Source organism: Cinclus cinclus, chromosome 5 (genome assembly GCF_963662255.1).
Source record: "Cinclus cinclus chromosome 5, bCinCin1.1, whole genome shotgun sequence".
NCBI classification, from domain to species: domain Eukaryota; kingdom Metazoa; phylum Chordata; class Aves; order Passeriformes; family Cinclidae; genus Cinclus; species Cinclus cinclus.
Genome location: NC_085050.1, coordinates 60,013,590 through 60,081,880, shown reverse-complemented (window position 1 = coordinate 60,081,880; position 68,291 = coordinate 60,013,590). Strand labels below are relative to the sequence as shown.

The window sequence follows — 68,291 nt, the reverse complement described above, 5'->3', positions numbered from 1 at the left end:
GCTGCTGGCCTTGAGGCTTCAGTTACATTATCACGTAGATTGCATGGAAATTAAGAAGTGTGTGAGAGAAACTTCCTTCAGTACTCGCTTCATGAGGCTCTAAGCATTTCTGTGCCTTCCTCCCCAGCTCCGCCCCCCCCCAAAATATTTGGGATTCTACTAACTAGAAGTACACCCTGAGATTGATACTATTTGGGATGTTTGTCCAGCTGCTTGTTATGAGAATCATTTTTAAGTAAGTCCTTCAGCTAAAAAGTATGTTATTGATCTTTTACTTAAATGTAGAGTTAAGTGCATATTCTGGTAGCAGAAACAAATTATTTTGACTTTTTTTTTTTTGCCTTTGCTTTCCAGCACAGGAATTAATTTTACCAATAGTATTTCAGACATCCAGCACAGTCTTTTAAATTGAACAGATTGTTTTTTATAAAAAAAAGCTTCTCTCCTTTTCCACACTTACAAAAGAAAGGCTAATCCGCAGGCAGCCCAGCTGATTTAAACTCAGCTTAATGGATCAATTTCAATACCAGGGTACAACAAACCTCCTTTACAGATAGTTTATTTATAAAGGAAGTGAGTGTGCGTGTGTGTGCTTATTCTATATACACATATTAAAAATTAGTACTGGATTTTCTCCTTAAAAATCCACCAAAACCTTTTAGTAGATAAAATACAGCTTTAAAACTGAAGACACACAGGATGAAAATTCCAGTTATCTAGCCATTTTCATTATGCGAGAAACCAAAAAAAATTAAAGCAATAAAGGAAACAGGCGAACTAGTGGAAGGAAAAATATAATCACAGGCTTCAGAGTTACAATGGAGGGAGAAGTAGATTAAGGGACATTTCTAGATATGCACAGCTTACAAAAAGCAAGTAAAGTCTGCACCACTCCTGATGTCAGTAATAGCTCTGCTAGTGCAGAGATTGTAGCTCAGGGCAGAAGTCCTGGGGAGCAGGACTGGCTTTGCAGTGTTTCATGTGGCACATGATCAGAGGTGAAGCACAGACAGCAGCAATTACCTCTCCAGCACAGAGACTAAACTACCAAGTACAATTTTTAAAAATAACCCAGGGAGACTAGGACAGCTAGATGAGAAGATATCAAGAAGATATCAATCTTAATTCATTCAGCACGTTTTCGGGGAGGGAGGGGGGGGGGGGGGAAATACAAAAAATACCCAAACACATCACCTAAACCCAAACAAAACCAAACCAGACCCAAAGAGCCCCCCAAAACATAGGGAACTCCACAAACCTTTGGCCTCCAAACCTTTGAACGCTTTCGAAGCAGCTTCATAGCACTGACGTACTCAGCCTGGATTCTCCGGGCAGGCACAACTAAATCACCATCAGCCTTAGTGACAGCAACCAGATCTGCCATCTCAATGATGCCCCGTTTGATGCCCTAAATGCAACAGGGACAGAAATCAGGAGTACCCAGAGGGGCCGTGACACACTGATGCATCACAAAAAGCAGGTCAAAATGGTAGTTTGGTAGTTTCTAGTTTTCTCCCCAAAAATATATATAGCTAGTCATCATGTCAAAGTTAAGCCATGATGTATCAAAAGTTTACATCCTAATATTTTTAAAATCAAAAAGGGAGCTTAACTGTGCTGTAAGTGGATGACACTGAAAATACTTAATAATAACCATATAATGGACAAAACACCATTAATATGGACCTTCTGCACAGATAGTGCATGCTGAATTTAAGTTTCTCTTTCTAGTCCCAGGTAGTAACCAATAAGAGAAACTGAAAAATACCTGTAATTCATCTCCACCCGCAGGTGGTAGCAGTAATATAAACATATCAACCATATCAGCCACAGCAAATTCTGACTGGCCCACACCTAAAAAAATTAAATTCAGAATTTACGAAAAAATTTCAGTCACATTAATGACAGTAATTATGACAGATCCCAGCACTGCCCCACAAACAAATTCCACCACCAAAACAAAGACAACAGGAAACACATCAGTTTAGTAAAAGACATACAGGACTAGAAGATAAGACAGAATGAGCACTCATGCTCAACCAGTGACCATGCAGGAAAACATGGGCAAAATCAAGGCAGAAAAGTATGCAATTACTAGCACACCCCATTTTCATACCATCACAGGACAGTCAAAGCAAACCCTAAGCACATACCTACTGTTTCCACAAGAACAACATTGTAGCCTCCTCCTTCACAGAGCAGAATGGCTTCATTTGTGGTCCTTGTGACACCTCCCAGTGTCCCACTGGTTGGAGATGGCCTGATGTATGCATTCATGTCTTTTGACAACTCAGTCATCCGTGTTTTATCACCCAGTAGGGAACCTAATGTTAAATTATTTCAAGAGTGCAACACAGCCAAACTCCCCCTTCTCCCCTCACCCCACCAATAAATGAGTGAGGAAAGACAGATCTCTTGTACAAAGTCAGTCAAATAAGAATATCCTAGTCATAGCTGCTCAAGACTTAGCTGAGGACTAAGCTACTACCTGGTTCTTCTACTTCTCAGAAGCTGGAAAGGCCTGACAGGCAGACCTTACTGCTACCAAACACGAAGAATTTGTGCTAGGTCAGAATGAATTCTACAACTCCTGAATGGCTTTTGGAAGCCTACACACTTCAGGCCACACAGCTGACTCTTGTCTGTTCCTGTCCAAAGAGACAAATCTCTGCATTATGATTCTGACATGCCTTGATGCTGGATGTTTTGTTTTAAGAGAGCTGACACGTGTCCCTGCCTTCCTTCTACTCAAACAAACTGCAAATCAGATTTGGTGAGATCTACGCACTCCAAAAGGTGAGAGATGCTCAGTTCTTTCACCTGGTGCAGTCTTGCTGTCACATTTTGCTATTCTACTGATGCATCCTGAAGGCATGCATTCAAGAACACTGTCTTAGCTCCACGTCATTGCAATGCTCTAGTTATTTTCTTTATTAATAGCCACACACCTCTAACAGCACAAAAGCTGGAAAAATTAATGGTGCTACCTGGCAGCTGCCCCTTATTAAAAGATCAAAACCAAGATTGTATTATTTGTATCAGAGATACCACAAATCAGGCATAGTCAGCTTGTGATTTCCCTACAATTTTTTTGAGTTACAGATCACAGCCTGTCATCAGTAATCCTGCACAACTTCAAAATAATTCAGATTTAGAAAATTGTAAGGCAACATTTGAACACTGGAAAAGAGGAAATCTGAAACTGATACCTATTTTCCAGTTTTGCATCACATAGTAAAAAAATATGAAAACTTGAGTTATTTCATATTCTACTGTTATAGGTACCAAATTTTCTTCCATTTGGCCCAATGAGATACTTCTGTAGTTGGCAAGGTACTAGAAACATGACTCAAACTTTAATTCACACTCACCACCACTTGTACTAGAGGAAGGGTCTACAGCCAACACAGCCACTTTGTGTTTTCTTTCTGTAAGCATTTTCCCAAAGCATTCTATGAAGGTCGATTTCCCAGCACCAGGAGGACCAGACAACCCTAAATAATCACATTGGGAAGAAAAAAAACATTTTTTTTAGTCAAGTAAATAGTACACCTCATGAATACCATCAACATCTAAGTTGATAATAACTCATACTTTAACACAGATAACAACAAAACCAAATAAAAGCTATGCCAAAACAAAATAGGAGCTTGGCAACACACCAGCACTTCACCACCCCTCATCCTATTGACACCAACATAACATTGGGTTTATCCACATCCTGTTTCCTCCCCTCCAAATAAAATTACTTATACTGCATGACTTATCCTTCAGAATTTTAAAAATGTTATCTATTAGAATTGGATTTGTCAGATTTACTATAAAAGAAACATTCCAAAAGGAAAAGCAAGCTCTTAACTTGAAGAGCTCTTCTTAAAAAAAAAAAAGTCATTTATTTGTATGTCAAAGCTCACAAACTAAGTTTAGCACCAAACTTTTTTCTCACTCCTTTGCCCCAGTTCTTGTTCTTACTACCTTTGTACAGACAGGAGAGATGACAGCTGGGCATGACATATGTTAGCAGTCCATCTCTTTGTAAGGGAAAAATATTTTACAGCTTCCAAGAGAAGCAGGTTCAAGACTCCCTCAGCTGAAAAGCAGGCTGCTGAACAGAAGGCCATAAAACAGGAGCATGCATGTTTTTTCCTTCTGTAGACTAAAAAAGGAATTCAGGACATGTGCAAGAAAACACCTTCTTTGGGAAAAGCCCAGGTCTGCTTAACTACATCTTTCCCTAAGTGTAGATAACATCTGCATCATTCTGCAAACTAACCAATGTTTAACCTTATAATAGCTACAAAACCCACCCTGAATAACACACTCCCAAGGAGCAACAATAATTTCTAAAGCGTTTTCGACAGCATTTTTCATCTCAAGCCATAATTCCACTGGACAACAGAAGCAATCTAGATTGGTTATAAACCACAAAAAAACCCCAAACAAACAATCCAAGACTACAGACCACAAACAACAGGGATAATAAAAGGTGAGGAACAGTAATTACATGTAAGCAGCTACTAGACAAGATGTAAAAGGACTAACCCACTCTAAAGGCAAGTGGCTTTCCTTGATTTAACTTTTCTTGTTCCCTGTGGTAGGATAATACCTTCTGAAGGAGCACCTGGGCTACTTTCTTCTTCCTACTCTGAGTTGATTCTATAAGTGTAATAGCTTCAGCTAAACAGGCTCTGTGGCCCTGGATTAACCCATGGTAAAGTCTGTCTACAAGTCTCTGCTCCCAGTCAGAAAGTCTCTCTACTTGCTGCTCAGGGGCAGCCTGCTGGCACAGCTCTCTCCTCAAACCATTTGATGAACAAATCCATTTTGTATGACAGCGGCGCGCTGGCACAAGAGATTCAACGCCCAGGAAATCTGCTCGGGAAGCAAAGCGAAAGTTCAAGAAGTAAATTCTTCTGGAGAAATAACAATAAGGAAATCTCAGCAGCAGAGAGGGGATCTTCATCTTGTTTGGAATGATAAAATAAGTGTTGTTAGCTCACTTCTGTTTGCAGACACTCTAAAGAGAAGGAAAAACATTTTTACTTTCTTCAATGCACCTGTGAGGACTCAAATCAAATTTATGTATACCCGTGATCATCAGCTTTTATTTTATCTGTACCTGCTGCCTTGAATTAAAAAACTATCCCTTTCTCCCATTAAACAGACACTATAAAAACAAGCTATGGAAGGAGAAGCACAGCATCTCTTTATTATTACACTTCATACATGAAAATATCAAAAAAGTATTTTCAAAGAAGCCTCCGAGAGCACACACAGCACACCACAAATCCAGGAACAATCAATCCTTACGCTTATGGAAACGGCGGTATATTCTACTTTGACGGGCTATTTAGGGGGGTGCTGTTTTTAACAATTACTCGGGATGAGGGCACATATGCACTTATTTCCATCAGGAAGAAGAAAAATAAAGGGGAGTGGGGGAGAGTTCAAAGACGAGAACATTTAGAAATGAAGAGGAGGAGCCGCAGCCTCCCCGAGGCGCCCGTGGGGCTCAGCCCCGCTCCCGCTCCGCCGCCTCAGCCCGGGGATGAGGGCACGGGAAAAGCCACCCGCCATTCCCGGCACTGCCCGCCATTCCCGGCACTGCCCGCCATTCCCGGCACCTACCGGAGCCGCCCCGCTCCGCCCCGGGAAGTGACGGCCTCAGGGTGAGCCGGAACGCGCTGCCCCGCCGGGAACGGGCCGGCAGCAGCTCCCAGAGCCAGGGGCCAGGGCCTCAAGGGTCAGGTGTGGCCATTCCATGGCCACGCAAACTTCCATGGCCGTGGAGTCACAGTGTCCCTTGTCCTGGTCTTACCCTGGAGGGTGTTTAAAATCATTATTTCTCTCCTGGTTTAGAAATACCCATTCCGAGTCGTACAGGGCCATTTACTGGTCCTCCCGCTTTGTTTCATACACCAGGAAGGGAGAAGAAAGGCTTAAATCCCCTAATGTGCTAATTAAATTATGTTTATTTTCAGCCGTATTAATCCTCCTCTTTGACAGTTTCCTGTCACAGAATGTTGGTTTATTGTGAGGGGGGCGGGGGGGTGTTTGGAATTTTTTGTTTGTTTGTTTTGTTGGGTTTTTTTCTTGTTGTTTTTAGTAGCTGTTACTATTCCTCCAGCCATCTCACCACCCTTTTTCTGCCCATCTTGTTAAAGTTCACAGACTTATTTCTGATGAATGTATGAACAGAATCCCCTGGCTGAGCTGCTACCAGTGCAAAGACTTTTTCACAGTGTCCCCACATGGGCAGTGAAAATGACAGACTATGAAATAGCAAAAGTTTTGTTCTGAACTGCTGAGTGCACGATTTAATCTCACTGCTATTATTCCAGTCCAGAAAATGACAATACACAGAGAATTGAACATTTCAGGGCTAAGAAAGTATGCAATTTTGTGTCCCTATCAGCATGGGATGAAGCCACAGCTGAGAGACAAGAAGTTCCATTTTAAAATAGCCTTGTGAGGACTTTCTGTTTAACCAGGTCTTTATTCACCAGAGTTGGCATGGATCAGTCTAACCTCTTCATTAACAAACTTCCTAAGGCTCTGTTTCAAGCGCTGCATTTACACCTAAGTAGCACATCCCCACTATTATTTCAATAACAGCAGAAACAAAAAAAAAAACAAAAACAAAAAAAAAAAAAAAACAAAAAAAACCAAAAAAAAACAAAAACAAAAAAAATCCTACTGCTTAATTGATCTTTCAGTTTATGCCCCTTTATATTCTCCCAAATTGAATACTTTTGTCAATGACCTTGATGAACAGGCCTGCAAAATGGTACCTTTCATCAGTGCTGAAGAGGTGAGGGGATTGTTCAGTTCTCTATGATAACCTTGTGGACTGGAATAATAGGAGTGAGATTGAAGTGTGCACTCAGAGGTTCAGAACAAAACTGCTGCTCTTTTATACAGCCCATCAGCTGTACTGCCACTCTGATATGGCCACAAACAGGCATGAGTGTGCTTAAAGTCATCTTCCTGCAAGAACTGTTTTCAAGACTTTGCACACTGGTGAGGTCTGGAACTCCCAAATTGCTCAAGTCATCCTCTTTTTTGTTCCACTTTCCCAACTCTGTTATTCAACAAGTTTGCTTTTCACCAGTCAGAGACTAAAGTCTCCAAATGCCAGATGTGAGAGGAAGACTTCCTATTGCCTTGTCAATTATATACACACTTTCTTTCAATAATTCTTCATATTTCAGAGATTATATAGGTCTCCTAGAACTATGTGCTCTTCTACCACCTCTGATTTTCTTTTACCCTAACATCATCCAAAACAGGCAAAATACTCAATTAGAGGCTGGATCCTATCCAGAGTCTTCCTAATCTACATCCTGCCATACTATGCAGTGTTCTTGTGTTTCTCCTAAGGTCTTTTAATGTATGCAACTGAAGAGGGGGGTTTTTGGCTGTTATTACACACAGCCCAATAAATTTTGGTCAGACTCGCTGTATTTGTGCTTTCTGGTCTCCAACATACATATTTCTCTTGGCTTCTGTATTCTTTATCCATTCATCATTAATTTGCTTAACATTTTTTTGCTGAGCAATTCAAGAAGGTAATTCAATAGCTTTCCACATCAGGTTCTGTTTCTCCTTTTTCTTAAAAGTTGTCTTTCAAATTTGGGGTGGGGGTGTGTGTTTGTGGATTTGTTTTTTGTGGTTTTTTTTAATTTCAAATTTAACTCATATTCTGTGTTCTCGTTGCTTCTTTTCCCCAAGGGTGTCAGAAGAATAAAAATGCACACCCCACAGTTACTCCATCACAGTCTGCAAACTTGTCCAAGATTTAAGAAAATTATCTATTTTAACCTCCTTGCTGCAAATTTATCCCAGTGTTTAAAGAAAATTGTGCTGCTGGCAACTCATGAAATAGCAGTCTTCCTTCTGAGCCAGTACTAAATCAAACATCTTGTAAAGTGTTTTAAATATTGTGCCACGAGCTAAAGGTACAGGGAGGCACAGATACTCAGGCAAAATGTGCAACCGAAACCAGATTATTACAAAAGAATAGAAAAAGACCCTTCTGTAACTTCTCTCATCGGGAATAGTATAAACATTAGAATCTGCCAAATTCAGCCATGCAAATTTACATTCCGTCTTACTGGCTCCCCCCCACAGTTTTAGTTGGATTCATTCATTATTTCTTTCACTGGCAACACTGATTTCCTTGCTCTGTTCACCTCCTCTTTAAGAAACCCCAAAGTAATCTTTGTGCACATAATTAATACAATTATATTTAATGTAGTCACAGACATTTCTTTACAGCAATGTGCTGTAAAGGCCAGTACAAAACCCTAATCCCTGCCATTGTAGAAACTGAAACTACAGTGGTGACTGAATGACCATTTGCCCTTAATTTCAGAAGGTACCCTTCAATTATTTTCAGTTTTCACAGAAGCAGAGAAGTTTGATCCAACCTCCTCTTTACAGCAAAACACAAAGCAATGTAACTGCTGATTACAGCCTTCCTTTCAAGAAGAAAGGCTAAGCCTTTCAAGGATAGTCTTAGCACTCTAGACAAAGTACACCTCCTGCCTTATCTTAAAAAATAATTGGACACCTGAAATAAGATTGCTAGAAAGCATATTCACAGCTGAAAGTATGCCTGTTGAAATTCAACTTAAGCCCAGGCCTCAGATCTGCAATCATGACTCAGGCAAGGAATACCAGAAAAAAGTCCATCTTCCCAAAAGCTCTGCAACTGCTACACCAACAGGTGTCAGGTTTGCTGACTGTAAGCATCCTAAGGTGGTTCTACAAAGGCCAGGACAGAGCAGGAGGACAGCTGCCTGGCTAGGTGTGGAGAAAACAGCCTTGGACAACTCTGTGGCTGAGTAGATTCTCTGTACCTGTGCTGGTGATGGGCCATAAGGTTGTCAGGGCTGCTGGAGCTCAAAAGCCTGGAAAAAGAAATTTGCCCTTTGAGTTTTTGTTGAAACCTACAAGACAGCATCTGGAAACATGATCTTAAATAACTATGGTATTTGTGCAACATTTTTATAAATAAGGGAGCTGAAGTTTCTTCACAAAACCTTAGAGCAGTGACTTCAACATTTCCTTGTTGATATGAACTGAGCAGTGATTTCACATTAATGAGAAATGACATCAGCCATTACAGGAAAATTTTCTACTGCTTGTGCACAAGTTTTTTAACTGTTAATGATGAACTGCCTGATGTGAAATTATTTTTAAGGGGATGAATAAAACCATCTTTTCTTATAAAAGCAACTATCTTTTCTGTAAAAAAAGGGAAAGAAGGATAATTATTGTATAGGCAAAACCCCCAAATATCATTCATATACTGCTACTGGTTGTAAAAGCCAGTTAAATAATGTTCTCCAAGACTGATTCATTATTAAAATTATAAACCTGGAAGAGCAAGTCACTTGCCAGTAAAATATTATTTCTTTTTCTTTAAATTAAAAAAGTATTTAAAAGCTTGGCTTAAAGAGTATGTTTTTCTCCATGGCCACCAATGACTCATGATATCAAAATATTTCTTGTGTAGTTCATTACTGCACAGCTGAAAAGGAAATCATTAATTGCCTCCTCCTGTTTTTTTTTTTTTTCAATACAGCAATGAAACCATAGCAAGCATATTAGTAAACATAAAAAATATAATACAATCTGACGCCTGACTTTGCTGCGACACCCTCATTCCCAACTACTTTTTGCTTAAGGGAAGGCCTGATTGGCTGCAGTTTTTAAGTTTAGTAGTTGCCAGAAACTCAGTCCTGAGCAGAAGACTGAGCCTTTCAAGTGACTAAATATAATCCTCCTCCCCTCCAGCCCAGAGTGCTAAAGGTTTGTTAAGTCAGTTTGAAATGAGCACAATCTTACACACCAAAAAGTGAATACTGTAGTTCACAAGGTGAAGCATCCATTTGGGCAAGAAATCAATGATGAACGCATAACTCAGCTTGCATTGAAGATAATTTGAACACTGAGAGTGAAAGCATAAGCCTCTCATGCATTCAGGTGTTTTTCCCTGCATCTCCAACAGCTCAGAGCTCTTTGTCCCACTGCCTCACTAGCACATGAAAACCGCAATTGGTAGAAGTGACGTAGTGGGGAGAATTATCCATAGGAACATAACATCGCAGCAAAACATGTCAGGACATTCTCTGTTCCAAGATGACACAGGCAGGATGAAGAGGAAGACCAAGGCCATGGGAAATCTGATAGTCAGGAATCAAATTGAGATGCAGGAAAACCTAAGTGTTTCCAGTTGGGACCAAACCTGTGGAGTGAACAGGGAAAGCTGTTTCTGGCAAGCCTCATACATGATGTACTGTTTATCATGCTGGAAGTCCCTGCAGTGTAGGTATTTGCTTGCTTACTCTGCAACATGCCCACAAAAAACAAGACATTGGTCTTACAATCCAAAACTGTGTGCAAGCTAATTGTCTCCATTTTTCCGGGCAGCTGTAGCAGAAGGGTGTGACAAGGACAAAAAGGGAAGATTCTGCTAAGATTCAATGTTGTATGATCAACCCATCCAGAAATACAGCATTCTAAAAGCCCTGACTATGCCACTGCTTTACACCACAAAGTGAACAAACACCTTCATGTAAGTACACCCTACATTTATAGAGTAAATGCCTAATAATTCTGTGGTACAATATTTTGTATCAAGATGAAAAAAGAATCCTTGAATAAGACAAAAAGGGAAGCAAAACCTCCAGTGTCTGAAGAACAAACCCCACTGCAATTGTAAATGATGCAGTTGCAGGGAGAAAACTAGCATAGAGCATATGGAAGGAAGTAAAATATTTGTTTCAAGGACCAGCTATTAGAGGTCCAGAAGGGAAATGTGGAATCTTTTTGTTCAGAAGTTGGTATTTTTATCCAATTACTTTCCCAACTAGGTCCATGTTTAGAAAAGAATTCTACATTTTGAGCAGCAACCCCATCTCAATATATAATTATATTATGTTGCAAGAATCAAAAATGCTGCACCTGCACTTCCCCCCCACTGGAAGCTAGCTATTAATTTGTTATCTGAAAAATTTTGTTTAGTGCAGAGGAATAAAATTAAAAAAATATTCCCACAACTCTAGGCATGAGGCATCCCTTACTTCTTTTGGCCAGAAGGGGAAGCTAGCGCTCTGTGGTTGAGTCAATCAGCCGGGAAGGGTTCTGAACACAAGGGAATTCAGTTCACCACCGTGAATCTGCCCTGTTTGGCCACGGCAGAGTTTAACTATCTGAGGAACTTAAATACACTGAACATTTATCGAAACTGCGTTCAGGAGGCTCAAAGTGTAAAGTGTAAAATACAAAAGCATCTCCACAAGCGTGGGTTCCAGCTCGGTTTGGAGAATTACTCACAGAACACCAGCAGCAAGTGGCTGTAAACCCTGTTAGGAGCCCTTTATAGCAAGTTTCTGACTTCCCAGCAGGATTTTGCTGTTGCCCTATCTCTGGTCACTGCAGTAAGTCAAGGATCTCTGTGTAACATAAGGTTTGCATAGAAATGTCATCTTATTTCCTCACCTAAACCAGAAACAAAATACAGAGCATACATTTTAATCAGAATTCTACTGCTGTGTTAAGACACCTGCTCAGAGTATCGGTGTAGGAAACAAACAGAAAAACTTTATAGGAAACATATGAATAGTTGCCATGTTGCACTAATATTAAAGGATTTTGTTTTATTGTTTAGAAAGAAGGTAAGAAATCTGCAGTACTCACAGCTCAGATGGCTTGTGGTTATCAGCATCCTTCATCCTTTTTAGAGCAGATTCAACTGCATTTATTTGATATCTTGCAGTTTTAGTATGGAAGGGTATAGAGTGAGGGATGTTTTGTTTTTTCATTTTTTTTTTCTGATCAGCTATTCCATTTCAATTTCTTCAGCATTAAAAATCCAGCTGTTTATTTGACTTACGCTAATCTATCAGACATGTTAAATGGCCCTTCCCACAGTGCTGTGGAAAAAAAGCAGCAGCAGTCAGATGCCAGAAACTGTATCTAGGTCTGTCCAAAATTTCCAGTTTTGCATCTATCTGCATGTCTCTAGTCTGGCCTAGACTCAGGCTTTCTGCCATTTCTGGAAGGACACTTCCAGGAATACTTCACTTCTAGGAATTCTCTCTCTTGCTCAGCCAGAGGCAGACTATTGAAATTGTCAGTGAATGAAACATTAAAAAATGAACATAAGAACTCTTGAATACAACTCTGTGTTACATACACACATACCATTGTGTGTGTGTGTAACACAAATGTTTGCCATTTATTCCAAGAGAACATGGCCCTGGTGCTACTTTCTTCTCATGAAGCAAGACTGATACTAGAACAGATGCTTAGCATGTCAATGAGTGCAGTCACCAGTAGTGGAAGTCTGACAGAAGGCCTTTCAAGCACATTAGTTTTAAAAAATAATCTAAAAGGATGGAATAACAAAAAATTGATAGTGTTGTGTTAAAAATATTCTAGGAGGCCTCCTGTGATGCAGTCTCTCCTCATCACCATCCCTTTCTGCTGCTGACATCTTGTATGTACGTATTCTAAAGAAGACAGAATGAGTGGAGACTCAAAAGGTTAAACCAGCAGTTATTTGCAGAATGAGATGTTTATTGAAGGGAAGGGATATTAAATTTGTCTTCTCATAAAACACTAAGCTATAAAGAATTTTTTGCTAACACCAAATAAAAAAAAATGCAAGAAAATTAGAGCTTAAGTCAGAGCTCTCAACTCTTACTCCATGTTTCAGAATCACATGTCAATGACATTTCACCTTCTCAGTGCTCCTGTTCCAGTGAAGGAAAAGTATGCCATCATTCAAATCCATACTTCCTTTAGCTGGTGTTCTGGAAAAACAACATTTCATATGTTAAAGCCTCATGATCTACCCATCTATTTGGGGAAAGCATAAAAATTCTGATACCATCTCCTTAGAGTGAATCCATTCTTGTAACTAAGCCTATGAAAAGAATAAAGGTGGCATCAACAATCTGTTTTAATGACAGTGTTTATATCATTTCCAATTACACATGTAACACTCTCCAAAGTCATTAGTGCCTGCCATTATAGCTGTCACTGCTTCCTCGGTCTTGCTGCTCTCAGAGCAAAGACTCTGTAGGCTCCTGTTGGGAATACTGATAAGCTTCAGGAAAACCTCTTTTCCAGATGGTCTTGTACAAGGCATTCATACTCCAGCTTTCCCAATGATGGTTAAATGCTCATACAGAACACATTCCTGAGCAGAAAGTGAGGTTTGTTATTAGGATAGCTGTGCAAATCAATACATTTTTTTAGCTGCAATTCATCTTTAACTACACAGGCATATGGAACAAGGAGAAGAGGGGGGAAAATAGCTTTACCTGCTTTTTATTAAATCACGTTGTCTCAGTAGGTATGAAAATATATTCAGGTAACAAAGGCATCCTCAACAGCTCTGACAGAATTCAGCTCTTCGAAGTTCAGATCAAGCCCTAAACACTCACAACACACAGCAGGAAAGCATTCAAGAAAGCATCAAGAAGACCTTTGCTATTCCCAATATGCGATTTTTCTAACCTGTCATTGACAGTCTCCAATGACCAACTCTCCAAAAACCTATCCAGGTTATTTATTAGTGTTTACTATCTTAACTGACACTAATTCCTTCCCCCTGCCCCCAGTATTAGACTCAATTTTATTCTCTGCAGTTTAAGCCTGCTATTTCTTGTCCTATTCCCTACAAAGCAGAGAAAAGGAGTTGAACTCTTCTTCCTCAGAGCAGCTATCCACACATGCTTCAAAACCTCCAGGTCTGACCTTTTAATTTTAAAGCACGTTTTATTTACTGTGATGTTTTAGAACAAAACTTATTGAGCAGGCAGTCTCCTCACTTGATTCTGACACCATGCATACAAACACTCCTGCATTAGTTACTGATAACTGCAGCATCTCAGAGTCTCAGACAGGTGGGCGGCAAGTAATTCAGCAAAGGTTACTTCTAAAAACCCTTTGGTCAGCTTTTCTGGAAGAAGACTACAAATACAGACCTAATGCTAGTTATCTAACCACATACTTTCTTAATTAATGCATTCTAAATAACAAAGACCACATTTTAAAGTCTGACCTGTAAAAGAAAACTATTTTTGTTCCTTGTGATCTAAGAAAAATATGACAGCACATGCATTTTTTTTTCACTGAAATAAGACAAAATGAAAAAAACCCACCCAACTTTTGCCTCCTCACTTTAAGGCAATTTTTAAAAACCAGTAACTCTCAGATACTTCTTGAAAACATTTTTTAACTCTTATTTGAAGAAGAATAGCGAATTGTAAGCAAACAAACAAACAACATTTTTAGTGTTAAAAGGTGTCTAAGAAACAGTCAAAAGAAGAAAGGGAAAGAACAAAAAAAAAAAAAAACAAAAAAAAAACCCAACCAGTTTAATCCAAGGGGATAATCTTTGTCAATTAGTTTAATATTTTCTGAGCACTAATCTGGACAATCCATATGACCAATTTCCAGGAGATATAAAATTTGAAAATTCTAGCCCAATTAGACCTGAGATTAGGTCAATTTTTTCATAGAATAATTGCTCATTCTCACAAGAGATTTATGAAAGCGTCATGAAATGATGAATGCCTCAAGATTCCCAGGAAAAGATGATGGAAACTCACTGTATTTCTAGTGGAGTGACAATCACTAAGGGCAAATGCAAAAGACTATATAAAATACATAGACATAACACACAACTATAAAGCAAACCCATTTTGTAGAGGGGTGAATTTTAACTAAATAGTAGAAGAAACATTCTAACTACAAAAGTGATTAATAAGTGGAACAGGGTATGTACAGAAGCTGCAAAACACCTTCTAAATTTTACTTTAATCCTATACAAAGCCCTTCTGACCATCCCATACACCACTGAAAGGATGCATAATGCAGCCAGCCCCTCACCTGATCAGCATTTACTGCACTTCTGCATGTGCATAACATGTACAAGGCTCAAATACACTTCCAATGCAGAATTCCTGAAAGAATTTCTTGCAAATCTTTATGCACCCAAAGTGATGGTTTAGTTTTTCAAAGTTATTTTCCCTCCCCTCATAGCCCTCCAGCTTTTAGACTGATCTTTTCAGAGGCTGAAATTCATAATTCATCTGAAGAACACAGCATCTGTTCCATTGTGAGATCTCTCCCTGTGGCTGGGTCAGCTTTAGCCAGAGGGAAACCACATGGAGCAAGTCCCTCCAGATTTTTCCCTTTCCTCCCACAAAACTACAGAAGAATAATTAATTTTGGGGAGGTGGCAGGGAAGTAAGTGAAGCAGATCCCTGTGCTCTCCCCCTCTGCAGGTATGAGGACTTAAATTTCTCACCTGTTTTCATCCAGCTTTCCAGGAAAAACAAAACACAAAAACTCAAACAAAAGTTCCTTAAAAGTAGGAATATTATCTTATAGAATGTCTTCTCTAAAATAGGGAATTTTAAATTATTTCCACTTCTATAATTTGTACCTTAATAACAAACCAGCAATACCCGGTTAACCATCTCAGACTTGTAGTCTGGAAGCTACATTTATATAAACTCACAAAAAATAAACAGGACGCTGCAAAAATGCCCAACAAGAGAAATTTAAATACCCCACACACAACTGTTTGTTTTTCCAGGTATACACTAAGCATCTTCTCATGGAATCACATGATCTCATACTCTACTTTTTTTTCAGTAACCAGCCTTTTTACTGTGCTTTCCAAACTTCTGTAAGCATGGAGGAAGAGAGGCTGTGGAAAGAGGGAGCAGGCTACAAGTACTGAGAGTAGGAACTTCACAAGGACTCTTCTGCTTCTGCATCTGAAAAACTGAAACCAGACACAGGATACAATCCATAGCCCATACATCTGAAAATATGGAAATTAAGAGTGCCTAATTATTACATACACCCAAAGAGGATATCATCAGTCTGTTGTTACATTCCATGGTGTTCTTTTTGAGGAAATGAGGCTAGCTTTCACAGACACACTAGCCAGCACTTAGAAGTACACTGCATTCCACCTCTGACAACCGTGTAATTAATTTGCTACCTCTCTGGTTTTTACTGCTTACTGTCATCAGAAACTTTGGATGACCAGAGAAACCTCGACCCTGCTTCCAGTGGTACAGGTCCAGCTCTGTTCCTGTGCAAACACCAAAACCTTCACATGTGCAGGCTTTCACCCCACAAGTGCTGCACATAGAACATGTATCGGATGGAATTGAAAGAAAAAGAGTTGAATGTGTAAGGCAACATCTGGTACCCACCATTCATCCGGCATGTGGAAACCAGTCACAACCATGCTTTCCAAACTTGTGTGGCACTGAAAGGTTCCCAGATGGAGGCGCCTAACAGTGTTATTTGGGTTAAGCTTTTAGCTACACTCATCCCCTTACAAGGGCTGTTTCCTGTTTATGTGACAGGCCATATCACATTTTTCAGGCATTCCAGATACAGTTATAGAGAGAATGAATTTTGACTGGGCTTCTTGTATATCCCACCTGTGTCAGGCCATGGTAATTCCCAATACTAGGAGACACAGTAATGTTTTACAACATACAAGAGATGATCAGAACATGGAGAAAAACAAGAGGAAAGCCTACATATTCTGCATATCCTTCCATCCACCTTACTATCAAAGAAACAACAGTGCAAGAACACTCAGACAACTCTGAAACAACATTGAAATAAACATCAAATACAAGATCACTCATGGCGTGGTCAGGTGATTCCTTCCCCCTGTTTCATCCAACAAAATGTCCACATGCAAGACCAGCCTCCATGCACATTCACCTGTGAAGTTCCAGGTCTGACCATGCTTGGGATTGTTCCATGTGGCACTGCCACACCCCTGTCACCCACTGCTGCTGGCACAGAAATGGGCATTTCCTGTACTTTCTCAAGTGATGGTAAGAAAACCTGGCTGTGAACCTTCCCTTGCCACTGTATACACATGGATCTTTTTCCATTGCTTCCGTTGATTACTCACAATATGGATTCATCTGGGGCTTGTATGGTGCCAACAGATCCTGTGAGGGAATGAATGGCCCCTTACTCAAAGTATGTGCTGCTGAAGCAGGGCCCCCAGACTCGAGGTTCCCACCTCAAGGTGACAGCTCAAGCTGCTGTATGTGCCCTTGCCAACATTAAGACATCCTGGTGCTTTCCTAGGAAATCTTTTTGAAGATGGTCAGTCTCTAGAGAGTTTAGTAGTTCAATATTTTGATTGTAAGCTGCTTTCTATCACTGTAAGATCAAATTCAACCAAAGCTCTACCACTTTATCTGTTCAAACTTGCTCCTGTGACCTGGGGAAATAACAGGGACACCTGAGGCAATGACTTGATTCCTGAAAGGCCAAGAACAACACAGTAGGAGAAAAAACTGAATGGCCCCAGTGCCTAGAATGTATTCTGAATTAGAGCCATATCAATCATTAGCAGTAGGAGTAAAAAGAAACCCCACACCACAATTAAAAGCTGCCCCATGAAAGACTGTTTACAGAACTACTCTCTTAGCATAAGGTAAAAACCCAGTTCCTGGACTTCTGAGTCTCCAGAGCATGCATATCAATGTAGCTTCTTTCTGTGCTGCTGGAGAAAACAGCATGGCCCAAATCCAGCAGACAGAGGGGTCAAGCTGTGTTTCAGAGGTTTGAAAAGTGTTTGTAGTCAAACCATTGGCCGAATCACCTTCAAAATGAAGCCATGCTTGGATCCAGTTTCTAAACAATGCTGTTGCCAACACTATGGCCTATGGTGATTTTGACTTGAGGAGACTGGTCCACAGACTTGGATAAATATCTGATGGGACAGCAGCCATCTTTCAGTCTCCACATGTATATCTGAAAACACTCAGGATTACCAATCCCTAAAGTATCAACAGAAGGCAGAAGTGAAGGGCTCAAAGATGAGACAGACCTTGCTCTCCTGCCAAGAACCAAGCGCTCCAAAAAAACAGTAAACTGTTACTGCAGCACTACACACATCAAGTTTCATTCTCCCGTTCTGCTTGTTCTAAGCTTGGCTCAGTAATCTAAAGGAACAGCAGACAAAGAAGTTCAAAGTTACATTAGGAGAAAGGGGAAAGGAAAGTTATGCATACTATTTTTCTTTATAGAAAAGAATGTTTTTACACGTTACAGGGACACTGGGGAAAGCTGCAACAGGAAAATCAGAGTATGCTTTACAAAGGAAACTGTGCTCTTCCCAGCACATCTAAGCAAATGATCACACCACATAAACCAAACTCTTTGAGCAAAGAAAGTGTTTAATATGATTATAGCTCATTTTCTATTTACTAGAGTACACAACTGTAAGTGGCAGGTTTTTATCACTGCCATGAGATATCTGAACTCCTGTCTACAACCTGGAGCAAGTGATAGTGCTTACTTCTTCAAAACAAAACTACAGCAGCCTCCTCCAAGCTTTACAGATTTAGTGTCTCAGATGAGCTGGCAGGATCATGAAGAGAACATACAGAATTTTCAATTCATGCCTTAGCAGCAGGATGAAAAGGGGAAATCATAAACCAATTCTTAAGAAAAAATGATCAATCTGCACACATTAGAATAAAAAAATCTTAGCATTCCTTAAAGATGATTGAATCAAATTCCAGACTTTTGGACTGTTTGTAAAATTAGGGGGTTTGTTTGATGTTGCTTTTGATTACTTTAGTCACCCAAGATCAATTATCAACATACACTGAGGATCATTTTTAACTGCAAGACATTCATCAGACCTACATAAAAACTGCACCCATTCTGTCCATTCCCTGAAACAAACCTGCTCAGCTCTATAACCACATCAAGCCCAGTGGATGCTGACATTGTCAGTCTTATTGGAGTCACTTTTCTGTTTGCAACTGGCTTTGATCAGGAGGCTGCCTCTCCATCACTCCTGCCTCATGAAAAACAGTTCACCACACACCCCAGGGGACACAGCCCTACCAGCTGAAGGGACCATCAGCTCCTACAGGTGGGGTGAATGAAAACAGGAGCCACCTGTCAGCCACCTCAATTAAACTGCACAAAAGTGGGGAACCAGAGCCCTCTGCCTCAGCAGCTCCCAGAACATGAAGCCACAGACATATGACCCACAGTAGCACAGGGACAGCACCTCCTGAGGATGACAAAAAGCAATTAGCAGAGTTCAAAAAACCAAGGGAAATCATCCAGAATATACCCATCAGTAAGGGGAGCTTAGGGAACAGAGAAAAGAGAACATCCCCTGAAAGATAACAGGACAATAGTGTCTCTCTTCATTGAGTTAAGTCAAGGACAGAGAAGGCCAGAGGAAAATAAGAGCAGTTTTCCCTTCCCTCCTGCACAGAATCACAAATGTATTTAAGAGAATTAACTGTTAGATGATGCATGTAAAATATATACTGCTCCACCGTGGCTGGTGATGGTAGAGTTATGTTGTATATTTAGGCAAGCATCCAGAAAAAGGTGACTGCCAGTTCATGGCCATGAATCACGAATCTCAAGAGCATGCTAAGAAGCTACAGTGTGCTTCACAGGACAAATCAGCAGCAGTTACTAAACAAAGCACCAAAATACAGCTAACTTCCAAGGTGTCCATCAAAGGTTTAGAGTGGGACAAGACAAAGGAAAAATCAAGGAGATAAGCCCACCATGAAAAGTCCATATCAATTTCAGACACCTCTACACTGATTTATTGTCTTCAAACAATACTCATGCTTGTATTGTTTAGAGGCTAAAAAAGACAACTCTGGTTGTCTTAAGAAAATAAAGGACAATAGCCACAGTAGCAAGAGGAGTGATTTAGCAGCAAATGGCTTTAACAAAGTAGACAGCAATACCAGGTTAGCAAGCAATACCAGGTTAGCATGATTATGATACAGGATATGATAAAACATGTATTATTTTTTCCACCCTGTGTAGGAAGCTAAGCAGCTAAGAGACTACCTCTCTTAGCTTTCAACAAATCTTTTACACATTCACCAGTCCCTCTTAAATGATTAAAAAGTCATCTCTATTCAGGGAGAATTATTTGATTTTCAGCCCTTAAAAGTCAAAACAGAGATTTCAAAACACATTCAGCTCCATGGAATTACTTGTGTCCACATATACTGCTTTTCCTCAATACAGATATACCTGTCTTTTCAGTTTCTCCTAACAGGGACTTGTCTTGCCTTTTAAGTAGCATCTTCTGTGTTTAACTCTTTTGTTCAGGAGAATAAATGTAGGAAACTACGAGGAAATAAAACCAAATAAGCAGTAGGAACTTACCTGGTAACAGAGCTGACACTATAGGCTCTGTCCACATTTTTAGTTGTCAACATTCTCCGTTTTGTGAAAGGTCAGCAAGAAACTCTTTTCCTTTCTTTCTTTCTTGTCTTTTGCCTTTTCCAGCTTTCTGACTCCAACTGTCCAAAGCAGGGCAAATCAGTTGGAAGACTTCTTCAAAATGCTCCAACAATTTTCACAATAGCCTGAAGTCAGCAGTTACTTCCTCCCAGGTAATTTCTGTCCTACCTCCTCTGTTTCTGGCTGTTAGTCTGTTGTGGTTTAACCCCAGCTGGTAACTAATCATCACTCAGAGGCTGCTCCTTCACTCACCCCAGGTGGGATGGAGGAGACGATTGAAAGGGTGAAAGTAAGAATACTTGTGGGTTGAGATAAAGACAATTTAATATGTAAAGCAAAAGTTGAGCACACACAAGCAAAGCAAAACAAAGAATTCATTCACCACTTCCCATGGGCAGGCAGGTGTTCGGACATCTCCAGGAAATCTGGGCACCAACATACGTAACTGTACTCAGGAAGACAAATTCTGTCACTCCAAACACCCCTCCTTCCTTCCTTCTTCCCATTTTACATGCTGAGCATGACTCCATATGTTATAGGATATATGTTGGGTCAGCTGGGGTTGGCTGTCCCAGCTGTGTCCCATCCCAACTCCTTGTGCACTCCCAGTCTCTTCATTGGTGGGGTGGGAGGCAGAAAAAGCCTTGAATCTATGCAAGTCCTGCTCAACAGTAAGGAAAACGTCCCTGTGTTATCAACACTGTCTCCAGCACAAATCAAACAGTCCCATTCTAGTACTGTGAAAAAAAAGTTAGCCCAGACAAAAACCACCTGAGAATCTCAGGTGCTGCTCCAATCCACTCATCTTATTTAATGAAGTACAGCTGAGATACTCCCTGTCCTCATATGAAGGTACACTTTTTCCTTACACCTTATGTCTCCACACCACAAGCAAAAAGCTGGGTAACAGATAATGAAAATATCATGTACCCAGCACTTCAACAGTGTTAGAGAAAAACTGACAACAGAAGCAACTCAGAAAAACTGGAATCCTGCACATCCCACTTAATTCAGATTAGCTCTGAAAGTTTCTGAGGCACTGTAGAGCTACTATTTTCTAATTTTAATCCCTATTTAGGAAAAACAGAGAGGCATTACAGCCCAAAACATAAAAGACAGCAACATTCAAAGCAGTCACAACACAAAACTGTCTTTTCTTACTCCAATGCCTTTTTCAAAGTTTATCAAACTTGCACAGGATCATCCAAGTAGAAACACTCCTTAAGACTTGCATGATGGATGGTTTCAGCACTAATTAAAAAAGTCACTACCTCACAGCTGCATTCCATAAAAAGCAATGAAACTGTTGGGAACAGCTGGGAGTTTATGTAGCAGGGGGTGAAGAGATACCAAAACCAAAGACAGTGCCTGAGCAGCAAATGGCATTCTTTGACTTTTTGGCCATCTCTAAATTTTATTTATTTTAAAGACTTACATTTGCGCTATGACCACTTCTTTATGAAAAGATGCGTCAAACTGAATCTGAAAAGAAACCAAAAAACCTGTTCTTGAAATGTAAAAGTAGCAGGTTCTTCTCAATAGGAAACTTGTACATTATGGATTTTTTTTTTCCCCTGAGCAAGGGGAAAATATTTAATTTTAAAATGTACGTTGAACCAACTAGTGGAATTAACTTTAACAAAAAGCCAAAACAAAATGAAAAAAGAAAAAAAAAAGAGAAAAGGTGGGATTGACTCATACTCCAAAAAGGGCTATTTCTTATTACAGAGACAGACAGATGCATTCTGTGTCTGGAACATACACTGAGGTCTGCTGCTCAGCCTCCCCTTGCTCCTGAGTTTACCAGGCTACTAACCTGTGCTAATCACTATGCCTATGCTCAGCACATCTTCATTTCTAGCTGTTCCTCCTCCAAGACCACACCTTTATCTGGTTTGTTAAGAGTCTGCTAAGAAGTGGACAAGACAAGGTTTTAATAAAATGTAAGCAGTAACAACAGGTTTTATTCAAAATTTCCAGTAAAGAGGACCCACTAGTTTTGGAATAAAAGTACTTGAAAGTACTACAGCTTACATGAATATAAAAGAGCAAAGAGAAAAAAATAAACCAAGCAGGAAAAAAAATTAAAAATATATATAATGTTTTAAAGTTTGAAATAGAACCCAACAGGGATACTGAAGTCCTCCAAACAATTAACAGTTACTAGGTTTGGCAAAACAAGATTCTCTCACAAAATTATAAGCCTACTTTTGTTACATAAACTGTATAAAACTGCTCAATAGTTAAAGAGCACTCTGTACAAATTTGTCATGAAATACATAGAGCTGCAACCTTCAAACTTCAGTAATTAATATTATTTTGCCCTCTTCATGGGTAAAAGAAGCTGCACAATTGCTTTGGGGGAAAAGGAAGAGGCAAAAATAGTCAGAACTAACAAGATGAAGCCCACTATGAAAATGAAATGCACAACAAAATTCAGACCTCAGTTTAAACTAACAGGCTATGTTTATAATATATTCTACATTTCAGTTGCCATTTTCCCCTCCCACTCCCACCTCCCCCCATTCAAATATTCCTAATTCCTTTATGGTCTAAATCTAATTAATTTCTAAACTTTCAAATACACCATACATACATTTAGCAAAAGAACATACCTAACATTCTTACAGCAGTATGGTCAGCACACAATTTCAGAGATAGCACGCAGTTATTGAGATTAAACCTTATGCTTTCTTTTACTTTTAAAGAGAACAACAACAATCAATGTAATGTTTCTAAGACGTACTGAAGAGAGGCTGCAAAAAGCAGACTTGGCTAACATCCACTTTTAGCTCCAGAGGATGTGGGGAAAACCAGTGAGTGCTGAATGTAAGGAAGGAGAACCTTAAGAGTGCTGGCTGCAGAAAAATCCTTCGGGAACTCGGTCCAGCACACTGAGTTTGGCTTTGGCTCTGTCGTCCCTCTTGTACTAAGCCCTGTAAATCAACTCCACAATAGTACATTACAATGTAAACTAAAATTCTTTATACCAACAGTATGTCAGAGGGGTTTATTTATCTTTGTTTTCTGAATCCAACAGTTGGTCACAGAAGTCAAGTGTTTTCATGGCTCTTTTTCAGCTGTTGCCAGTTGAGGGGGGGGGAAATAAAAACGTGTGTCTGACTCATACAGCTTTCAAGTACATGCAAGGCTCAACTGTTTCCAAAATGCAGGAGCTTGGGACATTTTAAGACACTGAAGAAATAGGATTATGAGGAGAGCCCATCTGGGTAAGTACTTTATCCAGCCACTGAAGGGGACCATGGAGATGTATCTCTATCCAGCACGGAGTGCTTGTTACATCCTGGCGATGATATTCAGCTCCCCAACCCTGGATATAGAATCATAAGCAGGGAAAGAAAAAACAAATCACCTTACATTATAACACTAAATATGTGAAAGGCATACTTCTTACTGAAATAACTTTCAACAGTCATTATCAGCAGGGTGGCACAGCACCCATAGCATTCACCAACTATTATCACATTTCAACAAACAAATCAGAAGCTAAAAAAATCATAAATGTGGAAAAGGTATAATTTCAGATATCTTGGAATGGAAGTCTTTAAATACATAACTAGTAGCAGTGCAAAATTTCCTATACATGACTGCCAGCTGCCTGAGGTCCCTATAAAGCCTCTGAAGAGGCAGATATTCAAATCTCTGCCAAGACTGAAACTAGAACAAATTGGGTGGAAATGCTGCCAAACAGATCAAAAAATTAAGAGATGAGGTGATAAGACTGATGTGGAAATGGGGGTGAGGCATCTGTCTGACAAGAAACAAAGTATCATTCTCAGGATGGGGATGATGAACCGAGCAGTGAGTCGGAAGCATTCTTCCTCGGAGAAAGAGGGCATGGTCACCCTCCACCAGGCTATTTCTCAACTTAAGACAGGTTTTGTTTCAGCTCATACCTGATTCTGTTACAGTAATTACCAAAGATATCAAGAGATATTTAAAAGCATTCAAAATGGTTTTGTAAGTGAACCATTTTTGGGGCAGGTCTGAAGAGAAGGCTATGACATTTGCAGGTACAGTTTGCTCTGCTCTGTATTAATCCCTAATGAAGGGATTTCCCAGCTCCCAGCACAGCTGGCAGCAGCTCTGAACACTGCAGTGCAACTTCCAATACACAAGAGGTCCTGTTTTACTGTTTAGGCAATACTGCAGTACAACTCTTTAAGGATGCAGAGCTGTAAACAGCCCATTCCATTTTAGGAACTCCTGCCTTAACACATCCAAAAGTTCTCATCCTCCCATCATGGAAAGGACTGCAGCATATCACCATCTTCATTTGATTACTTTCATTTAAGGACCAGCCAGCCCTTTCACATCAGTACCTATGCTGACACTCGCACAACAGCCACATCACAAATCCTGACCTTGCATGCCTTCCTAGAATAGAAAGGTATGCATATTATTCTAAATAACGACTGCACCTCCTAATTTGGGAGTTGCTGGTCAAGATTTAGAGGACTCATGTGAAGAAACATCTTCTGCAAGTCACCTCAAGCTTTCTAAGCATGTGGGTCAGATGGTTTTCTGTCCACAAATATTTCACTTCACTTAGATCTGTCTTAGACTTAACGAGCACTCCATCCTTAAAATTCAACAGCCATTAACAGGCTGATGAAGGGAGTTCCTGGACCATTCAAAATCACTACATTAAAAAAAAATTACTTTGCTTACAAAATAATCTCAAGCACATGCCCACATACCTTTACAAAACTCATCCGGAGAGTGCACATCTTAGTAAGCTCATACACTGTCTCAAAGCCATGGTTCACAGACTGAGCCAGGAGCTGAGCAAACTCTTGATTATTGAAAATCTTCAGACTGCAGCCACTGGGGATTTTGCAGACAGTGGTGGGATGGAACCCGTGGTGGTAGTTGCAGTTCCGACTTTGCACAAAGATGCTGCTGTCACTCAGACATTCAGCGTACACCTCCCCTCCAACGTAGTAGAGATGGACACCTGTGAGGAGAAGGTTGGCAAATTCACATTCTGTCTGTTTTCATGCTCTGTCACCACAGAGATAGGCTTCTGTTCAAAGAGATAAACCTTAATTACATATCAGAGTATCATCTGTCTTCATTTTTCCTTCTCTCTTTCATCAGCAGGCGATCTGAAAGAAGGTTATGTATGTATGTATGTATGTATGTATGTATGTGGAATCAACATGTTGTATATTCAACAGCACCAAACCAGCAAGCACAGTAGTTTTAATGCCTTCCATTGGACAACCTGACCACTTCAACTTTTTCTCATTATATTTAAGTAAAGCAGTAATTGGGAATGCAAGCAGAGAGCAGAAACCTGCTGCAGCATTTGTAGATACTGAAGCAGCCCCAAGCTCTATTCTCTGGAAAAGTCTTGAATGCTAATTTGCTAATTTCTTCTAGTGCCTGCTCCTTCACCTGTATCAAAGTATCAAAGCCCCAGAAAAGAAACAGAGAACCTTTGTGTCAGGAAGAGTCAATTCCAAAGGTGTTGAGAAAGCAAGAAAATTTACCTTCTATATTTAAAAATGGTTTATTTGCTACTTAAACCTTTCACCTCCCACAATGTCAGAAATCACAGAGGTGAACACGGAGAATTAGAAAACTCAACAGCAGTCCAGTAAGAAAGCTTTGACTGCGCTCTGTCATGTAAGATTTTGCCACTGACTGTGTGGGTATATATATACTCTCACCCAGTCTGCAAAAACATTTATTGCTATGTCTTCAAGTTTGGGATTTACTCCTTCTTTCTCAAAGACTAAGAGTTCTACATTACCATTACTTGTACACATTTACTTATTCAACTGCATCCTTGTCTCTCCCATGCTCTGCTTTGGTACACATGCAGTTAAGTGCTTCAGTATAACTCTGCCTGCAGCTGGGTTATTCCTAACAGGAAAAATGAATGAGGTGTTAAATAAATATCTTGATACTTGGGAAGATGGATGGGGAGGAAAAGAAGGAAGAAGTATTAGCACTTGAGTGGCACAACACAGGTGTGGTGCACTACTGAGAGCTGCACAAGTTCTCACGAAGAGAAAAGCTCTCCAGACTGGGGGCTCAGACTCAAGGACCTGACAGTTCAGCTTCAGTTCTTTCCTCCTCTTGATGAATTGGCGCATCTACCTCACTGCTTGGGCATGCCGAACCCTCAACTGTCTCAAAAAATTTACAGCTTACTAAAAAAGTAAATACCTAAAAAATGTGCCTTGCAGGAATGGCCCATTGCAGGGAGCAACATCAGCTTTGCCTGCCATTTGCATTACAGGTGAGTTCTCACAAAAGAGGACTGTATTAGTCGGGCATAAAGGTGAAGATTTTCTCTTCTGCAAGACTGTCACAGACACAGAAGGGAAGCATAAAATTCCCACTGAAAGAATCACCAGCCTGTGAAAAATGCATTTGGAATAAACTGTTTTAGCAGGTTATCTCCCAAAATACATGTTAGGACAGCTAATTTATGTTGGAACTAAGGCTAGCTAAAACATTTGGTGCCAAGAACCACAATTTGGATTTCCATATACAGCAATAATCAAGATAAATCAAGACATTTCATTAGACAAACTGCCTTAACCTCTAATTTAAATTTCGATAGCCTTCAGGCAACTAAAAATTGATTAAGGGTAAAAGCTTCCTGTAATTACACACCAGGTAAGAACAATACTTTTTTTGTAAGACTAGGCCAGAAAATTATATGTTTACCAACACAAGCACTTCTCCCACATGCTAGAGAAGAGCAGTTTACTCTTGAGGGAAGTGGTCCAGGTTGTCATGTCTTGGGAAACACCACCCCATCCAAAATGGATGGCCAGATCCCAAACTCACCTTTGCCAATGTGCCGCCTCGTATTCTCGATGGTGGAGTTGCGGTTGACGTTAGAGAGCAGCCCCAGGCAGAACCTGTTCTTGTTGTTGGAGGGGTCAGTGAAGCCATCCACCAGGATGCTGGTGGAGGACGCGTGGAACGCCTCCCCGACGCGGTTGTTCAGCTCATAGTAGACGATGGAGCACCAGTGCTTCGGCTCTTCATAAGCAACTGCCTGGACATCTGGAAAGCCACAACGGAAACCTTACAGCCTGACAGTGCTGGAACACAGGCTGGAGGAGTAAAGAGGCATAACCCTGCAGATCTGGGCTACAAAGGGTAAAATAATTTCAACTCAAGACTCAGAAGAAGCAAAGGCTGGCATTAGGTATGAACAGAAAGGTATAGAAAGCTCCTGGGCACGTCCTAAGCAGAGCCTCAATATCCCTGCCCCATTTTCTTACAACATGCTACAGTGAAGACTCAGACAGCAGAGAAATGCTGTAACTATACAACATAGCTTTCTTTTCTATTCAGTGGATTGATTTCTACTTCAGTTCATTTTACTAACAAACTACAAGTCACCTGTTTGCTTAATGCAAAGCTGTATAGCAACAGGAAGAAAACAACATCACACAGCTTCATCAAGGACCACTTCTCACTTTACAAAGAAGTACAGCAAGGCAGCTTAAATATATGGTCAGCAGATCAATCTTTCAGCATTCAGAGTATGAAAAATCTTTCTCCTGGGTTTTTTGGGAGAATGGTAGGAGACTTCGAAAAACCCGAGAGAGATTGGTATTTGTCTGTAGAACATGCATAAAGCACATCCTCAAATAAAAGGAGGCTACTGAGGGGCTGTGGTTGCTTTATGTGTGTCTTCTTTTAAATGAAGGACACTATTCTACTACTAAGACTAGAAAAGCTGGACTTGCTGCTAAAACACCAACTTTGCAGATCCCACCTACAGGGCAAAGTGCTAAAATGAAAATCAGACTGGTGTGGGAAAACTTGTTTTTTCTGGCCAGAGGTCTCCTTCTCCCAGCACCAACTTTTTACTGATATCAATCAACTAAGATTATTGTTCATATTTTCCTCTGTTCACAGATCACACCACTAAAAGATTTTGTTACAAAAACAAAAAACCAGAAGTCCCCCTCAAACCAGCAGTACAGTAGACACAAAAGGTGGGAAATAATCAAGAGCAGGATAATACATCCTACATCCTACTATGGCAAAAGTTCTGAGCATAGTGCTTATTGCTAGTAAGTTGCTTAAAAACACTGGTAAAAAGCTAATCTTTCCTGATACTGGCTCTTTCTATCCCTTCACATCACTGTTGAAAAAGAAAAAAAAAAAAAGAAGAATAAACAGTCTTTAATTATTAGTAAGAGGTTACTACATTTTTAATTTCCATAAAGATGCCAGCAATTATCAAAGCTGCAGCTTTGCCCCAGTTCTCAAAGTCAGGAAGAAATCTTGCCAGCTGGCCATTCTTACAGAATTAATCATATCTCTCTCACACAGATTTCATACTGACTTCCTTACATTTGCTTTAAGTCATGCAGAGCAGGTGCGTTTAGTCTCTCCATTCCCAGCACAGGCCAACAATGGAAATTACCCAACTTCATTGACAGGATGCAGCTTGTTAAATCAAATCTCTTAAGACTAACAAATCACCATGAAGAACACGCTTCTACAAAGTTTGCAACAAAAAATGGTGCAGTAAGTTCACAGAAAAACTTTCTTCTACAACCTGCAGCAGATTTTCTTCTAAGTAGTGCAATCACAGCATACATATGTGAATAACAAACATGTGTAGGCACCCAAAAGTCTTTAATGATGGGATAGAAATGAAAATCCATTGTACTAATCTACTAGAAGGGGGAAATATCAATAGACAATTTTTATTTTGAAATGGCTGAATGATAAAGAGCAAGAAGAAAAATGCAAACCGTCTTCTTTATCACCTCTCATGTATTAGAGAAATTCTGTAATACTCATGCATTTTGGGAGAGGGACGTACATGCAGAGGTCTGCAGTTATGCTTAAAGTTTGATAAATGTATTTTGGGGCAGTAAATTTCTGGTCCAAAATTCCTGCAAACTACTCATACACAAAAAGTGTAGTCTGTGTGATCAGCAAAAAGTGGAAGTGCTACAGATGGGGTTTATCACACACAAAACTCATTCCAAGCAGAGAGTAAACAGGCTAACACAAAATCCATCCAAATCGTTCTAAGAGGGCAGATATACTTCCTGAAAACAGACATTAACCTTAGCAGAAAAACAAGCAACAAAAAAGCCCCAAACCCCAGAACCCCAAAGAACCCCACCAACACCAAAAAATCCAAAACACAATGGTTAAATTGTTCACATGCTTCGGATTTTGATAATCATTCTGGCATTGCGTTCAGCTCGCTGCTCTTTCCTGGCAGGGGCACAACCGTGTAAGCTGAAGTAAGTTCTCTGAAGGGGCCATTTCTAACAATGTGATGATGAATGCACCCAATCCTTTACTCAGCAGCCACGGCTGCTGCTGTGGCTTTGACAAGCAATGTGTAAAAAGATGTCTGTGTCACAGTACATAAAGAAATAGGCCTTCAGTTCATACAGAATTTTAAAGTCTGCAGCAATGCTACACCGCAGGCAGAAAACACTGTATTCTACAGCCTCATAGGACTTCTTTCCATTCAGAGATTAATGGAAGTTCCCGATAGAAGACATAAAATACTTTGGTCTTTGAGTTGGTTGGGAGTACAAAAGTAATGAGCCCCAAATTTTTTACATTTTTAAAGAGTCATGGGATAGATTCCTGTCTTAAATAAATATTGACATTTATAAATAATCTCCAGCTTTAATATTTCATCCCTTACAACAACAGCAGAAAAATTACATGGCCTTTTTTTTTTCTTTTCCACAGACAAAAATTTTCATGAACAACATCCATCCAAAATTAAAACTCAGTTATTTTTCTTAAGTTCTGGAGGTTCTTTACTCTTAAGAAGTGAAGCAAAAAGCACAAAGGAGGTGTTCTTACCTCCTCTGTGCACGTCAGGGGGAATTGCAGGTGCCATCATGTTGGTATCCATGGGCTGGGAGGTATCGTGTGTCATCGGATCTTCCGGAGGCAGGTAAGTGGGCGGGGGAGTATCAGCTAAATATAGAAAAGGCACAGATACATGAGTACTTTCCTCTCTTTAAAACACATCTACATATTCACATATACAGTTTGAGCCTGGAACTGCTTCCAGCCTGACTCAGCTATAAACTTCCACCCACCAGAAATCTGAAAAAGCAATCATGGACCTCGAATAAGGAAAGCAAAGAATTACTGGGCATATTAAGCACAACTGCAATAAAAACAAGTCACTTCACACCCATATAAAGCCGCAAAAGAAAGTTCAGCTGTGTTTCCAACCCACAGTTCTGCAGGCTGAAGGTGCCATACAAACATCAGGGCACAAACATGTCTCAGGGTCCAGCAAGCAGTAGATACTGAATATCTTAAAAGTGAAGAGAAGCTGGAACAGAAAACTTTCAGTTTGAGCTTTTCTGTTTCCAACACAATTCTACCAGCAAATTATTTAAGTATCCCACCTATATCCAGGGCCTTATCATATTCAGTGCAAAATATTCGCTCTCTTTCCCTAGACTGGGAATACTAGAAAGTGTTTAGGAACCCAAATTCTACAGAAGTGGCCTTGTGGGTCTGGAATTTCTCTGTCAGTGTCTCTGTCCTGTCCCATTCAGGGCTACATCACCAGCCCAAGAGCCCATGCAGAATGACCACATTCATTAACATACAGCTTTCAGCCCTGTTTGAAGCGTCCCAGCCAGCACTGCCCTTCAGATGCCCATTCCATTCCTGGGAAAGCTTCCCAAAAGATTTCTTAGAAGCTGCAGGAGTTGCCAATGTCACCATTCCCCAATACGCCAGAGGACACTCTCCTCCAGATCAATTACACAGAGGTACATCCAAGAGCAAGAAACCCTTGCCTGATCTCTGCAAGCTTTCGCTGCAAAAGCTGGGATTAGATTACCTCTGTGCTGTCTCTGCTGCTGCTCATCCCACATTTATTTCCATTACTGAGAGTACAGATTTCAAACTACCACAGCAAATAATCAGAGGGGATTCCAAAACTCTGAAAACCAAATTAGCATCAACAAAAGGCAAGAGAATGCTCTGTAAGTTTGGGGGTTATTTTTGTGGAGTGGTGGTTTTGTTTGGATTTTTTAAAAATATATTATTTAAGAAAATACATTTTCATGAAATTTATTAACTTATTGTTTAGCAGGTATTTTGTTAAGAGCTTTATGTCTAATGCTGGCAGGTGCCTAGCTAATTCCCTTACTTCAACACATTCAGCTGCATGAGAAAGCAGCAGAGAAAGACAAGAGATGGCAACAGGGTTGCATTAAAAGCTTAAGAAACTGCACTGGATTTTGAGTCTCATGTTTTATTACTAAGCCTTAAGTGCTTGTGTGCAAACATGATGTAGGTCATGCACAAGATTCCAAGGCCATGGGCAACAAATTAACCAGTATCTACAAAGTTTTCAAGGTTAACTGCTTTGCCCCTTTATTTCTGTATTTTTCAGATATCAGCCTCTTTCCCTATTAGTGCAAAATGGACACCTGTCCAGGGCTAAGCATCAAGGACACCAGTATCCAGACCTCCCCTCTAACTCAATTTACTTCCTGCAGCTGCTGACATTAAGGGCATGTGGACAGAACAGACCTTCAAAGATCAAGTGAACTTCCACAACCCAGCATTCAGGGAGACCTCGTTAGGTCTTTATCTCTGTTGGAAAACCCAGCTACAGCAATCATGTTTAAAAAAAAAAAAAGAAAAAAGAAAAAAGAGACAGCTGGTTTCACCACAAATTCTCACATTTTTTAGAAAAGCCAATACAAACTCTTTCCTTCCTTCCAGCAAATTCAGTAGTCTTCACTCACATGAGAAAAATTTGCAACAATTAGCAAGAGAAGAAATCTATGGATATTAATTTTGTGTAATAGGAAACAGATTTTCACAAATCTGTTGCTTTGTTTACACATACCCTCCCACTCAGCCCCTGAAGGAAACAGGCAAACAACATCAGTAAGCATTTGTACTGCACCCTTCTTCCAGCATTCAGATCAAGAAATCCACCACAGACTGCAGTAGTTTTATCCAACCGCATGTAAAGACCAATAAAGGCAGCTTCACAGGATTTCCTACAGGCACCAGTCAACAAAGAAAGGCTCTTCTCTGACTGTAGGTAGTAAAACAGCCTGAAGAGTTAGTTTAAGGGACTGTTTTTCAGTTGAAGTATATATGCTTCTTGGAATTACACCACTATGAGAAGAAACGGTTGATCAAGTAGCAATAACGTGATCACCTAGAGAAATATGATTTTTCTGCAGAACTAAAGCCTTGTGCTGAACTTATGATCATAAGCAAGGATGACCTTTAGCATCACACTTCTGGTGCATTAAACGCTATGCTTTGAGGGCTGAACTGGACTTCAAACATTTTGGATCTTTCCCCGCACCTCAAAAGAGTTCTACTGTTAATGTTTTAACTGTGCTTGAAAGAGGCACAAATATTAAAGCCTTCAATATTACCAGAAAAAGAGATTCTATACTCTTTATTACCTTACATGTCTTAGCTTGCTATTGAACACAAGTGTTGGCTGATCCTTTGGTGTTATTAAGCAAAAAACCCATGATAGCAGTGATGTCCAGCCACCTTCTCCCTTCTCAAGGGAAGCTGACTGTACCTGGCATCTGGAAAGGACTTCCCGGGTCTGAGCTGGCTGGAGAATGTGGATAGGTGCTACTGCTGCTTCCAGGTGAGTTTGGGTAGCTGCTGCTGGGCGAGTGGGGGAATGGGTGACTGTTGGGCTGCTGGAAAGAGTCCGGGAAAGTCGCGTTGTGCGGCATATGGGGCTCGTTCTGTCCCAGGTTGCGGAACTGCGCCAAGAGGCTGTGCTGGGGGTTGTACTCGCTGTGCCTTGGAACCAGCACTGGAGGAAGAACTGGAAAGAGAGAGAGAGAAAAGCCACAGTGTTATAGACTCAGTTCTGAAGGTACACAAGGAAAAAAAAACCCACGTTCTTCCTCCCCCCCAGCATATCTGCATCTGACTCAAAAACAAGGTAGTCAAACCTAGGAGCACATGCCCAAACAAGAACTCTTTCCCTTACATCAGTTTAATGCACACCTCAAATCTGCAGCTCCCTGGTTTGCCAGATGGAGATGGGAACTTGTTTTCACCGAGGGTCAGTGAAGAAGAGCCAAGAACAAACCACAGTTCTGTGTTTCAGTCTTACTTGCACAAAAAGATGCTGGGAAGAGCCTGACAATGCTGACATGCAGTTCCTCCTGCTGCACTTGTTATCCAACTAATCACCTAATGGCCTGTAATCCAAACCCTTGCTAATAAGAGCAGTTTTGGGGCTTTTTTTTTTATTTTCTGAAGACAATACTAATAAGCGTTGAACTCAGTCTGGTCCCAATAGCTGTAATTTTATTTTTAACCTGGGCTATGTTCTTACAAGTTACTATTAAAACAGTTATTAACTCTTCAAGTCAGTTTACAAAATGTGCAATTTAAACAAAATTATGCAGTTCAAAAAAACCAACTGAGCAGCAATTGAGTTGCAACTATGTGCTACTATGGGATCAGAGAAACATCAGAAACTACAAGTCTCACCACACTTCTGAAGCCTTCTCAGCAGAGAAACAAAGGTCTCTTTCAAACTGGGAATATGAACATACCAGATACATTAAGACAAAAGAATCAAGTCTTTTTCCAGTAACTCAACCTCTGTCTTTGAATGCCTTACAGCAAAGTCCAAGCTAACTGAAGTACTAAAAGCTCTTCCTTCCACAGAAATTTTTGAGTGATGGATAGGAGAGGCAAGGTCTGGGAGAAGGAGGTCCATGCACAAAGTAGTGGAAGAGAAATCAAAAAGCAAGTCCTCTTCACGTCTTCCCCCTTTGGAACCTCCATTTCCTAGCAGGACTGGAAGAAACCCCCCCACATGGTCTGCCTTCAAGAGAGGGTGCCAAAAACCCAACAAAACCCAGGGAAAACTAGCCAAGATTACTGTCCCCTCTCCTTGAGACTCCTGCTCTGGCCTCAACACCTGGGTACACAGAAGAGGAAGATACGCTGTCAACAAGCCTATACAGACATAGCTGTCATTCAGATTAAGAAAGCTCTTTTGGATACAATTGCTTTATTAAAAGCCTGAATTACAAACTAATTGCCAAAAAAAAAAATAAGAACAAACAACATTTTATTCACATGACAAACAGGTTCTTCCAGGACACTGGGGCATCTTTACTCTTCCAGCACTTTGCTATTACAGAAGCAGCACTCAGGTATTTACTTTAGTGAACTGGAGTCCAAGAGTACCAGGATAACCACTCAACACATAGACCAGGTCTGAGGTCTAGGTCCATGCTTAAAAGGAATATCAATGAATGTCATACTAAAAACTCATTCTCTATTCCTAAAGTCACAGACTAACTAAAAAGAAAGCTAGTAGGTTTCCCTTCCTCAGATTTTTTTTTTTTTGCATATGCCTAAGAGAGAAATTAAGCTCCCATTTTTGCCTGCTAGTGGCATTAATGCAGGAGCAGTCTGATCTCAGAAATCTTCACTGAACATACACTGAAAAAGCCCCAAACCCTCACTACTGAAATTAAGGCTGCCCAAGTCAGAAGCTGGTTTTAAGCATTTAATCTGATCTCTCAATTTCTTAGAGCAACTTCACTGAGATTCCAACAGATCTCAAATATTTGAGGCAGATGTCACCCTTCAGTAGGTTTGTTTTGCTGTCCAAAAACCCAACTATACTTTACAAGGCATAGACAAAGTTCCTAATTATGGTGTTTTCTGAAACAAAACACATCCATCTGTCATTCTATGGAAGTTCTCAATTACAAAACATCCCTCTCCCCCAGCTGTGCAGACTGTTGCTTGCTCCAACACAACCATTCTGACATACCACTGGAAAAGGCTGTTAACAAAAAGTCACTCAGCATTCAGGTGGACACCACAAGTGCCCTCATCCTCAAAATGTTGGAGCCAAGGTCTCTGAATATTAGGATTTCTCAGAATTAAGCTTGTTCTGTTAAACCAAGCAGTCCTTTTACAGCTAGGTCAAAATACTATTTAATTGTCATAGTCAACATTTGCTGGGCTAATAAATTATCAGTGAAAAAATTAACAATGAGATTATGTGTTAAAATATATTTTCCCCTTCCTGTCTTTATGATTCTTCCTTACTTTTCTAAGCATTAAAAACACAGCTTTCCTATCTCCTCCTTTCCTATGGATGAAGGTCAAACCATTAACTTTTATGGAGTTAATTTGTGCAGAAAGTACATCACCTACCTTTCCCATCCCCTACCTCACATTAAACAATGACACACATGACATCAGAGGAAGCCACATGATTTACAGCACTTTAAAATAGCAGGAGAACAGGATATTTTCTGTATGTTTTCTCTAATTAAATTAATGCAGTGCCAGATTTTCCCAAGGTATATATACATGTTTTCTCCTGTTGGGCAGAACCACTGGCAAAGTTCAGAAGGACTTGAGATAAAAACAAGTCTCCTTTTCCCAGCTGTCCTTCATGCAAACCCATGCTTTTTGTCCAACTCTGCCAGCCTCAAGTGATTAAATGCCAACTTCAAAATACACACGGAAAAGGGGAAAAAGAATACTACTGGTATTGATACAACACACATAATCTCAAAAATATCATTGTAGTATTTACTTTAAGTGCTGCACCTACTTCATCCTCCCTGCATACACAAAACCTTTGATGAGGAGGAAAAGCCCTGAAAGGCCACATCAGGTGGAACAGACTGCAGCGTTCCAACTAGTCCAACCCCAAGTCACTCACTGCCATAACCTGATTGCTCTGCAGCTCCCAGATTTTTTGCAGGGAAGCTGCTCCTAGTGGAGCCACAGAGGAGTTAATTTGAGCGCTGTTCACTCAGGAGTAAAGACATGAGCAGGGACTGGGCCCTTTGGAGCATGGAAAGCTGCCAGGAGTTCAAACCATCAAGGGGGACACACACCCTTCTTGCTCTCCTCGCCCCTGTGTAAGGCGTTGAACTTCTGGTCAGGTTGCAGACCTCAGCTACATGGAACAACGAATTACTGAGGCTCGGTCCAGCAGGGGAGGAGGCTGATCTCTGCTGCAGCTGCCAGCTCCAGGAAGAGGTATAATTGAAGGGGAGAGAGCATGAGAGAGTTATTCGGTGCTAAGCCAGCACACCTGTTGCTATGAAATAATGAAGCAGTGCACATCTTTGCTGGGCAGATCTCTGCAGGATGTGGCTCTAACCATTTGCAAACACAATTCCTCCCTTCCTCTTCAGCGGAAGGGAACACTGATATAATAAAAAATTAATTTTCTTTTTTTTTAATTTAACATCAGTATCATCAGCATATATTTAAAGGAAACATAATATTGAGTACACTGTTGTCTTAAAAAGCTGCTGCAACAGATTTGCCAACTCAACCTCATTAAAGTTAATGGAGTTGAACCACAATTCATCTGACAGCTTGATTTCTGTAATTCTTCAAACACCGGATTAAAAGGCTTTATGTGCTGTACTGTAGCTAAATATTGCTCCCAAGTTTTTCTATCAATGTGGACCTGCAGTTAAGAGTAAGTATAGGACTACTACCAGTAAGGTTACTAGTAAGGGAAAGAGGGATAAATCCCCAGGAAGGGTATGTTAGTGGAACTGTAGCTGAGATCCTGTGTCTGTCAAGACAGCCTGGGAATTGGGGAGCTTGTTTTTAGCATGCAAATAAGACGAAGTATGCCTGCACCAAACAAGAGGAGCTGTATTAAAGAAATTAGAGCTACAGGGCAATTTAAGCCACAGGGCTATTTCATCTAGGAGCCAAGAATGCCAAAAATACAGAAGATAGACCAAAGGCAACCTGGCTGTTCAGATAAATGTTCTGACTAACCACACCAAGGAAGAAATGCTTTTATGAAAATGTAATAGTGGCCTTTGAAGAAACTAACTGATCTCTACTCTTTTTATCTCCAGCATGTCACCCTGTTCTTCCTCAGAAAACTAACAGATGTGCTATCCTAAATAAAGATCTTCTTGCTTTTCTTTTTTGTTCAATTTCACATTCCAGAGATAATGATTTTAGCAAACACAGAAAGTCTCCAATTTATGAACATAACTTCTTTTCTTCTAAGTTTCTCTATGAAAAACCCCAAACTAATCCAATCCAAAGGACCTGCTGTACTTTCAAAGAAGCGTATTTTCTATCCAGATGGGTTTTGATTATCTTGCACAAGCCCAGATGACAGCTAGCCTCCCTCAAGGGCTCATTTTTTCCACACCCTTTGCATGTTATGTGAAAATTGGGGTAGGTATCTTTCTTTCCATGTATGGAAATTGAATGACTAAGTAATGAAATACAAGGGGCCACATGTAAGAGCAGCAGACACTGATCCACTTTCCTTGCCAAAGTAGATTCTACTTCTTCTGTAAAAAAATTATTTCTAAGATAATTGAAAAAAAGAAAAAAAAAAGCAATTGGTGCTGCACTTTTTGCTCTTAAAAACCATGACTTGGTTAATATATGTTCTGTAAAAGGGTTTGTACCACAACAGGGTTCTCGGTGCTGATGAAGACCTGACAATACTATCATTAGACAGAGCACTTTAATTTCCAAGCATTACTAGCTGTATTTTCATCTGTATTTATGCAAAGCCACCTATGTTTCACCAGAAAAACAGAACTGCAGGTTGGGAAGGAGGAAAATCCTAAAACAAAAGTTTACGCTATCTAGAAATAAGAAAATCCTGAAAAGTCTAAACTGTAACAAAAAGAGTTAGGAGAAGGAAAAAAAGGAACAAACCAAAACCAACAAAAGACAGCAGCAGCGTTAAACTAAGAAATTTGAACCCTCCTGAAGACTCCCAGCTTCATTTCCTGCCTTTGAGGTCACAGCAGCTGAAGCTGGCTGTGGCATCCTGATGAGCACTCCAGTCCCACGGTGGGAACAGAGCAGGTACCAACACATGCTCAGCTGAACGTGCTGCTCTCTGCAACACCAGGGAGTCACTGAAGCATTCTGACTGCAAGGCCTTGCCAAGATCTTGCCTGTGAACAGTAAAACACTGTGCAGAGAGAAAACTTTCTATGTCATTAGGTTTTCTCACGTTCCCTGAGTTACTCTTGGTTAAAATTATCAAATTAATAGGCATCATATCAACAGCAATCTCTAAGGATCGATCTACTTAAAGCTCTTCCAATAACCCTTGGCTGTGGTATCACAGCTTTGCTTTGCTGGTTTCTCAAAAGGAGAAATTCCAGTCTTTGAGACTTTAACTCCAAACCTCTGTTCTAGTAATTGTAGCTATTCAGCAACCTGTTTAGGGAGACCCCACAGCTTGAGTTGTCATTTTGCATAGTTACAAATGAAGACTCTATTTAAAAAAAAAGAAAAGAAAGACGAAAAAAAAAAGGCAAAACAGTTGTTACTTTACTGACTTTGCTTTTACATTAGACATCTGGTCTAAATGCATTTGACATGTAATATTAGGACATTTCCTGCATTACAGTATTCAGCTAACATTAGATTTTATTTGCGGATGCTCTGATAAGCTGACATTCTGATTAAACTGGCATTTGTCAAGGTCAGTTTCAGAATTTAGTGCTAATTGTATGCACATTAGTGAGGGAGTCCTTGTAAGCAGATTTGGTGGAGGAGCAGTCCTGATGCAGGAGGAAGTTACAGTGATAGTGTGTATTAACTCAGACATTTACACAGACCAGAGTTCAAATTACCTGTACAAAAGCCACAGTCACCACCCTACTGAGAAGGTTAAAATTTGGAAGTCTGGTCTTTCAAATCAGAAGAAACATCTGTACCTGGTTAATTTTGAAGAAAGAAAACACACGCAAAATAGGACAGAAACATACCTTTCTTGACAACTTTTATCCCTTTATTGCAATTTCTTTTTCTGACACATGGTAAGGCTAGACAAGGAAAGCTCTGCTGTTAGACCATTCTCTCCTTCTACCTCCTCATTTCAATTTCTCCCCCCCCAAGTTGGCTCTGGAGAACAATTTTAGAACTGAATTCTGCAAAGCCAAAATGAAGGAAGTTTTATTCCGCTTGCCAAGCAAACTGACAGTTGCTTTTGCTATTTTGGGGAACCATCCTATAATTCTACCCACCTGTTGTAGTAATGCTATTTTTAAAGTCACACCCAAGTGCACACATGGCTGCACAGCAAAACTTCTCAGGGATGACACTCTGCTCCTTCACCCCCAGCCTGCAGAGGTGCAGAAATCCTACTATGGGAATCATACAGAAACAAGGATTTTTGTAATTTGGTTCTACACATTAACTCCGAAGGGATGCAGCAATTTTGCCCTCCCTGACACCCCAAAAGCAGCCTCCCATTTGCCTTTTCCTTCCCCCCTCTCCTTCACCCAGATGCCTGGCACTGACGGTATTATCCTCTACCAGGCCTGGTTCTGTGGGAGCCTGCAGTAGGTGCATAGCCTTACAGAGCTCACTGAAAGCAAAATACAGAGGAGATCAAAGACAAATATGAAAATAATCAGGTTAAAGTCATAGGCAGAGTCCACACCAAGAGCAAAACCAGCATGACACACCTACCACTCGTCTCAGAGCCTGGGGATCTGGCCTGCTCTTGGGGCAAAAAGCAGCTGTACATACAGGTAAAATGTTTCTGGCCAGCAACAAGCTTGCTGAAGCAGACACACACCTTGAATTCATGGTTATAATTGAAAGGAACATCACATTTTCAGGAAGAATTGAAAATTCAACTGTTATGACACTGTACTTGTCTGCATCACCAAAAAGTGACCACTGCTTTCCCCCAGTTGGGCTGGAACACTGGCACCATCAGCTTTGTAAAGCCCTTCGACACAGAGCAGCCAGCTCTCTGGAGAAGAGAAGCTTAACAGAGGAAAAACATTCAGCCTTTTTTATCTATGTTTTATTGGTAACTGCAAAAAAGTGGGGAATAGCCATTTACAGAAACTGCACCTTCAACCACTTCCACACATTAAACATGAAAACGAAGTTAATTTCTCTTTTGCCTCCTTTGTAACATATTGTAAAGTCAGAACCTAGCAGGATGACAGGCAAGGACGCTTAGAAGAAGCTAACACAATTCTGCATCAGAAGGGAGGAGAGCTAGTGTCCACAGGTACTCTGGGAAAATTAAATATTCAGTTTCTTCATCTTCCTTCCTTCCTTGCCCTTTAGCTAAGGCAAAAGAACTGAACCTCCTCCCCTAAAGCCACATTAGAGGTGTGACTTATTATTTTAATAGCACGGCTGTCAATTTAAGCACCTCTTCATCCTCTCTGTTCCCTAGTCCATTCCTTTTGTTTTGCTGTTAGAGCAAACAGGATCCAGGACATTTTCCTCCTTAAATTCTAGATAAGAGCCTTCATCTGGCCCCGTTGACATAACTGAGGACAGAGGCAGACAGCAGAGGCTGTGTCTCCAGAGAAACCTAAGGAGTAAAGATGGGAAGGAAGTGTCTCAGCAGGGACTTCATACATTCTCCAGAAAAAACTGAGAGGTTATTTGTGGCATTTTCAGAGGGATGAGAAACATTGTGTCAGGTTTTTCTTCACAGCCTCTGGGTATGCAGTACACTTAATCATTTAGCAAGTCTTGATCATACTTAAGGATAATGCCAACAGGTATCTCTAAACCAAAAAATAAAACTGAGGAGAAGAAACAGATTCAGCCAAGCAAGCACACCAGTTCAGCTAAGCGTGCCAATTTTTAAGAGGCATCAAATTCAGACCTTGCCCTCCTTAATTAAAAGCTTTGCTTTGCCAAGGGAGAAATCTGACAGCCATTAACTACCCTGCTCCAGAAATAATTCTGCACACAACAGACCTAGGCAACAGCAGCAGTGAGCTACTTTAACCCATCCTAAGGAGATATTTCCTCCTGGCACTCAAAGTGCAAGGTTGCATTCCCACTCCCAGCAACAAGTCTCTACTTTCTCCTCTCAGGTCCCTCCACCTCCACTCCTTCCCAGATGTCCTCCACAGGGCCGTGTTGGTACAGATGCTCCACAGCCAGAACAAAAGCCCCATGCTGCCCTGATCAGCCTGGAAGATAACACAGCAGGAGAGAGAAGTGGCTGTGATCTGGTGCAGCACAAGGCCACAGGAGCAGCTATGCTGGCACAACAGGAGCAGTCCATGCACCCCGCCACGCCACAGAGCTCCATCACTCCATCAGCTCACTGGTTCCAGGCTGAAAGATCGTCAGTGTCACAGGAATGCCACCCTCCCTCACCTTCACCCTGGGCCCCCACTCTGCTGTGCCTCCATCTGATTCCACGTTAGCTTGCCAAGTTAAGTGTGCCAAAAAGCAGTTTCCTGTGAGTTTAGCTTTCTTGATTGACGCACCACAGGATCAGACAGGACCCTGTGCCTGTGCAGAGCCTCCGGGTCAGGTCAGGCTTGAGCGTGGTCCTGTCATGTCACACCCACGTGCCTGCCAGATGCCACATTCCCCTCCGTGTGCAGGGACAGTGGGAGATTCCCTCCTTGAGACTGATGATAGTTTTCTGCCTCCTCTCACTGTTTACAACCTGTTCCTATCTAGGTTGGCTAACAGAAAAATCCCACTTGGATACAGGTGTAGCTTTGTAGCTGGCAGACATACCACAGAGTGCCAGTTCTCATGTTTTCCAAGCTCATCTTCACAAGCTAAACAGTGAGGATGGAATCAGGTGACAAGGTAGAAAATCCATTCATGCCTCTGGCACTGTGGAAACTCAGATGTATCCACAGCACTGATTTCCCAACAAAGAGCACTACCTTGCTCTACATATTTGAGGATTTACCACTAATCCGTTCCTCAAACCTTACACAACACTGAAACAAATCACACAACAATCAGCAGAAGAATGAAGGGATAGATGCCATCCTATGCATGGATCATACCCTTCAGATCTCCAGTAACTGGTTCTGCACAAAACAGTTAGAGACCACGCTGTCAAGCAGAGCTAGAACTTCATGATGTACTTTGCACACCAAACATGTATCATACACAGTCTGAGTTTCCAATTTTGCTTTGTCAAGAGAAAGCACATTTCTAAACCTTCTGGGAAACACGAACCTTGATATCTGCTCGAGTCCCTTAGATTGCTGTAAATGGTGACTCATGCATGGATTCCCACTACCCACTAATCTCAGAAGTGTAAGCACTTATGTAGCAATAATGGTGTTTTAATGTCCTGGCAAAAATGGGAAAAAACAGTTAGCAGAATTTGGGAGTGACCGTCAGGAAATGAAGATAAAGACCATGCTTGGAGGACAGCAAGAACAAGGAAGGGATAGGAAAAAAGAAGTCAGAAGTTACAGAGCACTTCTCTGAGCCAAATGGAAGTTCAGCTACCACCTGTTTCCAAAAACTGTTTTCCCACTCAGCTCTGTGCAATATCCCTCAAAACAATCTGTGGCTGACTGAACACAAACACCTCCTATATTACATACCCAGCCTAAAATGTACATTTTAGTTAGATATCTTTTAAAAGTTTTATTCAATCTTGCATAACTCACTGAAGTGAACACAGAAAATGGACAGAGTCCCAAACTGCACCAGGGGAGGTTTAGGTTGGACATTAAGAGGAATTCCTCCACAGAAAGGCTGATTAGACTTTGGAATGGGCTGCTCAGGGAGGTGGTGGAGTCACCATCCCTGAAGGTGTTTAAGGAAAGACTGGATGTGGCACTCAGTGCCATGGTCTGGTTGACATGGTCGTGTCTGGTCAAAGTTCGGACTCAATGATCTTAAGTGATTCTGTGATTCTGTAAAGAATCTGTAAATATTCTGTGACAGGATATTTACAAATACCTGCTTTTAAATATGACATAAATGGTCCATATGACAACGTTCTCAAACTCAGTCATTGCTTTTAATACTAAAGCAAAATGAGTTAGAACATGTCATCTAGCATTACAGTAAGAGCCCAACTGTTGCTCAGTCTGATAGAAAGAGAGGTGTTTCAGGAATCTTAATTTTCAGTATTTTGGAATACTGAATAGAAGCAACCAACTCAGACATATGCACACAGTTAGCAGTACAAGTACATGACTATTTTATTATCCGTCTTGTACTTAACATGAAATTGTTGAGATTTTTTTTTAAATTTTAACTTTTTTCAGAAGTGCTTTTCCAAAGCTGAGTTCTTTTGTTCAAGCTGCTGCTGCGTAAATACATACATTATGGGTATTGCATCTGCCATTCACATGATTTCTAAGTTAATACTAACACAGCAAAGGAAAATATTTAACATCAAAATATGCACTACGCATTGCGGATCCAAGACAAATGCAATTTCCATCCACAGCAAAACAATCTTGCCTCATTTCCATCATGGTTCTGTGTATCCTTGCCACTCTACAGACAGCTGCAGAGTTTATGAAATGGCTGTCACTGATGGACTTCCCACACTTAAACCAGGGAAGTCCACCCATGCCTGTGGTGCATTTCTGCAGCTGTCCCTGTACACCCTCACAAACAGCTGGAGGCCAGTGACGACACATCCAAGCACAGTTCATCTTAGTCCCCAGCAGCATTCCCTGACCATAAACTTGCATGAGTGAAGCTAAGCATGGAGTTATCAAAAAGAGGTCGGGCCCTTGAAGAGGAGACTGAAGAGAGAATGGGTGGCACCTTAAGAAAAGAAGTGAGGCAGTGGGTAACAGGTAATCTGTGTTTATGGAACAGCTGACAGTAGAACTGTTCACATACAATCAAACAGTGCTATCAAAGTTCAAATTAAGGGGATTATAATCTGCTGTCTAAACTCAAAGTCTTTTTAAAAGGCAACAATTGTGAGAGATACTAAAAACAATATTATTTTCTGTAGAATGAAGAAACTGAAGTGATAAAGTAAAATAATAATTTGAAAATACTACTACAAATAATGTATTACTACTGTTGTGTGTCAGAATGGTTTACAAGCACAGATAATGCAAATAAATCCTTTATGTTAGCCTGAAATGTTTCATACAAAATCACAGATCTGCACAGTTGAGTAAACAGCAAATTAACTGATGGATAGTGGGTACCAACATTCCCAGATGATACCAAGCCCAGCAGCCTGAGGCACATACTAAGACTACCTCTGTGTAGTGATAAAACATTTACACAAGTGAAGCATTCACCGTTTGAAAGGGAGAACTGCTAATTAATGCCTACAGATAAACTGAAGAGGAAGAATCTGACATGTGCAAACAGCCACTTTTGCTTATTTAAACCGATGAGTCACATAATTAATTGCCACACTTTGCATTGCTCAGATAAGGTGTAAAGGTACAAACAAGGAAGAACCTACCAGGACTTTCCACCCGCTTGTAGTGGTAGGGATTGATGCAAACCTCCTTCTGCTTTGAACCAAAGGGGAACTCACAGCATTCCAGAGGTTTCAGTTCGTGATGACTCTGCAGGTCTGGCCAGCGCCACACTCTGCAGTAAATGACGTGTGGGAGCCCTTTCCGGTGCGACACCTGGAGCCGGCCATCCAAGGAACGAGGAATTGTGACACAGTTGCTGGGCTGACCAGGACAGCTTAGTGCTTTTTCCAGCTCCTCCATAGCACCTTTTTTCTTCTTCAGCTTTTTCACTAATGCATCAACAGCTTTCTCTGCCCATTTCTCTTCTTCATCCCCTTGCTTCCACCCCAACAGCCTCTTCACTGCGGGGCTGGTGAAGGAGAATAAACTTGTTACATTCATGGTGACCCTGCTGTGGTGATACCACCCAAGCAAGCAGGAATGGCTGCCCTGTTCTTCCACCACCACGAGGGTACAGCAGATTGAGTCAGCAGTCAAAAGCAGCCTGGATAAAACAGTTCTGGTCCTTTCTCCTTTTCAATCCTCCAGTCCCAGGAAGGCAGCGCTGACATCCCCCTTGATGGTCAAAACCTTCTCATTATTCTAAATCCTTCTGGTTGACAACCTAAAGGACAGTATCAGAGAAAGAGGAAAAAGGGGATTTTACCTTTCAAGTTAACATACAGCAGTTAAAATATCCCCCACCTCAACCCAGAAGAGTGGTGTGATCAAAAAAGAACCAACAACAAAACAACAACAAACCCTGACAACCTTCAGGACTGGACTCAAGGCACATCTGACAAAAACTTAAGCAGCAGGACCTGCTGCTGGACCCAGTACATCCCTATATTAAAAATATAATTCACATTAAATCTAGCCTAAAACAGTCCCTCAATTTAAATTTTTCACTATTAAGTGTGAGGGGTGCTACAATCTGCCTGTCAGCTGTTGCAACCTTAACCAGCAAAACATCCCAAGGAAACAGTGCAGGATCACTAATGCTTTTTTTATTATTATTTATTTTAGAGAGCAGCTGGAAGCAATATTTCTCAACAGCAATGTGCTGCCCAGCTCTCTCCAAAGTGCCAGGCATGAAGTTCAAAAATCACTGCACTAGACGTGAGCATAACTCAATCTGAAAAAAAAAAAAATCCCAAAACAGTTCTGTTTACCTGCTACTTACTTTGAGGACCAAAGGAAAAAAAAAAAGAAAAAAGAAAAAAGTGAAACTAGAAAGCGCTTAGCCCTCACTCACTCATTTGAGAAAGAAAACTGCATCTGCCCACCCCACCCAAGAGCCCTCAGAGCTCCTAAGCAGCCTGTGAGGGAAAGCTATCATGAACTTCACCGATTATCCACTGACCCTTCGTGCTGCAATGTCTGCCTGATATACTCAAGGACTTATGAAGGAGTGGGAAGGACAAGGAAGTCCAGATAAGAGAATTTTAGACAGAACAGTAGTCCTCAATCTGGGAGACAAGGAATGGGACTGAAGTGATGGGTCAAGAGGGAGAGGAATGCCACATTTGAAGGAGTCCCAGCTGTGAGCAGGAGGTTTCGTCCTTGTCCAGGCTGGGAGCAGGCAAAAGGTTCTGGCAAGGGAAACAGAAGAGACCCAGGACTGGTGGGGAGGGGAAAATGAGACAAAGAGCACCACACTGCTGATTTTCAAACAGACAGACAAGACAGGAAACATATCCTGGACTGGACACCAACAGGTTGCAGAGGAAGGGGGAAGGGGAAAAGGATATGAATGTTTTTGTTGCCATCAGAACAACACAAAAAACACCCAACCAACCAGCAATCTATACACACAGAGAATAGAAGGTGTCAGCACACCCACGTGGGACAGGATTTCACAGTTACACCAAGAAAAGATTGCAGACTTTAAAATTGCGAATGCTATGGCACACTTACTCTCTTGACTATCATACACTGCAATGGTTTCATAGTATACCACTATATTTGAAGAACTTTAAGCTGAAAACCATCAACTTTATTCAAATTAACTTGTCACTAGAACAGTTATCTAATTGCAGAGGTTCACTTTTATTAGGCTGAATGTATAAACTACATTTATGTGAATAGTGATTATGGACTAAGACACAGGCCACATATACCTACACTTCAAACTGGTACATCCCATTTCTTTTATGCTAAGAACTGTATTTGAAATAATAACGTTAATGCAAGTGAAGATTTGCATGAGCCTGCGGCAAATTTAAGAATTTGTTTTGTTATGTGGGCATGTGCTATACTGCTAAATGAACTGAAACTCCCATTACTGTCACTGACTGTACTCCAGGTATACTTTATCCTTACATGCACTGTAAAGTGGTCTATTAAAATGCTGTGCTAATTTAAGAACTGAATTACCAGAACCCCAGTGCTTGTTCTTTAAATATGTTTGTAACTGAGTTATTCTCAATTCATATATAGTCTGTATCTCAATCAATATTCTAAGTATCTTTATTCTGCACTTCTCAAACAAAAGATACAAGTTCCACACACAAAAGTTACAAGTTCCAGTAGTACATCAAGTAAAGCTTTCTGCTTCACTTCCATTCAAATTAAACAAAGATATAAAAGGCTTGAGTTGAAGCTCTAACAAAGGAGTAAGTACAAAGTCTACATTTCGATCCAAGCTTCATTCAACATTGATAATGTTTGCAGATGTGGTTCTACCTAGGCCAGACCCATTTTCCACCAAGCTACTTGCTGTGAAAAAGGAAAAGTCCTGTCTGTTAAGACAGTATGTTTATACCAGTGCCTGAAAATACAGCCTAGCCTGGGTTACTACATGAGCTCTGCACAGGCTAAGACAATGCTCAGATGCAGCCCTAAGCAGTCAGACCAAAGGAACAGATTCTCTCAAGTTTTTGGATCAGATCCTGCAGCATACACACATCCCACTCTCACAGTCATGCACTCAAAAACAAGTTTCACCCTCATCATCAAAGCTATGGTGGCATCTGTGTGGCAACAGCTGCTGGGAGCAGGAGGAACAACATTAGGCAGCGTGCCTGGAGGTGAGCTCGTAAGTAATGCAGCTCAGCAGGACCCAGCTGGGCACCAGCCTCCAGCCAGGGATTCCTGCTGAAGTCCTGCCTCCAAAACAAAGCCTAAGCATACCCCAAGCCCTGAACAAGCAGCAAGATAAGGGAAGGGAGACAAAACTCACAGACTGCTGTACACTAGTTTCTCTAAGCTCCAAAACCAATATTAAGCCAAAAAAAAAAAAAAAAAAAAAACCAAAACCCAACCAAACAGACAAAGAAAAAACAACAACAAAAAAACAAACAAATAAAACCCAAACCACAATGTATGTGGAGATTTTCGTTTCCAAGAAGCAGAGAGTTTGTCTGCAGGGCTGAGCCCTTGCCAGTACATTCCATTTCCCTTTCTGCCACTCTTGGTTTCTGCACTGCATCATTTCCTGTATTACTTCTGCACAAAGTGGTCTTATCAGCTGGAAGTGCAAAATAAAGATTAAACCAAAAGTCAGCAGATGACACAGTCTGAGTCTTTCTTCCCCAAATCCACGTGCCCCTTTGGGAAAGTGGGAGTTAGTATTTCCAACAATTAAGTGACCACCAGCCCTTGAAGGGTCTGTTTATTCACAAGGTAGGGATGAAACAGAAACCTAGGCCAAACAACAGGCACTCTCCAAAAGGGAGTCTGGCAACAGTTTAAAGGAAATTGAGTTGTTACCCCCTTATCACACATTCTATACATCCAAACCCATGCACTTTTTATTATGCGTTGCACTTTTTATTGTGTTCTGTCTGCTGATGGAGGTGTTGGAATCAACAAACTTATTTTAAATCCTGGTGTTGTTTTATTTGTCTTCCTTCACTGCTGTCTTTTTTGTAATATTTGTATTAACACACAAACCTGTATGCAGCCTGTAAAAATAAGTGAGCATTATACTTTTATATATGTATCTGTTTAGCCAGCCTTGTATTTAAACAAACATATTTAGGCAAAATGCCTAAGAGTGAAGTCCTATTTTTCTAGCCCTCAAACAAAAGATAGTTACTCTGTCAGCAACATGAAGCAGACAGTAAAATATTCAGTGAGACTGCTTTCAAATTCCCACAGGAGATCCCATAGGAAACTGTCCCACTTTGCATAAATGACTGTTTCTGATGGGTGGAGAAAGGGTTTGGACAATTAGATGATCCTCTCCCAGAGGGGTGGATGGGGGAGCAAAACAACTTCTAGCCCAAGTTTCAGGCAAACAAGAAGTGACTCTAACTCTTCTACTAATTTCATTATTTGTATTACAGGCTCAGTGATGCAGGCAAAAAGGATCCTATTAAATATTTTTAATATATGCTTAGCACAGTTAGACATAAAAATGGGCAGGAACCACAGTGAGGATAATTGTTAATAGAGAAAACTGTCTAGTCTATGACTACATTTTAAAAATTCAATTTATCTTAGTCAACATACCTCTTCCCAGCATCCATTACTTAATAACACTATAAAGAAATAACAAGCAGAAAGATTTTAATTCGCTGTTTTAAAAATATTTAGTCATTTACCCTCTCTGAGAGACACATATTTTCAGCAACTCACATAATCAGTACAATATTTAGACCTTGAAAAGAAAAAAAAACCCAAACAGATTTTGGCATAGAAGCCAGGGAGCTGTCTATTCCAGCAGGAACTATCTCCATGTACAGTTTTAATGTATTACTAAAAGGCATGAAGTCTAAGCAGCTGCAATGCTAGAATGTGTAACAACATATTGTGCACTAACTTAATCTAGCTCCCTATTCCTGGAGCAAGCAGCAAAACGTTTCGATTTCTTTCTTCAAGTAATGTGATTTGTGAAACAGAAAGTCTGGAGTCTTCTGCTGAGTTACCCTCATTTTAGTGAACAAATCCTTTCTTTGCACCTTCCCATAGCAGAAGAACAGATCTTGCCCAGCTTGGAAAAATGCACAAAACCTGGTAGAAACCTCAGTTACATTACAACACATGTGCCAAAAGAAAGCACATTTCACATCAGAGTGCTGTAGAACTCATTAGAGAGCCTGTACAGAACCTGACTTGGCTTCCTTTGTAAGTTTGGAAAACGACAAGAAGAAAAAAAAAATAACTCTTCTTTGTTCTCTTGGCATGGTAGAAAGAATTCAAAAAAACACTGAAATATGCAATCCTGTGTTCTGATACACAACACATTGTTGGAGGAAAGAGGAACAAACTGGTGTTGAAAATACCTCATCATACCTAACAGAGTAGGCAGGGTTTTTCTGACACTGCATTAGACTCCCTTCCTTACTTAGACCCAGCAAGATCCAGGAGGATGGGTATCACCAGCCTGTTCTGTGAAGTAACCTCGGTTACAGCCCAAAATACCCAGTCTGTGAAAACTCCTCTAGGGCCATCCCTCATGATATTTGGCTGAGGGACTGACTGCCCTTCCAAGGAAATCTCCCATGTATCACTGTACAGCCCACAGGGAAAATCCTGTCAGATACCCACAAGCACCCTTTAGTTCAGCAGGTGCAGGGAGAGCAAAACGAAACCACAGGGGCAATGTAGGATTTACCAGTGGAGGGGAGGAAGGCAACAAAAATCCAAAAAGCCCATTGCTCTGTTAGTCCAGAGTAAGAAGGGATAACCTTACACTATCAGGATCTGCCAGCTCCTTCCCAGTGCTCCCCACAGCTCAAACCAAGAACACAATGTTCGGCCAGTTTCTACAGTGAACCGCATCTTTTCCTCCGCCTGCCTCCCCACTTGGCTTCTGGCAGACTAGGCACTGCTCATTGCCCTTGAAGTCTCAACTGTCATGATTGCAAGAGCAAAAAAATAGCAAATTCTTACAGGTTTTCTGGATTTGAAGGTACCAGATTTGACAGATTTATGGTAACTTCACTGTTGCTTCTCCAGAAAAAACACCTGCTTTCCATACACTTTAGAAACCACCTGTGTTACAACATAACTAAAATGGCATAGAAGTCTTTCTAAACAAGTATATCATTGTGAGAAAAGATCATGGCAAAGGGTCTTTCCTGTTTTAACAGACATGCATTAACAATTAGATCTGCCCTTGTCCTGGTTAAGAACAGTTCTTCCCTAAATACCTTTGCAACTGTTTTGACCTACTGAAAGCCACACTCCTGAAAACAAGTTCAAACACCACATCCTTCATTGAGTTTTATCTCCACCATGTTTACAAAAAAACACTGACACTATACAGCCTCTTAAGTGATCACCAGATCCTCAAATCCTGCCTTTTCCACCAGAGATGAAAAACACACTGCTGAATTTTATTCTTGCATTCAGATGCACACGAGATACCACAAAGTCACAAAACACCAGCTCTTCCTTTACCACCTGCTGGTCTCCTTGCAGTGCTTATTTTATATATATCATATATTGCCAAGACTACAGGAAAAAGCTAAAACCAAGTTTGCCAATTTGGTCAGGAAGCTGGGTAAGCCTGGAGCACAGCAGGGCTAGTACAAGTAGGATAGTTCAAAACATCCACACAGGTGTGCAGAAATCCCTTCTGGTGTCGGCGAGCAGTCGGACTGAATCGGATGTGCTTTCAAAGATTATCTCTAAAACCACAGCCTTGTACTTGAACCAAGGTCAGGAAGGAACTGTAACTTGATGATTCAGTCAAAACTCTGGCACAGATGGGATTGCAAAATACCAACTTCACTAAAATAACCTATAACATTCACAAGGCTGCAGATCACAGTATTTGCCAGAATAGTGTACATAAGGTGCTTTTTGTTTTTTCTAAGTGCTATCTAGGAAGAGACTCTTCATTCTTCACTCTCTCCAAGCTAAAGGCCTCTTAAAGAAATCCTCAAACTATGACAAGATATTCAAAAGAAAAACATAGCCAAAGAAACAGTTGTCAAGAGACACTATGAATTACCAGCCATCACAGTGGGTATTTCATCATACATCTTTGGGGCAAGTTTATCCATTTCATTTGTGCTTATTCATTTAAACTCCACACATTGTCCCACCAGGACACTAAGAGCACTGAGGAGTACAGGAGCAGCCAAGGATCTAAGTCAGCACTGTTAGATGACACAGACCAAGTCCTGAAAAATGCAGTAGAACCTCTAAGACCAGTCTGGAGCACTGGCCACGGCTTTGTGAACATCCACAAAGATGCCAGGACTAGCCTAGCTATCAAAGTAAGTTAGAAGTCCTATTCTGAAAGCTGAAAAATCTGAGGAAAACAGATTTTTTTTTCTCCTTTCATCATAAAACTCTTGTATAACTCCCTTTTTCCACAAAGACCATTCCCTTTCCTGACTTTTTGAACTGTCTTTAGAAAACAGGTGTTGTTTACAACAATAACAAACACACATCTGTGTGGGTGTGTTAATGCACACAAAGGCAGGATAACTGAAACCTCTTCCTATATTTAGATCTGTCTGGTCAGCTCTAATTGCATAATTTAATCAAAACCCTCTCCAAGGGAAACACATCCATATTCATCACAGGCATCAAAGGAAACATCTTTACAAACTATATCCTTTTACAAACCAACACATGGTCCCACATCACTTGTCCAATTGTTGAATTCCTCCTTTGGGAAGGGCACGGAATTTTATTTCTTTTTATCAGCTGAAAAAAGCATTTCCCTCCAATTCATCAGGACTGGGAGGGAGGAACTTCCTTCACAGGTGAGATGGGGAAAATTTACTGACATGTCGCTTTCAGGGATTTTTTTAGGCAGTTAAAACATACATCTGCAGCACAAAGGAAAACCTTTAAAACAGAAAGAAAATGCCCATCACCACTCAGGCATCAAAATTTTTGAGTGTAGCTCATAAAATGCAAGATGTGTTTTGTCTTCAGAGAACAGCACAGTCTAGCAAAGACTGCATGAATTTAAAAAGGGGTTTGTCAGCCCCAGCCAGAAGAGTGCTCCAACAGCATATATTTTAAGGAGGGGAACCCCACCAAATGCACTCCAGTTTTGCTCAGCTGAGGCAAGTCACTGCTCCTACAAATGATTCATTTTACCAAGAGCATGCACCAATACAGTTACATCAGCTACATTAAACCACTTCTAAAGACTGTGACCCAGACCTCATTTATCAGAGATTAAGTAAAGATGTTAAATTACAGCTCAAGATCCCCAGCTTTAAAGCAGAATTGTTCACCAAATCAAAAGATGACAAAAACTGAGAAGAAAAATTACTTATTCACTAATAAAAGAGTTACCGGGTCAAGCCTCAGCAAAGAAGAAAAAAATGATGAAAATTAAACCAAAAAAGTAATGCTGTTAAATTAAATAAATCTTTCCACAAATTAGTCCTCCACCCACCATTTATACACCTGAAATAAGAATAGTCGGTTTGCCAATGCTAAGGACATTTCAGTGCATTTCCTTAGATGCATACTTCACTTTTTTTTTAAAGATTTCTCCAGCTTTCCTCATTTTAAAGAATTCTTCCAGCTTTCCTGGCTTTTGCCTTATCTCTAAAAACCAAAGAGCTATTTGTTTTGCCTTTTAACAACTTTTAAAACATTGTACCTTCTTCATGTCTTTAAAATGTCCATGCTGAATTTCATCAAGTGCCCTGCAATTCACAACTACCATTCTGGACAGAGAAAGTGTTTAAAGATGACACAGCTTTCCAAGCCATGTTTATACAACTCAGACACAAACACCAATATTTGCCAGACTTCCACTGTCCAATGAAACATTATTTAATTACAGCATGCCATGAGTGTCCTTCTGAAAACCGGGACTGGACTTCAGATGATGCAAAGCCTAGTGAGCTCCAGGTCCTCAGGACAGTGAGAAGCAGCTGCACAACCCCATCACAGCAGACACTCCCTGGCAGTTCCCTGGTATTTATCAAGCCATCCTAAGTCACATACCCTTTGTAAATGGAAAATCACAGCGTTTATAGATGCTCCTTCAGCTTCCACAGAAGACAATTAAACTCTTTAAAGTTTACTATTTACAGGCAAGTATAAATCAGGGATCCTCCTGAGACTGAGTCAAGGACACTTTGGGTTAAAGTTCTAAATACACCCACAAACACATACAAAGGGTTGATTGCAGCTTTTACCAGCAGTTGGGGTACAACTCTGAGTGTGCCTGCACTAAAAACAGACCCAGAAGTCACAGATACACCTTTCCCCTTCCGAAAGGGCAAAACAAGGGTGCAGACATACACGAGGAGTCAGAAAGATCCAAAAAACTGTGGGATGAGGCATAAGCAGCTGTCACAGCCCTGTGCCAGAACATCTGCAGAATCTCACGTCAAACTGTTTTCTCATATTCCTGAGATCAAGGCTTTGGAGTATTCTGTACAAAGGCTTCAACCCACAGATAGGAACTGATAGTTAATACAGCAGTTGGGAACAGCATAGCTTGAAAGGAAGTGGGAGATATCCTCCTACATTGCTTACTGGGAATACAGAGGTTTTATAACAGGAGAAAAGGGCTATAATCTGTCTGTCTGATTCCCTGGTTATCTGTAAGGTTTTCATGACTTTTGGAAGAGGAACCAAGCCACATAAAGAATTACTCAGTACCCTTGCTTTATCTGCAAGCTTTTCTTCTTAGCAGAGCCTGTATGACTCTGTATATGGCAATAAGACAACCTATTAATCACTCCACCATAATTTTTTGAGACCAGTTTGAAGTTTCAAAAGTCAGGTTTTGCAAAGTTGCAAATCTCTTACAGCTGAGACGCCAAAACACAGCATTTTCCAAACCCTGTGCTCTGCAAGGTCAGCAGCAGGCTAGCTTAAAACAGCCATAATGCTTCCAAATTTTCCACTGCTGCCTGCTACTGAAAAAACAGTCACAGCTGGCCTGGTACTGAGGATGGACAGAAGAACTCCAAGTTCCAAAGTTGCTTGCCAAGACTACTTACTTCCAGGCTACAAGCTAGTGCACAGAAAGAATACACAAAGATTTCAGACTTCTTTCCTTTTATCTATTACATAGATGTCTTTAATTCTGCGACGGAAACCAGCACTCCCCAGCTCCGAGATAAGAAGCCTTTAGGTTCAAACAACCCTGACTGCTGGCTAGCCTGGAAGATTGAGAGTCCTCATGTCCCAAATCAGTGAAAGCAAGAAGGTAAGCAAAGGTGTGATGGAAAAAATCAGGAATATCAGACTTGAGCCAAAGCAGCCTGCCACTAGCACTGCCAGTTCTCAGCTGCTCCCCATTCACAAACCACAGCTGGTGCACTGGGTTTGACCATGAGCAAGAGTCATTCCTGATAAACTGGTGGGGAGAAGGGCAAAGGGAACAGTTATCCAGTCACAATGCAGTAAATAGCCCTGGAGCATTTATGCCAGTCATACTGATACTTTCTGCAAAGACGCCTCTATCCAGGCCAAAGATAAAAATGAAAAAGATGTTACAGTCAGATTCCCATGTTCTGGAGAATTTCTCAGCAACAGCAGAAGGCTACAAGGGAATTCAGTGAGTACCTCATTCCAGCACTAGGAAAAGTAGTTGCTCCTGCTGCTAGGGAAATACGTACAGCTTGTATTTTAAATCTGTAAATAGTCTGATTCCTTAAAGTTAAGAAATATATTTCAAACACGCAAGTAACAAAAATAAGTAAGGGCTTTTAAACACATTTACCATACAGCACTGAAATAAATGCTTTCTAAATTTCTTTTGAGAAAAGTGGATGGAAAGCCAAAAATTTGAAAGTGATTTATGCAGCGGTGCAGAATGCAGGAAAGCTACAAACAGTGCACTGGCTCAGAGCACAGATCAGCTTCAGGTGTCCTAACTGTCATCACTGGCAGTGATTTCTGGTAACACCAATCTGCTTTTACACAGGGGTTTTTAGTGGATTTAGTATTTGCCTTTCCTCTGATTTCTTGATAATGCTGCTAACTGTACCCAGTTTGCCAATTGTTTCAACTTACTTTATCCTCAAAAGAGGAAAAGAAAGTTTCTACTTTCAAGAAGTTAAACTTGGACATTCTTTTCCTCCTGAGGAAAAACATTTGTCCTGTCTCACACAGGACATGCACTAGATGTGTTCTGCTCAGGCGGTTGCATTAAACTAGAAAAACATCTCTAAGACAGCTTGCAGTTTATACCAGCAAAACACTTGACCGGGAAAGCTTGTTTAAGTGTTGCTCTGCACCCATCCTCCCTCACCCCCCATAAAAGATACTGCACCATTAATCACTGTCTTTTTGCTGCCAATAGAGCTACACTGGGGCTTTGTGGCTGACGTAACTGTTGGCAGTCCAGTCTCTCCCTGCTAATCACCAACATAAGTATCTGGGAAAAAAACCCTGTAAATTAGACCTTTCCTTGGCAAGCACTTTAAGGAAGCCTTCATCTGGGAGTGCTACAGCACTCGTCTGTGACTGGCTATCTCCAGCAGCTGCCTTGGGCCAGCAAGGTCACAGGTCCACAAGCCAACGAGCAGCCCCAAGGGCTCACTCCCACCCAGAGAAGAAAGGTTTCCCTTTACTCCCTTATGCCGGCCTTGGTACTGCAACATAACTTCCCCTCTACCTGTCAGTCAGCTCACCTTCCTAACCTGGCAGAACCAACATAAACCAAAAAGACACGTTCTGTGGGCTCTGCTCAGAGCAATGAAGTCACCCAGCCAGCCCACACAAATCCGTGGCTGGGGCGGAGAGAAACCCAGCTCTTAAGAGTTCTTTCCATCTCAGGGAGCTGCCACCCTTAAATTTTAAGTGATATCCGAGTCAAAGATTAGCTCACACTCAGACACAAGTACTTCAGCTGATTTGCAAAACCTGCTCTCACCCCCAGAGCAAGGAGCCCTGCTTTGGCTGGTTATGAATAACCAAACACTCCAACAAGCAATTCAACCCCCCTCTACTGTCACTGCCTTCTGCTCTAGCAACTAGACAAACTTGGGGGAAAAAAGAGAGATTTCATATCCATATATCCAAAAATACCACACATTGCAGAGCTTTAAGCCGAGAGCATTTATAAAATATTTTCCACATGAAATACAATATGACATATTACAGAAACTATAATTGCATTATCCTAAGTTTTTAAGCTAATAAAGACAAAGACTTTTCCTTTGGCTACTACCAAGAGAATGCATTAACACTGACACGAGCTAGCATGGATAATAAAGGGCCTGTTATTAAATATGCCAGACTGTAAAGCCAGCAGCGGGCAAAAATGCAGAACAGGAAACTGCAGAACAGGAAACTGCAATAGTCAAGATGGCAACCTATATGTAAGTCAGCTTTTCGAAGACATTCATCAAGGTCAAAATTCACACTTTTCAGATCAGTATAGTTCATCACCGCATTCACCAGGTAATTAGCAGAACTAAGATGATGACATAGCCAAGGTCTGTTCTTTCTTTCTATCTATCTATCTCTTTGTAGTGATAAAAAGGAAAAGCAGTGTCTGACAAAAGCAAAGAGCAAGAGACTGTGTGAAGGGAAATGCAATTCTAGTCTTGAATGCTGGAGACTCATGGTAAGACCTCAGTAAAGCCACTCGAGTTGGGTCTCTGTCCTTCCCATCTCCCTCTTCCCTCCTAGTACAGGGAAGCACATGCTTTAGATGTGTTTGTTATTCCTGAAATACTACCACACATTTGAAATTAATCAGTGTAACGGCATTATGCGTGTAGCAATCTCTGAAGCCATCATGCACATGTCGGCAGGTCTTTGAGGTTCAAATAAATGTTAAATCTACTTTATTCACTGTTGGGATAAAACAATAGAGCAGTTGTCACACAACTGGAAAAACAGAAGTCATCCAAATATGATCTTGGGCAACCTATATGGCCATAACTGAGTGGGGGGCTGGACCAGATGACCTCCAGAGGCCCCTTCCAATCTCAGCCATCCTGTGATTCTGTGGAGTTCTCAAAACAACCACCTGCCAGTTAATTTGGTCACACATCTGAAAAGCAACTGGTTCAAGAAAAGTAGATAGAACACTGCCTGCCTTGTCACAACTACAACACTGAATCAAGTGCTGCACTGAGGTAGGGACTGAGCTCTGTTTGCTGTGCATAGGCAGAGGCACAAGAAAGCAGCTTTCTCCCTGATTTTGACCACTTCAGAGAATCCAGAAGCCTTCTGAGTTGTCTCACTCTTCTACCCTTCATGCTTGTACCCTTGAAGTATGGCTTCATGTATGGCTCTGTTCCATTAAAACCAAGTCCTCATCAGAGTCACCTTGGTTCACATACAGCCCAGGTAAGAAGTCACTTTTCCACCCCATTTTTCACCGGTTGTGAGCTACTGGAAGACTCTGATCTACAAAGGTTCCCATACCATACTCATCACTATAGCACCAGATATAAGCAACCATTACTAAGCCCTGTCATTTTGACATCCTGTTTATCTCTCAGCCTATTGGCAAAGGCAGGATGGATTATTTTATTACACATAAAGTCAACAGGAAAAAAATCATCTTGCAGTTTGTAGTTTTACTAACCTGACTAAAGCCTTTCCTGGATTAAAATAAATCCAAACCCACCTTCCCCAAAGTATATTTCAGCCCAAAAACCGTAACAGTGGTAAAAATATGTCAAATTTCCCACCAGAGCATTTAGATACCAAAAGAAAAATCCTTCATCAAACAGGACTGTGTTTTATTGATGAGCCAATTTTAGCAACTTCTCAGGATCTGGGAGCAGAAACTACACTCCTAAGCAGGTGCTAATGTGGGGCCTGAGTTGAAAGTAAATTTCTTGCTTCATGTAAGACAGCTCAGAAACCCTTGGAAAAAAAGACAACTGGCCAACAGTGAGCAAGAGTGTTCTGCCAACTATTTTGTCCTACCAAAACACTAGCAGAGTTTGTTTTACAACATCTTGGGAGGGCTAGAAAGAAAAGGACAAGGAGTTAAAAAACAACAGAGAACAAAAAAAACCCAACCCATACATTTTTTGCTATTCATCAGGATATAATTCCAGATAAATTGCAGGGACACTCCAGAGAATTAAAACATGAACTGAAAGAGCAGGAGATGTCTGTTCCACAACACCTTCCACCCTCTCTCTTACACACATTACCATGTTTATCTTGACAAAATGTTGGGACCCCTCTCTCCCCTGCCACAGAAAATATGTCCGGTTGCAAGCTACAAATTTTTTCCTCAACATATCAGCTGAATCAAAGTCATTACTAGTAAGACAACAAGGGTGCTTGATTAATTCCTCCCACGTCAATATTCAAATGAAACCTAACAGATACAAAGGTGAAATACACTGGCAGAATGAAGTCAAATATGCAGCTCATTAACAGCATCTGACCAAACAGCAGATGTTTCCTCCTCCTATCACCCTTAGGAACACATTTACAGGGAAGCCACAATTTGTTGCAACATGATTTTCCAGTTATTTACTTCACCTTTAACCAAAACTGATTTTAAGCTTTTAAGCATTTAAACGACATTTAGGTATTTATATATAGTTATTACATACACAGGCCTTGATAAATTTACAGGCTCTTCTCAACTATATATAGGTGTAGCCTACCTTTATCTGATCCAAACAATTTAACTTTCAACAGCAGTGACTATTATTTTAGGTATTCATATGCGTACACATACATATAACATACCTATCCACTTTAAGGATCCTATACACACAGCATTGTAAGAATAAAACATCTTTAAGAGTCTCATGCCCTGGCTTCAACATGCTACACCAGGCAGAATGCTGAAACTATTTTCAATGCCTTGAAACGCTTGAAATCAGAAGTCTGAAATTATTTACAAGAAAAATATCTCAGTAATTTAATCTTTCATGTAAACACACAAGAATGAGACACCAGTTTCCTGTGTCGAACAAAGTGAAGAAGAAAACCAAGTAAAGGTATCATCAACTATGGTCACTGCATGCACCAATCAATCTGAACATACAAGGTTTTCTGAACTCATGGAAAATTTCTCAACCTGCTACAGAAGTGTCAAGTGTGTGCACATATGCTTTTTTTGCTTTCATGTACTTAGGTATGTCCTTAAACATGTACATCAGTCTTGCCACCTCTGTAGAAGAAACTCTGTAATGCTGCAAACCCTGAAATCCAAGTTCTACTCATGGATTAAATCTGTATTGAGAGGACGTATTTTCAGCTTCTCCTCAAGTTCCCAGTACTGTAGGAAACAAGGTCCATCCGTCAAAACTGGAGGGCAGATGTGATTCTTACACCCATGCTGAGGACAGACATGAGGAGACAGCAAAAACTCTCATGATTCTGTCTATAATCACTTCAGCACTGCAAAAAGTTTTAATGGGTATCTTATTTTCAAGTTACCCAATACTGGATTGATAGTTCATGGATCACTTTGATGTGGATTGGCATTTTAGTAGTTTTAATGACAAAAACATGCAAGTGATATACTTCTGAATAACATTAAGTGCTATAATTCAGACTGTCTACCCTGGCTTAGACAGTCTCATCTGCTGCCATGTTGGGAAGAGTGTTCCCTTTATGAGTACAGAAATATGAAATAATGTTTTAGAAATCACTGGTGAACCACATTAATGATTTGCTTACATGCCAACCCAACATAATAGCTGGGTTTGGATGATACTGCTTTGAACAGTGCCTAAATATAATGACTTATATAAAGGCATGTTTAAAAATAATTTGTTTTCCTCCTTGTACTCCAGACTTCGCCTGTGCATGCTGGAGAAAGGGTGGGGGAAGAACCAAATGGGAGAGACTGGTGACATTTGTTCTAATAACACTCTCCCAAGTGGATAACACGTCTTGGAATAAAAGTGACATAGTCCAGAACAATTACAGAGTTAGGTTAGAACAACCAAACTGTACAAGTGTCCAGAATAGCTCTACTGGTCAGCTTCCCTACATTGGCATGTCTAGAGACAGGAAGAAAAATGATTCAACCCCTGATCTAAACTCAGCTTCTACACAGTTTCCAAGCCAGCAATCACCAGAAGGGCACAACTGAGCAAAGCAATCCATGCTGGCAGAAAACCCTTTGGAATCCAGTGATGGCTCAACCCAGCTGCTGTGTGGCACTACGGCCCCACAATCCTTCCACCAGAGCAATCCCACTGCCACAGTTCTAAACTGTGTTCCAAACTGTTTAGTTCTAAACTAAAAAAATAATACAAATGGATGCATCTCCACAGCTCAACAGAGTTCAGCATTTCATGCATGGAACACTTGACCTCACACAGTCCAATTAGGAGTACTGTGCTCAACCTTTGTTCCTATTAAACTGGGAGGAACTTCCAGTGCCAACACATGCAGGTGACAATGGATGCTGAGAGAGAATCCTGTATGATCTGAGTTCATTCTAGAAAATGTTTTCATTCCTTGAAATCAGCCCATTTTTATTAAATGTTTGCCTTCTCTATCCCATTAAAAAACACAGGCATCCCCCACTCAAATATGCAGCAACCCGAAAAGCTTCTGTAATGCAAATTACCATTTGTTTGAGGAGGAGGATAGGGATCTTTGTGGCAGCCATTATTCAAGGGTGTCCTCACCCTGAATCCCTCCTCTGTAAAGCCATCCAAAAAAGGCCCAATGGAACATTTTCTCTGGTTATTTCAAATCTTTAAGAGTAGGGACATTCTAATGGAAATACCCCAGACTGCAGAGATACAACACTAAACTTTAAAAGTATCAATTTAAAATATCTTCCTTCCCATCCCAAGCAAAATCCTCCATTCTAATATAAAAATCCTCTCTGCTGTTCTACAGCTTGAGCAAAATAGCTTGAGAATTGTAAGATGCCTGTATAGATGAGCCTGTAAGTCACCAGCATTTTAAACCTCACTTGCCAAGTTGGGATTTATATTTTAAACTTGACTTTTTCACTCAGTAAGTTTCAAAGGAAAGCTTCCAGGAACTGCGTATTATCTTTTCATTAGTAAGACAGGTATGCATTCAGTTTTTTGCTATACAAAGAACAGCCAGAGAAAAAGCATTAGTCTGCTATTACTACAGGGAAAAACAGAGAAGCTTTTATGAGCAGAACAGACCCTTCCCAACTCTGAAAGCAAAACTGAGTGAGTTTGTCATGAAAACCTAAAGCAGAAATTTAAAAACTAAAAAACAGAAACAAAACCAATGGAAAACAAAACCCCCACACATCGGTAGGATAACTTCACTGACCATTAAGCAATTTGTGCAATCTGACTTTCATTTTCATAGATTTTAATGGCTCTCTCTCCAATACAGTAGTTTCTTCATCTGCACTGAGACAGCAGTGTCACAGTTCCATATCCACATTTTAAAAGTCACTGCACTCCAAAGTGAGCTTTAATTCTTTTATCTGCCACTCAAAAAGCACCTTAGCTAAAGCACATGCTGTTGAGGTGCAACTGAATATGGAGACTAATAAATATCTTACTACTAGTGACCATTTATTATGCCTGCTTCACTTGCCTGCCTCAAAATTATTTTTTTTTACTTATATTTATGATTAAAAATAAGGGATGTTTCTTTCTGGGCTGGGAGAACCTCAGGAGATTAAAAGTTTGCACCAATTCAGGCATGAGGAGTTGGTTTAAACATAACAAATGCAAAACTCTCAAATCCCCAAGCAGCCCACTGACTAGCAAAAGAGAAGAGGAAAAAGAGTTGTTTTTGCAGGACTTTTCCCAAAACACATCATAGTGATTTTACCAGAAGAAACAGCAAGACCTAAGATACTGAGTATTTAGCAAACATTTTACTACCCATGGCATGCCATTTCCTAGAGCTATTAGAGGAAAAGACAAATCTGAAGCCACAGTGGTCTCCACTAAAAAAAGTGACCTATGCCAACTCATATTCAAAATTACAGTCTCTTCTAGAAAAAGTTTGGCCATATAGTTCAACATCTGCAGGAACATTTCAACAGGCAGTTACAAACTTTATTTTGATGGAAATACTAGGGGGGAAAAAAGCCAAACAATTGTCTTGTTTGCCTGTTTGTTCCCTTGACATCTGATAGCAGAGTCTGCAGGTAAAGTCTAGCTGATCCTTGAGAAAGAATGTATAAATTTCAGAGATTCACTCACAGCCATTTCCCCACACATCCATTCCAAAGTTGCACATGCCTTCATCTATTTCAAGCTCCTAATGACTGCAAGGAAGAAATTGAGAGTCAACCTAAATTGGTTCAGCTTTTACTCTTCACGAGGCCACAAACTTTGATTTCAACTGCTCATTGCATAACTTAAATAATACACATGGTGCTCTCTTTATTTGATTCTTAAACCAACCGTATCTGAAGCACAATGGGACATGTCACAGACACTTGCTTCGCTGACCTCATATTATGGTTTAATTATGATGACTGAACTAACAGGCTCACATCATAGACTTTTACAGGTTGACCCTGTGTCATCCTGATGTATCATTTTGCACCAGTTCAGTGCTGTAAATCAATTTAAGATCTCCAGCAGGTTGAAAAGGCTGGTAATGATGCTTTCTCTGCAGTCTCTGGGGACTCCACATTATACACAACTTACATTATTTATAAAGCTGAGATGATGCCTCCATTAGGCCTGTAAGACTACTCAAATGATATTTTACACACACCACTTGGGCTGTGCAGAGCAGAACACTGGCAATATGTAATGTCCAGTGCATTCATGCTTTAATAAAAAAAATATAAAAACAACAAAATAGTCATAACACCTTCATTTTTAAAATTTAAATCTTTATAGCAAGCAAAGAAGTTAATTGTTTAATCTGAATAATTTCCCAGTACTCAGAAACACAAGTAGCTCTTTTATTAACCTTTGTATTGTTTTTCTTCACGTTCAACTCTTCTGTTTTCCAACTACAGAGGAAAAGCAAACACCAAACCCATCAGTTTTTAAATATTTGATTTGATAGTTAATATTTATACCAAAACAGAAAGATCTCCATCTGTTTACTCAGTCACTTCTCTCAAATGTATCAGATCATCACATCTTCAAGGGTACACAAAAAAGCAAGTTGAACAGAACAGAGTAGGAAAAAAAATGTATTTGATTACATACTGAATGGTAATGGGGTCAAAACAAATGCAAGGACAAATCCCTATCCTTAGGGTAACCTGATCATGCCTTGAACTGATCATTTCTCATAGCTGTGGAAGCCTTCTGGCTTCTAAATCACCCAAATCAAGGGAAATTTCTCTCAAGCACCTACTTACAGTCTGAAGTAAATTGCAAGACTTCATCCCTAAAACCACAGCAAGAACTCCAAAAAGGGCCAGATCTCTCTCATTCTCATACTGATGTTCTTCCAGTTACAACAGAGAAGTAAGCACTCAAAACCTGCACTAAAATCCAATGAGAATCTTGAAAAAGCTTCATATCATTGCTCTCTTCTTCAAGGGGAAAATTAGTTATTAATCAGCTGCAACTAAAAAACTCAAGTCCCGTAATTCAGCCAAGTCATTACTCACAAGTAGAAGAAAAAAATAAACTAAACGTAGGTTCCCTCACATTATTTGCTCCTATTGTTCGAAACAACAAGGTGCATACAGTCAGCCACATGAAGAATTACAGACACACACCTGCAAAGAACAGTGTTCTCCGTGGGCAGGGTAAGCTATAGTTTTTATTCTTGCTCCTGAGTGCTGCTTAAAAACACATGTAACTATTGGGAGAAAAAAAATTAAACAAGTTTTCTTTTTCTAACTTTCCCTCTGTGTGCAAAAGATTCAAACTATCAGCTATGACATCTCTTTCCTAAGAAGCATGTTAGTTTTAAGGCGCAGTATCTTTGAACACTGACATCCATTAAATACTGACATGTTTCAGGCAACGATCTTTCCCATTTGTCTGTATCTGAAATACACATCTACTCCTCCCCATCTGGCTCTAACAACACTGTTTTTATTAACCTCTGTTTAAAACACTTCCCCAAATAAAACTGTAGACATGCAGTGAGCATAGTTTTATCCTAAAATACACCAAAATAACGATTAGTTTTCAGAATAAAGGTATTTTTTTCAGAATAAGCTGTTGTTACCCAAATACTGTAAAAGCAAACTGTAAGGTCGGACCACGTACCTTCTTCAGATTGATCTACTAACAAAAGAGCAATCACAGCAACCCTACCTCGGTCAGAATTCCCTCTGACTTCAGTTTATATTTAAAAAAAAAAAAAAAAAGTCAGTATTTGGCCCAGATCCTTTTGAACGCATGACTAAATATTTCCACGCCAGTAAATTTTAATAAGCTTTAAAGATCTATATTCGGGATAAGAGTATTTGGCTGTATGAGTATATGAAGCGACTATGCTGAGGGGGAAAATCTCAAGCATCCAAACCCTCCAACAGGGAAAAGAAAAAAAAAAGTGAACTTTCCTTGACCTCTAAGCACAGATTTGTCATTAAAGAAAAAAAAAAAAAAGGGGGAGGGAAGGAAAAAAAAAAAGGAGGGGAAGGGGCTGCGGAAAGAAAAGAAAGAAAGGAAGGGGGGAAAAAAGAAGAAAGAAGATAAATTAGAGGGAGAGGGACGCGGCTGGGCCGAGGCGGGAGGCGAAGGGCTGTTCCCGCACACACAAAGGCGGCCCCTGCCCCGGCCGGCCGGGGCTCCGCCGCGTCCCCGCGGGCCACGATGGGGCCGGGGCCGGGGAGGAGCCGCAGGCCGGCGGCTTCCCGGCGGGGAAGGGCTCTCCCGGCGGGGAAGGGCTCTGCCGCCCGCCGGGCCCGGCGCGGCACCTACCCACCAAGTTGGAGCCGGGAGCGGTCCCCGCCGGGCCGCCGCAGGGACGCCATCATGCCGGGAAGGAGAGCGGGAGCGCAGCGCTGCCCGGAGCCGCTCCCGCCCGCCCCGCGGCCGGAGAGCACCGCGGCAGCGCCGGGCAAGGACCGAGGAGGAGGAGGAGGAGGAAGAGAAGGGGGAGGAGGAGGAGGATGTGCGGGCACAGCCGCCCGGCCCCGGGGGCAGTGAGCGGGGAGAGGCGCGGGGGGACGCGAAGTTGTTACCGGCTGGCGGGCGGTGACGGGCGGCCAGCAGGCAGCCCCTCCGCGCCGGGAATCGGGATCGGGATGGATGTGGCCCGGCTGGCGTCAGGCGGCCGGAGCCGCCCCGCGCCGCTCACCGGCACACTCACACACACACTCACACACACACTCACATACACACACGCACCGGCCCGGCCAGGGATCCTCCCCAAATTCCCGCCCCCGCCGCCGCGCCGCCGGGTCCCGCTGGGAGCGCTGCGCCCGCCGCCGGAGAGCGACCCCGGCACGGCCCGGCCGCTGTTTGCCCTAACCCACAGCCCGACACCCGCCCCGGGTGTGAGCCCCCTCCCACACCCTCACTGGGGCTTAAAAGGCGGTTCTGCCCCGCCGGAGCGGCTGGGGAGCTCCGGCAGCGGAGCTTCGGGGACAGCGGCGGATGCTGTCGGACTTGGAATTAAAGTCAATTCCTGATCGAATTTGGTTATGTCCTCCCGATTGCCACGGGTGATTCAGCCTTGACTTGGTCTAGTCTTAGTACTGAAATAATTGCTGTAATACGTCCCAATGACAGAGCACTCTCTATCCCCAGGTGTTTTACACGCGGACATCCTCCTGCCCATAGATATTGCCGCACTTACTCCTCATTCGTGTGAGTAAAGCCATTACAGTGCGTGAGGCTTCTTGTGCACTCAGACTCACAGTAAAGAAGCCTCACGCCGCTGTCCCTCTGAAATGAACTTGAACTCCATTTGGATGTGCGAATGTCAGCTCTAAAGTGGAACTGGCTGAAAGTTTGGAGCCCACATGTGGAACAGTGAGCCTCTCCTGCCTGCTGTGTTTTAGTCAGATAAGTGTTGCACAAGCAAGATTGAACTGAAACTGATTCTTTAACAAATACTTTGGCTTTTACCCAGTCATCGTTCCTGGAAAGAGATATGAAGCAACAAGTGCAAGATGTTTCTACGTGGCAAAATATTCTCACACTCGTATACTGGCATAATTATATCCCTGTACTTAGGCCAGTAAATTTTCACATGTATAGGCAATTCTGGCTATGACTTTAACCTCATTTTAAAATCCAGCAACACCGAGGCCCAGAGGACTTAAGGCTCTGAGAGTTTTACCAGATGAACAGTGGTCCTGCCCACCCAGGTGCATTGTGAGTCTGAAGACACAGAACTGGAATGGCTTGCCCAAGGTCACAGAAGGAGCACGACAGCAGCAGTAAGAAGTATCCAAGTTTATGCCTGTGAGGGTATCAGTGCTTCTTTCTAACTTCATTATCTCAAATTCATCCATTTCTTTGCCACATAAAATAACACATAAATTGCAAACAGGTGAATTGTACAATGTTATTAGGTATTATGCTACAATAATAGTAGAACTCCCACACAGGATGGTGCCGTAATATTGATAGGGTAAGCCTGGAATAAAATTACTCTTTTACTGGTTAAATGTTGAATCTTAAATGATTCAACTTGAGTGAACTTTTGTAATCAGCTTGAATGTGTATTTTGTGCTTGCACTGTACACAACTACAGTTAGCAAGTAAACTTTTCTTTTTATGTGCAATCACAGATACAGTGTAGCACTGGACTGCAGATACAACTGGTTAAGTTTATCTCAAGACAAACTAAAAGGTCTTTAAATTTTGTCAGTGTAATGAAGACATTTGCAAGAAAGGTACAGAAGAAACATGAAACTGATACTGGTTTTTGTAGTGTAGTGTTTAATCTGGGTCTAGGTGTCCTGGATCAAGAGTAGTGGTTGCAGCAGTAGTGTCTGCCCCAAGGGCTTGGCAGTCTCAGTGATCCAGTCTCACTCTGAAAAAATACATGGAAAAGGCCTTAGGTGTACCTGAGCTCTGCTCTGCACGCTGACTTGGCAGGCACAAGCTCCATCCACTGGATCCTGGTTGCTCAAGTATCAATTAATGATTCACACTAAACAGATATGACAAGTAGATAATTAGGGAAGCACTGCAGTTTGTCAGGTGTCTTGTTAAAACCACGTTTTTTACTGCTTTTGTTGTTGTTAGGCTTGACCGGTAGGTTGGCTTTGGCATGAGAAAATTAAATTATTCTCTGCTTATGTTGAGGCTTGGGGAGGATCACATTAATATGCTGCTTTCCCTAAAAAGGGCTATAAAACAACCTAGGAGAGTCTTTTGCTGGTATTTAATAACCGGAGTGGTTGTCCTGGAGAGGGCTGGCTAGACCTGGCTTCAGACAGAGCAGCGGTGTGAGAAGGCCAGGGGAAAAGGCAGATACAGTGTGCCCTGGTCAGGTCTGCCTCAAGGCTTCCCTGGCTGGGCTGTTCTGTCACACAGCTGAATCAAAACTTCAAGTTCTGACCCCCGCTTTAGCACACGCAGTCAGAGCTGTCTGTATCCATTATTCTGTAGGTGAGCAGTATCAGCAGTGTCTTACTGCACACTCACCACTTCTAATTCCATTGGCTACTTTAATACTCTGAAACATTAACTTCTTCCTGGCTTTTCTGAATAACATTAGAAAACTGGAAAAAAGGAGATCAGAGGGGTATGAACACCTAGGGATCAACCTTGATGCTCCTCTGCACTGGACTGAATAACTGTGCTGTCTCAAGAGGCAACAGAGAATGGGCTTTTTCTCTTTTTGGTCTGCAACTACATGATCATTCAGATTGGTGCAAGGAAAACAGGCTGTGAGGCCGGAGCAATGAAGAAATAGAAGAACCATTCCTTCTGTAAACAGCCTGGCTTTTCATCAGATTAGGTGCACAGTCTGATGACACCATCAGTCATAAGGCCTGTGAACCCGAATTTTAATGGAGTTGGGGCACTTACGCAGATTAAGTTCTAATATGATTCTCAAAGGAAACTTTTAATCTCATAGACATTTTCTAACATTTCACCAAGCACC

The 68,291-nt window shown here is 41.0% G+C and overlaps 2 protein-coding genes across 3 annotated transcripts in view; both read right to left on the bottom strand.

Annotated features, from left to right (window-relative positions):
- The window catches only part of MMAA (metabolism of cobalamin associated A), a 5,295-nt gene extending 323 nt beyond the window's left edge, over window positions 1-4,972 (bottom strand). The window contains exons 1-5 of the mRNA XM_062493871.1: window positions 4,543-4,972; window positions 3,372-3,494; window positions 2,154-2,324; window positions 1,769-1,854; window positions 1,259-1,408 (exon numbers count right to left, since the gene is read on the bottom strand). Coding sequence (XP_062349855.1) covers window positions 1,259-1,408; window positions 1,769-1,854; window positions 2,154-2,324; window positions 3,372-3,494; window positions 4,543-4,963 — 951 coding nt within the window. The 5' untranslated portion in view covers window positions 4,964-4,972. The remainder of the gene's footprint in view (window positions 1-1,258; window positions 1,409-1,768; window positions 1,855-2,153; window positions 2,325-3,371; window positions 3,495-4,542) is intronic.
- Window positions 4,973-23,503: 18,531 nt separating this feature from the next.
- Window positions 23,504-44,921, bottom strand: SMAD1 (SMAD family member 1). Of its 2 annotated transcripts, XM_062493868.1 has the most exons (6): window positions 44,522-44,921; window positions 32,888-33,145; window positions 30,163-30,279; window positions 27,145-27,366; window positions 25,038-25,294; window positions 23,504-23,647 (listed from the first exon to the last, which is right to left on the bottom strand). In XM_062493868.1, the coding sequence occupies exons 1-6, from the start codon at window positions 44,919-44,921 to the stop codon at window positions 23,504-23,506; spliced, it is 1,398 nt and encodes a 465-aa protein (XP_062349852.1). The 2 variants fall into 2 exon arrangements, with proteins under 2 accessions (XP_062349852.1, XP_062349854.1); XM_062493870.1 differs by lacking the exon at window positions 27,145-27,366.
- Window positions 44,922-68,291: the final 23,370 nt, after the last annotated feature.

Coding starts and splice junctions, on each gene's coding strand:
- SMAD1 (XM_062493868.1), bottom strand. CDS start 44,921: ATGAATGTAACAAGTTTATTCTCCTTCACCAGCCCCGCAGTGAAGAGG. Junction 33,146..44,521: donor CAAGCGGGTGGAAAGTCCTG/GTAGGTTCTTCC, acceptor CTCTCTTTCCAG/TTCTTCCTCCAGTGCTGGTT. Junction 27,367..30,162: donor CCCTGACGTGCACAGAGGAG/GTAAGAACACCT, acceptor GTGGCTTTCCAG/ATGTCCAGGCAGTTGCTTAT.